We start from the raw sequence: 71,228 nt of genomic DNA, 5'->3' as shown, positions 1-71,228 counted from the left end.
TCTCCCCCAGGCAGAGTACATTCAAGAAATGAAAGTATAGACATTAGTTTATATTGGTCGACCTCCCAATAGTTGTCCACCAGGGTATGGCAGATTACAAGGAACCACGAAACAATGGAACGCAAGTTATCCATTCATCTAAAAAAAGAATAAAATAGCGGAAGAAGAGGTCGCATGGCCTTCGTTTATAAAGTTCGCAGATATGACTTCAGCAAAGTACAAAAAAGTGCTCATGTAAATGTGTCCTTGATTACGTTAACTTAGCACGAATAGAACAGAGTTCAGGCTTGGTCATGGGTGACTCCAGTTGGCAATCGAACACGTTTGCGAAATCATTAACGTACATCAGTGGAACGTTAACATAGCCCACAAGTTCTGGATATTCTACTGTCGGGCAACGCAGGTAGGCAGCAAGAGTGTAAAAAAGCTGCCCATGCGACATCTTAAGTGTGCTGAACAACGTTCGAGTAGTGTTCCAATAGGGACGGTGAAAAGCACTAAGAAGGGAGGTCAAGGCAAGAGACGCGGCCACCGTGGCGTTCGTCAGCTGGGGATTCCTATCACTGCTCAAGTAGGTCCTGACGAAACAAGCTCGTAGCTTCTGGAGGTTGGCATCAGTTTTGGCATTCCACACGATGCCGTAGAGTACCACAGACCACATGCTTTCCGCCACAAGCCAGCCTAGGGCAGCCATGTTGGCCAGCTGCGAGGCAGGTGAGCTGGGACGAATGGCATCGTAGAAGAAAGCCGGCAGCAGGAAGTATCGGCCACCGACAACACGAATGATACCCGTGTCAAACACTTGTGCATCTTGCAGGCCCCAGAGACGCGCCCTAAAGGCCTCAAAGTTAAACGCTCGGCCTCGCAGCAGGTTTTCAGCGAAGTCGGGCGTTGGCTTTGGAAGCGCAACTGGCATTGTACTCGACGCTGTGGGAGTCAGAAGAGCGAATTCCTTAAAATGGCTCTCCAGCCTTGCAGCGTCTTCACCCTCGAATAGCCAGCTGCGACGACAGTCCCAGAAGACAGCTTTTTTCACAGCGGCGAATGTCACAATTGCCTGCTCGTCTTTCTGTGACGTCGTCAGAATTTCCGCCGTAAAGAGATCCCAAATTTCGCTGATTGTCTCCAGGCTGTCATTGCAGACTTGAAACACCTGCGGCCATGAACCATCGTAGGAAGCGTAGAACTGTTCCGCGCTGCTAGCAACGCTGAGCCAGAGCAAGTAAGCAGCCTTGACGACGTCTGTGCCGCCGTATTCGTCTGTGGAGAACAAGTCGTGCAGGACCCGGATCTTGCTGCCGCCCGCAATGTTAATTTCCAGTTCTTTGCCAGCAGAGAAGCCGATTGCAGCTAGTGCGGCTCGCAAGTCTTTTAAATCCCAGACATCGCGATTGAAGGCGCCGCTTTCTTGTGCGGCCGAGTATTGTGTCTCCACGTAGCTAAGAGTCGCAAATTTTCTGCATATTTTTGCGTGCATTCCTGAAAGTTCTTGCAGAGTTATCTCTGCGTCAAACTCATCCTTCAAGGCTTTCAAACAAAATGATGCAAGATGCCAAGAGAAGGTGTCATTGCGGCATCGATCTTTTGCCTTCATGAAAATACGAGGTATCAATGGGTAGTAAAAGAAGTCAAGGATAGAAGGAAGCTTGTACTTCACAGATGCTGCGGCGGCGTAAATTAAAGCGTTTGTGGTGTTAGGTCTTTTAAGCAGATCCCTGTGGTTCGCAGCCAGCTTAGTGGCTATGGAGTAGAGGAAAATATCGCGATTTGGTATGGCCTTCAGACATGACTGGTAGTAAGCGATGATGAACCCTGCGGCTTCGACTTTCTGCAGTGCCTTGGGCAAGAACCCTGTGACCATGATCTTCGCAAGTTGTTCCCGTCTCTCGAGCTGCCTCCAGAGGCCGTGCTTGATGACGTCAGTGCACACGTGAGCGAAGAAATTCCGGCAAGGATTTATGGTGGCGTTCACGAATCGAGCCACATCCTCAGCGTCATCTGGGCAACAGAAAAAATTACCTCCGGCGTCGACGGAACTGCGTTGTGTGCTCCAACGCTTGATGAAGTAGACGGCCAGTGATGCGATGGCTACGAAGACTACGGCTGAGATCACAAGCACACAACTCAGGAACAGTAGTCGCCGTCTGGAGTTCTTGGTCGTCAGAACGCTGCTGAGTCCCGGGAGGACTACGGTGCACAGAGTCTGGTAGGGCGAGCTCGTAGGCTCCGGTGCAGCTGCTTGGTTCGCCATGGCCAGCTTCTGTCCTCCGCTCTTTCTTCTTCTAAGCCGACGCCTCTACGTGCTGTAGCGAGATGAGCGTGACATTTCTTATTAAGGGGGGTTTTCCATTACGCATATGCTTAGGTAGAGAGATGGGAATGTAGGACATGAAATTATAATCAGTATTAATTGTATTGCACCTTCGTGCACAGTCGCTTATGTACGGCGACTAGTAGCACCCTCAAGACATCATAAGTGCGCACATGAAGACAGGTGAGTATCAAGAAAGACGATGAAAGCTGATATTGTGAACACAGTAGACTATATTACTTATACCTAATTTAATGTCGGCTGCGGGTCCATGGACCTAAGATAGTAAACTTATTTTTGGATAATGGCGGAGTGATTGGCTTGAAGCACTCTACATGGGCCGGCCCGGTATTGCACTGCCTCCGGGATCGGCCCGGGAACTATTAGCGCGGCACGTCTTTTCTTTCGCTCTTTACTCTTAGTAAAGTAGCGCAAAGATTGTTCTTTGCGCTAAATTCATTTCTGCTTCTTCCAGTTTAACTCTCGGTATATGTATGCTGTAAATATATGCTCTGCTGTCATCATCTACAAGCATGCCTCCTGTCCATCATCTAAGCCGAACGACACTAGAGGAAGGGTTCGAAAACCTTCCTCGAAGAAACGAACGATCTGAAATTCCACTCAATCTGTCTCATTCGCTCTCGGAAATTCAATTCAAGGCGACGAATAGTATCCTGCCCTGCTTCTGAGAGGGTAACACCTTGCAGATTTTTTTCATTCGGGGACAAAGTCATTACTGAAGGCGCTTTCATGGCTGCAATGTCTGTTCATGGCAGTCGACATTTCTTGCACCTGTGAATCCTTTCCTTTTCCTTCGTTCAGGCTCTCTGTTTCCGCCAAATATTTAAGTAGGTCGTTAGCAACCTGACCAACACTCTGAGCTTCAGGGCCTAGGTCTGCATGGTCACTGCGCTTTCCATCGGACGCAGTGACGTGCTGCCCGCCGCCCGCATAAATCAGATCAATCATTTTTAGCTGTTCCTGCTCTTGCCTTTCTATCTGTCTCATCCGCTCCTGAAATTTCAACTCAAGGCGGCGAATAGTCTTTTATCCTGCCTCTGAGAGGACACCTTGCAGCGTTTTAAATTCTAGGCCTAATTTAGAACTGAAGGAGTTCTTAAGACCAAAATTTTTCTGCATGCTGGTCACGTGTTCCACACCTGTACACTAAGTCTTCAGAGTAGCAACAATTCATTTCTGCTTCTTCCAGTTTAACTCTCGGTATATGTATGCTGTAAATATATGCTCTGCTGTCATCATCTACAAGCACGCCTCCTGTACATCTTCCAAGCCTAACGACACTAGAGGAAGGGTTCGTAAACCTTTCCCGAAGAAACGAACGACGTCAAATTCTACTCTCTCCTACCCTTTGCCCCTCCTACTTTCAGCACGCAGCAGCGAGCGTGGCTCGGCTTGGGCCATGCAGTAGGCAGACCCGTGCTCTTTCCTTTTCCTTCTTCCTCTCGGCAACATCAGCAAGTCAGTTCTTCTTCTTCACGCCAGGTATATGGCACGCTAGTAGCAGTGTTCCCGGGTCGTGTGAATTTATAGTCTTTGTGGTTTGTGTTAGTTTTGTTAGTTTTGTGTTCTAGTGTGTGTGCCACGTAGGGTGTATTAAATGTGCGTTTGTGTGGGTACACCCGTCGCCTAGTCCATTCTTTCAGTCCGAGTGTTCTCCGGAGAGATTCGTGACAAAGATAAGTGGCGAGCCTGTGCCAGGATACATTTCCTTTTTCTTTTTTGCTTTGTCTAGGATTTTTCCGATCTCTCGACGGCAGAAAGTAAGGACTTGGCAAAAACCTTAGAGCTGGCGCTCAAGCAAGGAAGAGGCGATGCGTCTCTGTGACGAGGAGAGAGAAGAGGCAAAAAGGCAGAGAGAGGAAAGGGCGCAAGCACGCGCAGACGCTCGCGAAGCAGAAGAGCGCGAGGCGAAAAGAGCTCGCGAGGCAGAAGAGCGCGAGGCGAAAAGAGCTCGCGAGGCAGACGAGCGAGAAGCTAGAAGAGCCCGCGAGGCAGAATAACAGGAGAAAAGAAGGATAGAACGGGATAAGGAGTTTATTTTGTGGAAACAGGCGCATGTCGCGGGAGGACATGAGGAGATCACGGACAATGATCAGCGTTCCTTAGCGGGTAAAGAATCTCCTAGACCGGCCAGAGTTTGTCCAAGAAAGCTGATGGCTCCTTTCGATGACAAGAGAGATGATTTGGATGCATATCTGCAACGATTCGAGCGGATAGCTTTGGGGAAAGGCTGGGAGCGCAGTGAATGGGCCACGGCATTAAGCATGTGTTTAGTCGGAGAGGCGCTGAATGTGTTTGGAAGGATGCCTGCTGCTGATACCATGGACTACGAGAAAGTCAAAAAGGCACTCCTCCAAAGATTCAGGCTTACGGCAAAGGGTTTTCGTGAGAAATTTCGCACCGCGAAACCTGCGGATTCGGATACCGCTAAGCAGTTTTCTTGCAGGCTATCCAACTATTTTGATAGGTGGCTTGATATGTCAAACACAGAAAAGAGTTTAGAAGGTGTGCGTGACAAGCTGGTCACAGAGCAATTTTTAGCGTGTTGCAACTCAAAGCTGGCACTATACCTGAAGGAAAGAAAGTTCTGTTCGTTGGAAGAGTTCGCCGACACTCCTGACCAATTCCTCGAGGCTCAAGGGTTAAGGAATTTGAGTAAGGAAAAAGAGGGAACCCAAAAGACCCTAGGGACAGATGCGGCAAAACCAAGAGCATATGGCAGTGTATCTAAGGTGCCAGTAAGGTATTTTCTCTGCGGCAAGGTGGGACACCGTGCAGCTGACTGTCGGACTAGTAGTGCTGCCCAAAAAAACACAGGTTGTGTGTCAAGGTTGTAAGAGGAGGGGTCATACTCTGGATGAGTGCCGATACAGAACGCAGGACCGAGCTGCATGCGTTGTCGACTCTAGGGTAGAACTTATCACTCCATCTGAAGTTCCACAGCTGAAAGGAGAGCAAACGCCGCTGGAAAATGAGGCGGTGAGTGGAACACCCAAGTCGAAAGCAGCAGTGCCAGTGGTGGTTGGGCAAATAGGGGACTGTTCTATATTGGTGCTTAGAGACAGCGGAGCCAACACAGTTTTGGTTCGGAGAAGCCTGGTGAAGGACGAGGGTCTTACAGGGGAAGCGTCGGTTGTCACTCTTGTAGGTAGCACAGTGAGGTACCTTCCTGAAGCAAGGATTCTAGTGTCCACGCCATATTATACTGGACAGGTAGTGGCAAAATGCGTAGACCAACCCATTTACGATCTCATCTTGGGAAACATTACGGGTGCAAGAAGTGTCGAAGACCCCGATCCCGAGTGGAGGATGCTCGACGTTGAAGAACATCCAAAGGAGGAAAGGCCCGCGACAGCTCAGACGGATGCAGTCAGTTTCTCCTCGGCAGTAGAGACAAGAGCTCAAGCGACAGCCCGAGCAACGCAGCGTCCGCTCTTTGTTCCTGTTACGATGTGTCTGAGCGTAACACCGGGCGAAATTGCAATTAGGCAAAAAGAAGACCCGAGCCTGAAGACCTGCTCCCAAAGTGTCGGGGAAAAGGTGAAAAGAAAGAAGAGTCGGACGTCATTCGAGTATCAATTGGTAAATGGTCTTTTGCACAGAGAGTGCATATTTAGTTCAGGAAGGCGGGTCCAACAGCTGGTGTTACCAAGAGATATGCGAGAGACCGTGCTACGCTTAGGACATGACACCATTATGGCCGGACACCAGGGTGTCCAAAAAACGGTGTCTAGGATCACCGAGGAGTTCTTTTGGCCGGACGTTCAGAGTGACGTTAAGCGCTTTGTCCGCTCATGTGATGTGTGCCAGAGCACAATTCCGAAAGGAAGAGTTGATCCTGTACCTCTGGGCAAGATGCCAGCCATCGACCTACCGTTTCAGCGAGTGGCGATTGACATTGTCGGGCCAATCTCTCCAGTATGCGCCAAAGGCAATAAATATGTGCTTACTCTGGTTGACATGGCCACTCGTTATCCTGACGCTATTCCACTGAGAACTATTTAAGGTATCCAAGTGGCGGAGGGTCTGGTGGAAATGTTTTCGCGTTATGGGTTCCCGAGGGAAGTTTTGAGTGATGCCTGAGCCCGTTCCGGGGAGTCAACGGAGGACGCTACCACCTGCTACGGCCAGGGGTGTCTCCAGCGCTGTTGCCACCCATTCGGGTGGTGCCCCAACGCCAACAACACCGGCATCACCTCCACGGGCGCTTGGACCGGGAGCTTATACGACGCAGCCAGCAGTTCCTTACATTTCCAATAGTTTCTTTATTCGTGTATGTGGGAGCAATGTTAGCCTCCTAAAGTTATTTAGAGGGAAGGAAGGAAGACTGCGCCACTACTTATTTCGTCAGAACTATGCAAAGCGAATTCACGAGTTACCGAAATATTAAATGTGCCACGCGGGAAGGGGCATTACCCACTTTGTTTCACGCGATATCCCATTGTTTGTAGCTAAGCCTTCCTGCGCTAAAATTGTAAACTTGATGCAAAAATCCAGTTAGTGCAGTTTTGTAATAGTCCTGTGAAACGATAGTCACAAATCAATTTTACAGCACCGCTGTCTAAGCAGCGCTCTTATTCCTGTCCTGCTGTTTTTTTTTTCTTTCACTTAGTGGTGAAGTGTTATAATACACAGTGAGAACGGGGGAATCGAATGTAGGAGAAAGCTAGAAACGGGAGTTAAGGTCATTTTTGCTCACATAAACGCAATGGTTGCTGGTGAAGCGATCGTCAATGGCCCACTGTTCGTAGCTTGAGTCGCTGTTTCACCCAGGCTGACTTCTCTGAAGAATATATTTTCCGAGGAAACCGTGGCAGCACACGAGCAGAATATTCGCCCATCACACAAGTCCGATTAAAAGCCAAGATAGTCCACCTGACAGCCGCTCGCAAAGAGTTTGTAACACCACCTGATGACGCAACGTCCCCCTCTCGATTAAGAACACGAGGGAGACGTTGCGAACACGGAGAAATTAGAGCGCGTGTTAGCTGGCGTAAAGCTTTTGATTTGAATACATGGGACAAGAAAGTGCCTAGGGGTAGAGGAGAAGCTTGCAGGATCTCAGATGAGTCGAGGGGTGTCATTGTATTCAATTATATGCGGATCGAGAGCATGCCAGCGAATCAACTGCATGCTCGCAGGACACAGTATTGTGTGCAGGTCTGATTAATTGATTATGTAATCTGTCATGTTCATAGAACAGCTTTGAGTTGTTTAATGGCGGCGAAGGTGTCGGTGTGGAGAGGAACTACATTGAATATGGAACAATCGGAAGGGAATCAAGGTCACTGTAAATCGCTGTAAATCGCTTCCCCGCCGCGGTGGCTGAGTGGTTAGGGCGCTCGACTACTGATCCGGAGTTCCCAGGTTTTTTATTTATTTATTTATTTTACCCTCAGGGCTTACAGAAGCATTGTAGAGGGGAGGGGCAGAAATACTAGGAACACTATGCAATTTGGTTAATAAAAGGGAACCGAGAAAAAAAAATAAGGCAACAACGACGAAAAAAGAACAAAAACGGCAGGTATTCAAAGCACACGGGCAGGTTACAAATGCGCAATAGTTTGGTTGAACAGAATGCAGCAGAGTACAGTATCAACATAAAAAAATAAAAAAATAAATAAAAAATGAAGGAACAGTCATACAGAACATGATAAGCGCCAGTGCAAGTTTTAAAAAGAAAATAAAAAAGGGCTTCAAAATATGTTAGTAAGGCAAGTACGAAATCGGTGGTTGTCAGTGATAGCGACCAGGTCAGCAGGTAGTTGGTTCCAGTCACGGGATGTTTTTAGTAGAAATGAATGTGCATATGTCGTGGTGTTGTGGCGAGGTATGGCGACTTTGTAGCAGTGATCTACACGGGCAGAAACATGAGCAGCATCTGTGATAAGGCGCGTCCTGAGTTGATGGTTATGATGATAAATTTTATGGAAGAGGCAAATACGAGCAATGTTACGACGGACAGTGAGAGGGGTCAAATTTAGACTTAGTTTCATGTTAGTGACGCTTGCTGTGCGGTGGTAATTATTGAGAATAAAACGAGCAGAGCGATTTTGTACGCTCTCCAAGGTTTTATTCAGTGATACATGGCCAGGGTCCCATATGGATGAAGCGTACTCGAGATTGGGTCGTACATAAGTAGTATATAGCTGTTTTTTAAGTGGAGACGGCGCTAGTGAAAAGTTACGTTTCAAATACCCAAGCATGCGATTGGCTTTGGCTGTTACGTAGTTAATATGAAACTTCCAGGAAAGGTTATTCGCAATGTGTACTCCAAGGTACTTATAAGTTGAAACGGAGTCGAGTGGAGAATCATTAATACAATAGCTTGGACAGGATGATTGACTGCGGGAAATTCGCATTGTTTTGCATTTTGTAGCATTCAGTTTCATCTGCCAAATGGAGCACCAAGAAGCGATATTATTTAAGTCAGTTTGGAGTAAAGTAACATCGGAAGCATTAGCTATTTTACGGTAAATTACACAGTCATCAGCGAAAAGACAAATAGAGCTAGAAACACACTTGGGTAAGTCATTAATATAAATAAGAAAAAGCAATGGAGCCAAGACAGATCCCTGAGGCACTCCTGATTGGACGGGTACCTCAAGGGAGTCAGTCTCGTTAGCTGTGACATACTGGGTGCGGTTTGAAAGAAATGCGATTATCCAGTTAAGTACTACAGGATCGATGTTAAGGCGACTGAGTTTTAGTATAAGAAGTTCATGGTTAATCTTATCAAAGGCCTTCGAAAAATCTAGAAATGCACAATCAGTAATGAACCCCGAGTCTAAAAATGAATGTAGATCATTGGTGAACAAAAGTAACTGTGTTTCGCATGAGTATAATTTGCGGAATCCATGCTGGGAGGGATGAAAAAACTGGTTTGATTCGAGAAAGTTGACGAGGTTGGTGAAAATTATGTGCTCAAGTACTTTGCAGGGTATTGATGTCAAGGAAATGGGGCGATAGTTAGACGGTTTGTGTGAATGGCCAGATTTGTATATAGGAACAACTTTCCCTGTTTTCCAGTCTTTGGGTAGACAGCTCTCGGTAAGTGATTTGGTAAAAATAAAGCTTAATAAAATAGAGCAGTATTCAGTAGTGTTCTGAAGGAATTTTGATGTGATTCCATCGACACCACAAGACGATCATCGTTTCAGTTTACTAATGATGGTTCTGATTCCGGCGGGATCAAAAACAATGGGTTCCATTGGAGAAAAATGAGCGTGAGGGAAAAGCGGGCATTGAGTGGCTGAGGGACTAGTGAACGAGAGAGAGAAGGTGTTATTCAATAAGGCAGCGCATAAATTTTCAGGGACCTGTTTGCCACACTCGTCAATCAGGGTGATTGTTCGATCGTTGGAGCTCTTTACAATGTTCCAAAATTGTTTCGGATTCGTACTTATTAAGGAAGGAAGTGTCGTGTTAAAGAAATTGAATTTAGCTGTTTTCAGAGCGTTTATGTAGTTTTGTGCTGCCTGATTGTATATTGACCATCGGTTAGGACTACATCTCATTTTTGCTTGGCGAAAGAGCCTTTTTTTCTTATTGGATAAGCGTTTTAGATAGGTGTTATACCAGGGGGCACTGGATGAGTGATGGATCGTTCTTAGTGGAATATACTTGTCACTGAGATGGAGAAGCTTACTTTTGAAAGATGACCAGAGTTCGGAAACCGAAAGCCTCGAGTGGATTAGCAAAATGTCATCGAGAAATGAGGAGAGCTCCATGTTAATAGCGTCAAAGTTGGCTTTGTTGTAATCTCGGATACGTTTCTTTTGTCGCTTTGCTCGCGTAGATGGCACTGAAAACGAGAAGTGTAATATGTCATGGTCGCTGAAGCCTGGTACGTGTAATACTGCAGAACTGATGTCAGGAGCTGATGTAAGTGTTAGATCAATCAGAGAAGATGACGACGTTGTTACACGTGCTGGTAGATTGACAAGCTGAGATAAACTGAAGTCAGAACAAACAGTGACAAAGTTAGAAGCTTCAGCGGTAGTAGAACTAGCGCAAAGATTGGACCAGTCAATGCTTGGGAAGTTAAAATCCCCAAGCAAAAAAATAGGTGCACCAGGAAACTGTACAGTGATTTGGTTAAGACAGTCATGGATACCTTCACAAAACGCCGTGCTGCAATTGGGAGGGCGGTAACAGGCACCAATGACAAAATTTTTGAAAGCAACAGTTATACAGCACCAAACTGTTTCTAAGTCACAATCAACAGATATAGGAAAACACTGAAAACTTTCATTGATAGCAATTAGGACTCCACCACCCATTCTATCAGCTCGATCATAACGAAAAGTAACGAAGTGTTTATTGCAGTCGAACAGTTCATTTGATGATATTTTCTCAGAAAGCCAAGTTTCGGTTAGGACAATTATGTCTGCTTCAGAGTCGTTAATTAGCGCATTAAGATAGTCCTTTTTATTGTAAAGGCTGCGAATGTTCGTGTATAGCACGGAAACTTTCGACACTGATCCGCTTCCCCTCACCCATCCCTAACTTTTGGACGAGTAAGTGTGGCCAGAACGTGTTGCCATGGTGGGTGGGGCCTCGTTATCAACTGTTCGGCTAGCGGGTGGCATCTCGCGTATGTTGTTGGTAAGCGCGTCATAAAAGTAGCATTTGTCTTTGGCAAGTAATTTGTTGTGACGTAGCTTGTACTTAGTTTTGAGTGATTTCGCAAACTCAAGAAGTTTCTTTCGAGCTTGTCGAGTAGCTGGGCAGAAGTCCTCGCTCATGCTGAAATCGCTATCCTGAAGGCCGGACCGCTTGGAAAATACCAGCTCTTTGGTCTTGTGGGTTATGAATTTAACAATAAGCGGCCTGTTTTTTTTTTTGGAATCGTATCGGCCAATTCTATGAGCACGCGCTACCGCATCTGATGTTAGCTGCAGCTCAAGTTCCTCAGAAAGTAGAGCTAAAAGTTTTTCTTCGGACTGCTGGGGTGTTTCTGATTCGTCGTCACTGATTCCAAAACCCGACCGCGGCGGCTGCGTTTTTATGGAAGAAAAACGCTAAGGCGCCCGTGTGCTGTGCGATGTCAGTGCACGTCAGAGATCCCCAGGTGGTCGAAATTATTCCGGAGCCCTCCACTACGGCACCTCTTCTTCCTTTCTTCTTTCACTCCCTCCTTTATCCCTTCCCTTACGGCGCGGTTCAGGTGTCCAACGATATATGAGACAGATACTGCGCCATTTCCTTTCCCCCCCAAAAAATTATTATTACTGTAAATCGCTTGAATTCGCATTGCCAGGGGAGTGCACGTATCCGCGGAAAACATCAAGATGACGATGATAAGGGCTGCAGACAACGCTAACTCCCCGTTGTTCAATATGTGGTGCATCGGTGTATGTACCTTGTGAACCGCTGAGCTGGATGCGGGGCTGATAACCACGGGGAAACAGTGCAACGACTGTTAATGAGCGGACAGTACGACCATGGTGGAAGCGTCTTTAAGCGTTGAAGTTCAAGAAGCAGTTTGCGAGCTCTATTTGCCTCACGCTGCTCACCGAGGTCACTCAGTGTTCTATAACTTGAGCGCGCTCATGAAACACGCTGGACGTCTTCACCCCATTATGCCAGCGGTCTCGGTATGCATCTACTCGGACCTTTTCTTACGTCGTTCTTGGGGAACCGATGGATCGCTGTTGCGATGGGCTACCTCGCACTCTATGCCGAACCGCGAGCTTTGCCTTCAGCAGCGAAGTTCTTCATAGAGTTAAGCGTTATCCGACGCGGTGCCCCAGATGTCCTTATCACTAATCGTGCTGCCGCATTCATGTCCCAATTCATGTTAGAGATTCTGGACTTAAGCCACACCGTGTACCTTCAAAACTATCGCGTACCACCCGCCAAGAAACGGTTTCTCCGAGTGCCTTGACAAGATTTAGGCTGACATGCTCTCTATATATGTGGCTATCGAGGACAAACCCTGGGATGGAGTGCAACCATACGTTACTCTTGCGTACAACACAGTGATTCAGCAAACCACCGGATTTGCACAGTTTCTCCTGGTGCATGGCCGGAAAGTGACCACCATGCTCGACGCTATGCTGCCCCACCAGCCGATGCTCACCCGTCGCACAGCGTTTGAAGAAGTTCGACAGCTGACACGACTTCGCATCCAAGCACGCCACCGCACTGATGCACGCCGTTACAACCTAGGCCAACTTCTCGTTCATTTCCACCCTGGTGATCGAGTTTTCGTGTGCAATCCAATTCGACGCCGCAGTCTTGAAGAGCAGATTTTGAAACGTTGCTTTGGACCGTACGAAGTGGTTCTCCGCGCAGGCGATTTGAATTTCGAGGTTCTGCCCGTTGTTGCGCAACAATCTGGGCGACTGCCTCACCACTCAGAAGTCGTTCACGTGGTTCGCCTCCACGCGTACTCTGTCTGCTAGGAGCACGTCTTCTAACTCTTGGCACTCAGCACACGCTAGGGTGTTTTCGTTGTGCCTTTCTGCGCATCGAGGCGACGCGCCTTGAGGGAGGGTAGCAGTGTCATATGAGGCATGCCGGCTCCCTCCACTTCCTGCTTCCTGTTCGCTGCAAATCGACGGAAAAGAGGTAGAGGGTCCGTGAAAATAACATGTTTGTTATGAAGCGAAGCGCTCTGCGCTTTGCCTTATGTCTGCCTAAATCAGTGACTAATGCTGCGCTGTACTTGGAAGCATGGATACCTGATCGAAATTCGCGGTTTCAGCTTCTTACTCTGCGGACATTTTTAAGGTCTTTGGAGCCTGTTCCTGGATTGGCTAACCTCATATTTACAACGAACCGAACTCTCTTCTTTGGTATTTTCTGGCCTAGGGATGAACTTCCTCAGGTTGTGTTCACTAATTCTCTCCTGCCAACAATTTCTGTATCGATAAATGCTTTATTACCAGTTAAACACCGGCGGGCTGATACTGTAGTCTCCTTTGACGACACTTTCCGTGTAATGCTAAGAATCCGCCTTCCAATGTATTTATTATGATGTCACATTTACGTATTAAAAGGGTTCATTAAGGCGTATATAGTTAATTTTCCTAACCATATTGTCGTTTCTACGGACGCCTCCCAGCAAAATGAAAAGGCAGCCATTGGCATTTATCCAAAGGATCTTGATTGAAGTTATTCATTTCGGGCATCTGACTATACCCCTATTTTTGCCCTATTTTTGTCTCTGAGTTTCGGGCTATTAAGTTGGCCTTAATGGGGATTCTCTCAGGTTATTATCTCTCAGGTTATTCTACTTTCAGACAGCCTTTCCGTCTTGCACCGCTGGAAAAAATCTGGGGATGCTCCTTTGAGCCGTTCCCTTCACTTTTTAATCCACCACATATTACAGAAGTACGCCTTCACTGGGTCTTGGGGAACTGTGGCAGTGCTTGTAATGAGAAGGCTGGTTTTTTATCAAAGCTCTTCCTTGCTGGGCATATTTTCCCGTTCTTCTGAAATACTGTGTTCTTGACTGCAGCACGCTTTCAACTATTCCAGCGTCTCCACTACGTGAGCCATGTAACCCGCTTCTTTCTGCAGAAGATTTTCAACACCTGGCATTTCATTGGAGTGTGCGGATGTGCAGTGCAATGCAATATGAGGTGTCCATGACCCTCTTGTGTGGCAGAATAGCGTGCCTAAATCTTTATTTACGTCGATAGGGGCTATATTTGACCAACTTATGTGAGTCTTGTGGCAAAATTTTGCCCATAGACCACTTTTTCTTCTTTTGCCGGCGATTCGCTTCTCTCCGTAGAACTTACTTGGAGATTCCCCTAGCACGACTAGGGCTTCCTCTGCCTATTCTGATTCTCCTCTTCTTCGGGGCAAGCGCCAAGTTATATGCCTGCAAACCAGTGTGCAATTATATTAAAGACTATAAATGTGTCAGATAGATACCTCTCCTGGAATGAGAATTCACGGCTTTATCATTTCCGTTTTTTCTCCATTCTTTATCCAAATTTCAATCTGGGACACGAAAGTATCCAATTGCTCCCACTCCTTACCCATGAGTGCGTTTGTATCCGCAATGCACCCTAGCCAATCTCTCACCGTAGGTATGTGAGATTAAGACTTAGGTCACACATTATCATCGTTGCCATCATCATCATAATCTATCCTGGGCTGCGTCGCGACCGCTTTGCCTGACTCTGGTTCCTACTAAACCTGTGGTCCCGGCCCTCCGGTTTCTTGAGTCTCAACAACCCTTGTCAGAATTAAGGCCATGGGTGAGGCAACTCTTTCAGGACAAGATGACTAATACGCAGAGCTATGATAGACAGGAAGAGGTGCTGATGCCAGATGCCAGAATGGTGCGCCTGCGTGATGCCCACCTCTGGTTAACTAAACGATATGCCACAAAGACGCGCCAACACATTAACAAACATTAACAGAAGATTTGTGATCTGGCCACGCAATGTGAAGAACGAGCCGCTGCGGTGGCTCGGTGGTTACAGTGCTCAGCTGCTGACTAAAAAGACGCGGTTCGTTCTCAGCCACACTGGTTTATTTTGATGCAGCTGAAATGATAAGGCACATGTATTGTGCAACAGCAGTGCATGTTATAGAACCGCAGGTGATCGAAATTATTCGGGGCCCTCCACTATGGCTTTAGGACTCTAAACCTCATAAAACCAACAAAGACGATTTTTTTCTTCTTCAGCAAAAAAAAAAAAAAAACTTCATGCATGTCAGACTGTCAAAAGCTGCCCCCCCGCCCCTCTCTTCCATGGCTTCTTTTATTATAAAAATGCCGTTGCGGTTAATCAGTGGTAATGGCACTCGGCTGGTGGCCCGTAAAGCCGCGTTCAGACTACAGTCGCAACCGCCGTAAACGTCGTACGTATCGCATTCTGCGCAACTGCTGTAACTTCCTTTTACGCAACTAAAAACCGCCGATGTTCACACGAGCCCTTCCGTAAGATACGTTTGTTACGACCGGCCAATCAGCGCTCTCGGAAAACTGCTCTCCGCATTTTTCAACATGGCGCCGCTTAGCAGGCGGGTGTTAGCGGAGGTCGAGGCACTTCAAGCTCAAAATGAGCTCATCATCGTGTATGCCCTTGACCAACGCAGACGGCGGCGTCGTAGAAGAATGTGGGTGCGGCAAATCTTTCTTGATAGAGCCGTAGACGGAGACTTCCACAATCTTTTTGCGAAGCTGAGGACTGGCGACACTGCGCTGTTCTACAACTTCGTGCGGATGTCACGGCAGCAGTTCGACTTTCTCGAAAGCCTTGTGAGACCACTTATTGAAGTGCAACAAACGCCACTGTGAGAATCTTTATCATCTGCTGAGCGTTTGGCTATAACCCTAAGGTAAGCATTATCTAGGCGTTTCTGCGCTCTTTTCTCTGCTTCAGATGGTAGACGCGGATGCAAGCGAGCTGCGCGGAGGGCGGTTGGCGAAATTGTTTTTTTGTTTTTGCAGAGAGAAAGTTGTTGTGTCATGTATAATAAGAGGATTTATCTTCTAGTCACAGCGATGGGCATATTTTAAAGACAGTTTCAAAGGCTCCGAAGCCCGTATCATGTGCATATTTAGATATCCGGGGGGGGGGGGGGGGGGCGTGCAATGCACTCTTGATGTAGCGAATTCACGCGGCTTTTCTACTTTCTTAAGGCTTTATGTATAGCATTTAGATTTCGCTACGCGAATTAGTGCGGAAAGTAAAGGCTTTTGCACAGGTGGGCCCTCATTTTTTTTTTGGTCAGAAGTAACATTGTCCTATATCATGCCTCCTGCTCACAGCGTAGTCTATGAAAATGAACTGGTGCCACTTGACAAAAGCACATTTTGCAGAGCAGCTGTCAACTGTTGTCTGCATGCAATGTTTTAGACAAAGCCAGCAAAAACCTATGTTGTCTTTTATATTCCAGGTTCTTGACAAGCGGAAACAGTTACCAGTCCCTGGCATACAGCTTCAGGGTTGGGAAATCAACTATCTCGCAACTGGTTCCTCAAGTCTGCATTGCCATAAGCAAGGTCCTAAAACCAAGGGTCCTGAGGCGGCTAGACCATATTCAACTGAATTCCATTGCTGATGAGTTCATGTGGAGATGGAACTTTCCAAATTGTGTCGGTGCTATCGACGGCAAACACATTCATTTGGATGCACCGGCAAACTCTGGTTCCGTGTATTTTAACTATAAGCGCAGCTTCAGTATGAACCTCATGGCATCCTGCGACGCGGGCTACAGGTTTACAACAATTTACATAGGGGCTGTTGGTAGTGAAAGTGATGGTGGTGTTTTTTCGTCGTGCGGGCTTGGAGAAGTCGTTGAAAATGCACACGATACATTTCCATCCCCTGCGGCCCTGCCCAATGGTGGCCCTGTGCTCCCCTTTGTGATGGTAGGAGACGATGCATTTCCCTTAAAAGTGAACCTGATGAAGCCGTACCCTGGTATCCAAGCACCAAACACGCCAAGAAGAGTGTACAACTACAGACTCTCCCGAGCACGACGCTGCATCGAGAATGCATTTGGAATTTTGTGTGCCCGATGGAGGGTCCTGCGGAACCGCATGAGTCTGCTGCCAAAGAATGCGGTTGCAGTCTCAGGTGTTTGTGTTTTTCTGCACAATTACTTGATGCAGGAGGGGAGGCTTCCAGGTGGCTATTGTCCACCACAGTTTGGAGACAGTACAAACAGTGCAGGTGTACTTATTCCAGGTGAATGGAGGAACAGCACAGAGTCCTTGCCACAGATGATTAGGCAAGGCTCTAATGCTTACTCTAGGAGAGCATCTGAAGTAAGAGACAGCTTTGCTACCTATTTTCATGGTCCGGGTTTTGTGAGTTGGCAATGGGTGTAAACGCAGAATTTAAGTTGGAACTAATATTTCTCTGTGGCATTCTGTTCAAGTGACAGACGCCTTGACATAATGATTTGCTTTGTCTGTCTGCTTTACTTTTGCTGACTGGATTGTATAAGTGCAGAGATATCAGTAATGTTTTGCAAATACAAGTGTTGTTTTCATAGTACTTTATTTTGTTGGCAAATGACATTTGCACTGCATGCAATTTTCATGACATTGTTCAGTAACTTGATGCAATAATAAAAAAATTATAATTTTATTTCAGTAATGTTTCTTACGTGTCCAAAGACATTGCACAAGGAGAAGCAGTGTGAACACTTGTTTAATATATTAGAAATACAATACAAAGAAAGATGTTTAATATATTAGAAAAACAATACAATACAAAGAAGCAAGAGCAAACAAAACAAACTGGAGCAAGAAGCGAAAATAAATAAAGTGAAAGAATGGGAAACAGGCAGAAAATATTTAATAACTAAATGTTTTCTCGGGCTGTTTCGGTTATGGTTTCAACAGCTGAACGACGGCTGTGACATCAAAGACGCATTCATGTCACGTGAGACATGGAAGAACTGTGGTAGTGTCACCGCTTTCTTCATTTTAAGTAACACCGACTCATATGCAAGCCTCTTCAAGAGTTGGAATTTTAAAAAAATGAACAAGCAGCAATTATATCAGAGGCTCACGTGTATGGTTCTACAACTATAGAGAAAGGGCACTGCACAAATCACATTGCGAAACGCCTAGGAACAACCCTTCGGCAACTGAAGACTTCACTTCCACGTGGAAAAAAGCTAAAGGACCCAACAGTACAAAAGAGAATGTGTAACCTGCAGGTATCTATTCAGAATTTCAATATCTTTGACGCGGGTTCGATCCCGGCCGCGGCGGTCGAATTTCAATGGAGGCGAAATTCTAGAGGCCCGTGTACTGTGCGATGTCAGTGCACGTTAAAGAACCCCAGGTGGTCAAAATTTCCGGAGCCCTTCACTACGGCGTCCCTCATAGCCTGAGTCGCTTTGGGACGTTAAACCCTCATAAACCATAAACCAATATCTTTGATGCAAGTTTACAAAGGGTTGATACAACAGTAATGAGCCCCAGGAAAATAACGATACAAATGATCATAATTTTTTTTTCATACTACAAAGTTTTATGAGCAAATTTTGGTTAGTTATTTGGATTCTAAAGTTACCAAGCTGCAAAATGAGCTAATGCTCCTCATTCTCAGTAAAAATTTCTATGCAAAAGCATGTGCGCAAGAAGGCCTTTGTTTTATGCTTGGTAGCAACTGAGCAAAAAGTGTGCATGCTACAAAAAAAACTAATTAGTTTTCTGAAGAGAGCAGAAAAAATAGTATAAGCACACAAAGTTTCGTTGTTCTGGGTCAATTAAAAAAAATTTTGTTTCGAGTAGCATCTCCCCTTAAACATTTCACCAACACTGTTCCCACTTCGAGTTATTGATCAAATCACTCTCGCCCTACCATAAGCTTGCCGTCCCAGTTAGCGCCGTTGGTAGAGCGACTGCTCCGGTGAAGCGGTGGTCCTGGGTTCAAACGCCGAACCAGGACGCAGTTATCTTTAACTGCGAAGTTTCTGTGGAAGCTGTATATTTCTGCTCTGTAGCCGTATGGATGCCAATGAGTAATTACTCCCTTATTGCAGTTATTGCATGTTCCACATGACCTGAACACGTATCTGGCTTTGCAGCGGATGATTCAGCTGTTGAAGCCGAAATCAAAATGATATGAGAAACCAGAGTGGTAGCTTGGACGAGTTGGTGATGCTTCACTTGCCACATAGCGCTAAACAGACACGGACGCAGGGAGGCAAACAGGACGAGCGCCCGTCCTGTTCGCCTCCCTGCGTCCATGTCTGTTTAGCGCTATGTGGCAAGTGATATGAGAAACGATTTCACCAATTATTCGCCACTCTCAGGGTATGCTGTCTCAATCAACAAACTATGAATTTGCAGCTTAAGTTGCTCTTTTCTGCGGCCATCCACCTTGCCGAGAAGGCTTTTTAAGCTCAAAAGAAAATGCTCGTCGTCGTCTACGGACATGGTAGCCGTCGTCAAGTCATTCAGCCTCTGCCGGTTCGCTTGCAGAGTTGACATCATTATTTCGTCAAGGTCAGTACTCTTTCTTTTCGCGCGCTTGCCGAAGTTTTTGCCTGGCGCAGACGTTTCACTTGAGGCAGGCTGGCCACTTGGGGCAGGCTGGCCGCTAGGGGCAGGCTGAAAGTGTGTTTCATTACTGGGCTCCATCGGTTCTGAAGCAGACACTGAAGTGGACAACCCTTCCGTCTCATGAGGCAGTGCAAGCCCCTCCTCAGTGCTGTCTATATAAAATGAGCGGCATAAGCCTTCAACAGAAGCAGCCGAGTCAGCGGCTGGATCAAGCGACTGCGCATGAACTGCAGTCTCATCTCTTTACGCCAGGTTGTGGATGGTATGGGAAAAAAAACATAAGATGCTTATATGCACACATAAACTCAAGCATATTTAACAACACAAAGAGAATAGTGCATGCAAGGTTGTGTCACACAGGGCTGTTTATAAGCTTCCTGTTAACACGCGACAAGTCAATGATGCCCCATTGTATGGGCTGGTTTTAGCTTCTAAATATTTTCTGCTCCCGGTGGCCTTTTTGTGACAGTAGAATGGAGCAGAAACGCTAGCGATATGCTCTGGAATGAAGTAGGTTGTGGTGAAAAAAATAAATCAGTTGTGTCCCACTGATTGTTCTTACTTCAGGAAGTGAGGAAGTCAAGCACTACAAACATGTCAAGCATGCTATTAAAACAGATCACCTGTAAAGTGCCAATGCCGAAATTCAGAGTACAAAGGATGTCGCACTGTGGGCTACAGATTTTTTTTTCACCAGGGGGCCAGTTAATCTACGCAAAAATGTAGGTACACCAAGCGTGGTTTTATTTCTTTCTTCATCGAAATATGACGGCTGCAGCCAAATATATCAACCCATGCTTTGCAGTAAAACACCACAGCCACCAAGTTCCAAAGGAGCTAGCAATTGGCTGTTACCTTCGACGTTGTACTGCGTCGGGTAGGAACATTAGATTTGGCATCAATGTCCATCCTTTCTCGACATCCGCTGCGCCACTGCCGGACTTCGTGTATACTTTCCTGAGGCGGAGGAACTTCTGCCTCAGGTAGTTCCACCGATGCTGTAGCACTGGCACTGCATTGAACATAGGAAATGAACGTGTTTACATATTACACATTGCACATATTTTTCTGAAAAATGTGTTCGTATAAAGAAAGCTCACTGCTGCCATATTATGCTGATCTCATTTTTACAGCGCAACATGAGGTATATGAAAATTTGTGCGCACTGCCGTAAATGTGAGCTATGAACGTTCATTTCAGCCTACCAGCTCGAGTTCGGCAAGCTAAGATCAAAAACAAAGGGGGTCACTTCATCGCTGATTAAAGACAAATCGATAGCATAGCCTGTCGCTATATACACTCGTGCCATTGAGACCTATAGTGTGACGCACTCCCATAGACAACCTTGCACGTGTTGGTATACAGTGAGGCTCCCAGTCGACGGCTGGAGCAAGTTGCGACTAGCAATTATGCGCTACAGCTCACGTATATTTCAACGCACTCAATCACCACTTGTGCGCTAATTCCGGGGCCCGCAATTTTTGCCCTAGAAATCACCGCTTCACCACGTGTGACAGCGAAACAACACCGGGAAAACGCCTCGACGGGAACCGCACCGCCGACAATATTGTCAACGCTCGCCCAGCGCCATAATCGCACTTTTCTAGACGAGGGAAAGCACTTGACTGTTGCGAGTTTGTCCGCAGATGGAAAAAAACGAAAAGCACTTACCGCTTTGGTTCAGTGCGCTTGCTATTTCGAGCCAGGCGTCGTTTTGTAGCTGCTTGTCCCTGAATGTTCTTAGTCGCTGGTCGTACAGAAGCGGCCTCTGCCGCACTTCTTCTATCAGCAGCTCATCTGAGAATATAGAAATACCTTCCGCACTGTTCATGATGAAGCTGCGGGCAGACCACACAGTGACAACACGAGCGAGCCGAGACAATGTGGCAGTGTCGGCACGTGTCGGAAGGAGCCGAGCGTCGCTTTGAGCGCAAAATTTGAAAAGACCGGAAGCCCCGTGACCGAAAAATGAAAACCGAAACTGATGCACGCATTGGCCGAGCAGTAACAGTTGTATCTATGCTTGTCGTAAAAGTCGCGGGTCTACCGACATTTACGTCCGCGCTGGCAGCAGACTTTGCGTAGTCTACGCTCAATGCAACACTCGTCTGAACACACTCACTGCGTTTTTTGCGTTTACGCTTACGATCCTTACCAACGATCCGTGCGTAGCGTACGTAGTCTGAACGCGGCTTAAGACGCGGGTTGGATCCCGACAGTAGCGGTCGCATTTCGATGCAGACAAAATTATACAGGCCTGTGTACTATACGATATCAGTGCACGTTAAAGATCTCCAGGTGGCCGAAATTATCTTGAGCCATCCACTACGGTGTCTCTCATAGCCTGAGTTGTTTTGAGACGCTAAACATCATAATTCAAGCCAAAGCAAATCGAAGAACATGGAGACCAACTTTGCCAGCAGAACTGAATTCGAATATGTGAAGGGCTAAGTGGGAACCTCGCCACAAGTCGTGCATACTATTTACTGCACCACCTTCTAGACCCACCCAGAACAAGACAAACATCCGTTAGGTTGGGACAACCTAAAAAGATTGAAAAATAATAAGCCCCTGCCTGCATCACTAGCGTACAACTGGCTTAATCCAATCTGAAGATAAATGAGGAGGCCCGAAGACAGTTATATAATTGTACCACCAGTAAGTGGGGAAAATGGGAAATAAGTGGGGGAGGGTAAAAAGCTACATAGTGACCCACAGCCGGGGAGCTGGCCCAGGGAGAATCTTCTTATCTCTTCTGAGACGTAGCGTTAAGATTGGGCAATGGTGTGGCCCCGCTCACGAGATGCCCGACCACCCACAAACGTAACGGGCCCCGACCACCGGAGACGGGTAAACCTAACTCGGGGTCAGCTACCTCGAGCCTCTACACGACTTTAAGGGTTTGTTTCGGACGTGACAGCTACTAACCGTCGAGTGCTTTATGCGTTTCAGACACCGGAAGGATATGTGGCGTGATCCGGCCAGTAGAAGCTTAGGTCGTCAGCCTATCGGCCCTCCTGCCCTCGGCGCTATGACCTAACACCTCCGGGGGGATCCACCTGTGCTTCCAACCAACCAACCAACCATGTATTTATTTCCTCCCTAGCTTGCTCCTCGCCTACAGAGGAGGGAGTGTTCCAGACTGGGCTGACCGGGCCACAAACCGAGAATGTGGCTTAGGTTGTGATGACCTGGGCCTGCTCCGCCGGTGCTCCACAACATCGGCGGTTTTTGCACTGGTCGTCCTAGGCTCTCCTACTTCGGCGTCCCGCAGTGGCCCCAATTGCCCCGCGGTCAGCCGTGAGGTTGCCTCCCAGAGGACATCGCTTCCGAGGAGCCAGGCTGCTGTAAGCGCCCGCGCGGACCTGACCTCTCCGTAGCCAGAAACCGGCGCGTCGGTCGCCAGACGTACATGCCCCCGCGTGTGGAGGCGAGTAGCATGTATATGAAAACGTTTTGAACTTTGACACGTGCCTTCCTTGCCGCATTTCGTGGGTCCGGCCCGGGTGTGTCCCAAAGCCTGCCTCCGCTCAGGCATCGGGACAATACGAGCGTGACTGGCCCTCACAGTCGCCTGGGAGGCACTGCCACTTCCATGGGGTTTCGCATCCTCAGAGGATCTGCCCCAGCCAGCCCATCCCCACCGCTGGCGTCACACCGGAACACAGCCTAGTAGCCGAAAGTAAACCGGCCCGTATATGGTGGCGGTGGGGGGGGGGGGGGGTGGCACGAGCAGGCCATACAGTAGCATTTCCCCCCGCAGAACAAGACATACACATGCATCATAACAGCCGGACAACACATCAACACAGACGGGACGCAGATACCCTAATAGCTACAGTAAAGCATATGCGCGCCAGCACACGACGACCTCAACCCCTCCGCACTATGCAGGAGAACTAAATGATCGATTAGACGCTGCTCTACCGACAACATAAGTGCCGACAATACTTCAAAAGCTCAGGAACTCTGCGCCGGGCGATGACCAGATTACGCCTGCGGGCCTCAGAAATCTACACTATAAATCATTCCAGGAAGTAACGAACCTTTATAATCGAAACTGGGAAGAAGTACCACTCCCAACAGAATGGACACATGGACGCCCATGGACACAAAATGAACGCGTTTGCGCCTCTGACCAAGCGAGAAAAGCGCTTATGCTGCCTTTCGATCGCCCGAAATACCCTCTTCCTAGCATTTCTCGCTCTCATCCGACCATCCCTCCTTACCAAAGAACAGTCAATCTGGCGTCGCCTCCACACGCGAACGCTGCATACACCGTAAGGATATTGTGCTCCCGCCCCAAGGTCACCCGTACCCGCATTCTCCTGTCCTGCCCGGCGTAGACTGGGAGACCTCACTGCTGTCCACGAACCTGGCCAGGCAGAATGCCGCCGCCAGCCGGGCCATATACGTCATTGCCCAACATCACAAGAGCATATTCACAGACTGGGATAGTGCAGACCCCAGGGGGCCCGCGTGCCTCTAATTCTTTTGCGAGAAGTTTTTTTTCCTCTGTACGACTGCTGGCAATACTTACAAATAATTTTTACGTTACTGTAATGAACCGAGTATTATATCTTTGAAAACATTTAAAGGTTTATTTCATCAGAAAGACAAGTTTTGTTATGTACCACTTGTTTGGAAACATCTCTATTCAAAGGAAGTACTGATAATGTGCTGAAACGTACGGAGTATTGTCCTCCGGTAGAGTTTTAAAGTTGCCAGATCTCATGTCACATTCCTCAGGCGAAGCAGACTCAAGACACAAAAGTAAAGACGTAGTTCATTATGGTCGGCCTCAGAGAAGTTCTCCCCTGGGTAGGCTAGTATAATAGCAAACCAGGAAACAGGAGAACGCATCAAATTCTCAATTCACCTGAAAAATTTTAGAATAAAATAGCGGGAGAAGAGGTCTCACGGGCTTCACTCCTCATGTTAGCAGACATGACTTCAGCAAAATACAAAAAGTGCTCATGTGAATACGTCCTTGATTACGTTAATTTAGCACGAATAGAACAAAGTTCAGGCTTTGTCATGGGTGACTCCAGTGAGCAATCGAACACGTTTGCGAAATCATCAGCGTACATCAGTGGCACGTTAACATAACCCACAATTTCAGGATACTATAATGCCGGGCAACGCAGATAGGTAGCCAGAGGGTAGAAAAGCTGCCCGTGTGACATCTTAAGTGTGCTGAACAACGTTCGAGTAGTGTTCCAATCGGGACGGTGAAAAGCACTAAGGGAGGTCAAGGGAAGAGACGTGGCCACAGTGGCGTTCGTCAACTTGGGATTCCTATCAATGCCCAAGTATGTCCTGACGAAACAAGCTCGCAGTCTCTCGAGGTTGGATCCAGTTTTTGAATTCCACGGGATGCCGTAGAGTACCACAGACCACATGCTTTCCGCCACAAGCCAGCCTAGGGCAGCCATGTTGGCCAGCTGCGAGGCAGGTGAGCTGGGACGAATGGCATCGTGGAAGAAAGCCGGCAGCAGGAAGTATCGGCCACCGACGACCCGAATGATATCGGTGTCAAACACTTGTGCAGCTTGCAGGCCCCAGAGACGCGCCCTTAAGGCCTTAAAGTTAAACGCTCGGCCTCGCAACAGGTTTTCAGCGAAGTCCAGCGTTGGATTTGGAAGCGCAACTGGCATTATACTCGACGCTGTGGGAGTCAGAAGAGCGAATTCCTTAAAATAGCTCTCCAGCCTTGCAGCGTCTTCACCCTCGAAAACCCAGCTGCGGCTACAGTCCCAGAAGACAGCGTCCTTCACAGCGGATAATGTCACAATTGCCTGCTCGTCTTTCTGTGGCGTCGTCAAAATTTCCGCCGTAAAGAGATCCCAAATTTCGCTGATTGTCTCCACGCTGTCGTTGCAGATTTGAAACACCTGTGGCCATGAACCATCGTAGGAAGCGTAGACCTGTTCCGCGAGACTAGCAACGCTGAGCCAGAGTAAGCAGCCTTGACGACGTCTGTGCCGCCGTAATCGTCCGTGGAGAACAAGTCATGCATGACACGGATCCTTCTGCCACCTGCAACGTTAATTTCCAGTTCTTTTCCAGCAGAGAACCCCATCGCAACAAGAGTGGCTCGCAAGTCTTTTATATCCCAGACATCGCGATCGAAGACGTCGCGTTCTTGTGGAGTAGAGTATTGTGTTTCCGCGTCGCTAAGATTGCGAAGTTTTCTACATATTTTTGCGTGCATTTCTGAAAGCTCTTCCAGAGTTATCTTGGCATCAAACTCATTCTTCAAAGCATTAAGACTATCTGGCATAAGATGCGAAGACAATGTGTCATTGTGGCATCGATCTTTTACCCTCATGAATATACGAGGTATCAATGGGTAGTAAATGATGCCAAGGATTGACGGAAGCTTGTACTTCACAGATGCTGTTGCGGCGTATATTAAAGCGTTTGTAGTGTTAGGTCTCCTAAGAAGATCCCTGTTGTTCGCAGCCAGCTTAGTGGCTATGGAGTAGAGGAAAATATCGAGGTTTGGTATGGCCTTCAGACACGACTGGTAGTAAGCGATGATGAACATTGCGGCTTCGACTTTCTTCAATGCCTTGGGCAAGAACCCTGTGACCATGATCTTCGCAAGTTCTTCCCGTCTCGCGAGTTGCCTCCAGAGGCCGTGCTTGATGACGTCAGTGCACACGTGAGCGAAGAAATTCCGGCAAGGATTTATGGTGGCGTTCACGAATCGAGCTACATCCTCAGCGTCATCTGGGTAACAGGAGGAATTGCCCTCAGCCTCGACGGAACCGCGTTGTGTACTCCAGCGTTTGCTTAAATAGACGGCCAGTGATGCGATGGCTACGAAGACCGCGGCTGAGATCACAAGCACGCAGCTCAGGAACAGGAGTCGCCGCATGGAGTTCTTGGTCGTCAGAACGCTGCCGAGTCACGGGAGGACTACGGTGCGCTGAGTTTGGTAGGGCGAGCTGGTAGGTTCCGGTGTCGCCGCTTGGTTCGCCATGGCCAGCTTTACTTCTTCTTCTTCTTCTCCTCAAGTAATATGGCACATAACTTCTTCTTCTTCTTCTTCTTCTTCTTCTTCTTCTTCTTCTTCTTCTTCTTCTTCTTCTTCTTCTTCTTCTTCTTCTTCTTCTTCTTCTTCTTCTTCTTCTTCTTCTTCTTCTTCTTCTTCTTCTTCTTTTTTCTCTTCTTCTTCTTCCTCTTCTTCTTTTTTTCCTTCTTGTTCTTCTTCTTCTTCTTTGCCTTCTTCTTCATCTTCTTCTTCTCAGTAAGCATGGCACATGCCCACGCAGGGGGATTGGCCAAGGTTGGGTAGATAATCCCAATGAGGAATTGGCGCGGGGAAAAATAGCCGTGAGAAGACTAAATCAAGATAAAAAAAAATGAAAAAGTCAAATGAATTACAGAAATATGTATTACCAGGAATAGAATCGGGCATTTTTGGGCATTCGACAAAATTTTGTATACAGCTAAGAAGGTAATCGATTAATTTGCCCTTGTGTAATCATGAAGGTAGCCGCAGACACCGCTTAACGGGAATCCCTTTGCGCTCCCACCGAACGAAATAATAACTGGAAGAGACAATGGGAGTCCTAACCTCGAAAGAGGAACCTCCAAATACTGTTTTCTCTGAACTGCGAACTGCCGGCAAGAGAGGAGAAAATGATCTATTGTTTCAACTTGCCCACATGATACACAAAGGTTTGTTGCAGCGAACCCACATCTCCATAAGTACAAATTTAAGTGAGGGATTCTGCATCGCAGAAGGGTCATTGTCACCTCACAAAGCCTTGATTTACACCACTGATTATTCCATGGGATCTTTAAGTGGCTAAAATCCACGTTATTGAGCAATGGATCACTCAGATTGGCTGAAATATGTTGGATGCGCTGGAAACGTATAGTTTCTAACAGAATGAGGTGAGGGACGGGATAGATTACAGGAGCGCTGAGAGCTTACTTTGCCAATAAATAAGCCACCTTTAAAATAGACGCCCGAATGGCCAGGTACCCAGACAAAGCGGATCTCACGCACTGTGCGCGGAACAAAAAACCTAAGCGAACGATTCAATAAAGATTTTCCCGAATTTCGTAGAGAGACTAGAACTGAAAGGCAGTCTGCAAGAATAAGAACCTGTGCTACTTGCCTAGGAAGTTTGAGAAGAGCCAAACCAATGACCAGAAACTCTGCGAAGAATATAGGAGTATAATCTGGGATACGAACGGAATAGCTCCAAGCCAGCTCCTGCGAATATATCCCAACCGCCGCCTTCTCACGGCTGCCGGAGGCATCAGTAGAGATAACAGTATGAAGAGAAAAATTCTTTAGGTGTTGAGAAAGGAGACCATTTAGGATATTTGGGGGGCATATGTTTCGCATGGGACGGGAAAATATGGTCATAATAGAAGACGGCGTCAGCCTGAGTATCTGCAACTTGCTGCAAGGAGATCAGATTAACCTGAAGCGGGGCTAACAGATTGTGCGTGAACCTAACTTGCGGAAGCTGATAGCGTGGCCAATGATTAGTGAAAAAAAGGTGTGGTTGGGATAGAAAAATCGGACTACGAACGCCGGGGGCCGGGTCAAAGGACCTGATGAAAGTACGCACTGTTAGAAGTTGGAAGCGGGAAAAGAGATCGGGGATACGGGCTTCCAGATAAAGGAGAGCGTTTGAAGCTGATTTTGGGAGCCCGAGGCATAGCCGTATGACACGCCTTTCCAGTAAAGCTAATGGCTGCGGCTTGTAGTTTGCGCTACCAGAGAACAAGACACAACCAAATTCCAGAATCGGTCTCATATAAGCCTTATAGAGCAACAGTAACGTGTCACGACGCATGCGAAACTTTTTATTGCCAACGCGTGTCAACCGGCCCAGACACGTTCCCGTTTAATAACATTATTCTTAATATGGTGCCGCCTGTCCAAGCTTTGATCATAAGTAACGCCTAGGTATTTAACCGACTCCACCTGCGGAATTGGAGTGGAGCGGTATACTAGCGAGATGTACAAACGAGTGTCGGGCGGAAATACCAGCACGCCACATTTGCTGACATTAAGTGATAAATTAAAATGGTTAAACCAGACATCAATAGCATTCAGGTATGCCTGCAAACACTCGTATAGTGCATGAATATCTTTGCTGATACGAAAAAAGCTATATCATCTGCGTATACATAAATTGCAATGTTTGGATGAATGGGTATGTCCCGAACGAATATGCTGAAAAGCAGTGGAGACAAAACAGATCCTTGCGGCACACCTCTTGATTGAACATAGGTATTAGAACAGAAAGATCCGTCTGTACAGAAGAAAAATATATCTTTTAAAAATTCACAAATCCAAGCATAGATGTAGTGCGGTGGATGTATCTGAGCAAGATTGTCAATAAGGACCGTGTGTTCAACGCTGTCATAGGCTTTAGCAACATCAAGTGTCACCAAGGCCTCAACTTCTCTCTTGCTTATCTCTTCCGCTCTTTCTTCTTCTAAGGCGATGCCTCCTCGCGCTGTAGCGAGACGGGCAGGGCATTAATTTCTTAATGGAGACTTTGCCATTATGAATATGCTTAAGCTGGGAGGTGGGGATTTAGAACATGAAATTATAATAAGTATTGTGTTCTTGCTTCACGCACAGTCTATTGTATACGGTGATTAGTGGCATTCACAAGACATCAGAAATGCTCACTTCAATACAGGCTAGTAAAAATATAGAAGATTAAAGCTGATAATGCTAACAAAGGGGGCTATATTGGGGTGTCTTTATTTCCTTACATATCGAATAGTTCCTTTAGTCGGTTATTTTGGGAACAATGTTAGCCTCTTTAAGCTAATATGAGGGAAGGAAGACTACGGCACTGCTCACTTTGAACTACGCTAAGCGAACTGACAAGTAATCATAAATATTAAAATACCACGCGGGAAGGGGAACATTTCTCTTTGTCTCCCGCGATATGCTGTAGCATAATAAGAAAGGGGGAACCGAATTGAGGAGGAAGCTAGAAGAGTGAAGGTCATTTTCGCTCACGTAGACGCAACGGCTGCCGGTGAAGCGATCGACCTTGGCCCACTTTTCGTAGCTAGAGTCACCGTTTCACCGCAGGCTGACCTCTCTGAAGAATATAATTCCCGAAGAAACCGTGGCACCGCATCACACAGGTCCGGTTAAAAGCCAAGTTAGTCCACCTGACAGCCGCTCGTAGAAGTTTGTAACGCCGCCTGATGACGCAAGACGAATGGTCGGAGACAGCCTTGCTGATTGCGGCGCACTGATACCTCCTCCTTCCGAGTAAGAACACGAGAGAGAGGTTGCGAACACGGAGAAAATAGAGCGCGTTTTCGCTGGCGCAAAGCTTGTGGTTTGAAGGCATGGCGCAAGAAAGTATCTAGGGGTAGAGGAGAAGGTGGCAGGTTCTCTAATATATTAAGTGCGTAAACAAATTAATTATTACAATTACTAATAAGTAACCAACGAGTTAGACAGGCAATCAATCAATCAATCAATCAATCGATGAAAGGTAGAATGTGACGAGATACTGCGCTGTGCGGATTTTCTCGTTGCACTTTCCGCTCCGGGCCATCCAGCCGGAGTACCTGTGGGAGCCAAACACGGTGAACCGGGTGAATGCCTACTTCGAAGAGCTGGCGGACCTGGACATCATGGTGGAAGAGCATTCCAGCGGGGTAGAGATCCCGTGTGTCCTGTACCACGCCACCGAGGCGCCGGTCAACTCCATGGACCAGCACGGGCCACTAGCCATTGCCCCGACATGGGATGTACGACCTGCCGGGTGCTCGTCGCAAGAACCTCGACAGCGGCATTGTTTTCGTGTCCCGAAAACATTTTCCCCCTGCTACTGCTCCTACTATTCCGCATTCCCGGACCCTCGGATTTATTTCTCGCTCTTGTGAAGTTTTGTATCATTTGCTTTTATATCTGTATTTGAAAATAACAGCCAAAAATTACCATTTTCAGTATCGGCTCGCAGCTAATAATGTTTTCCCCCACGAAGTTAGAGACTATAGCTACCTAGACTTATGGATATCTAATAACGTCTTTCATTTTACGAAAAACACTTACTAGAAATAGTTCAGAAATAAGCAGCGAATTTTACTATATACAACTCATATGGACAAACACCAGTCAGTGATCTGCTTAAAAAATAAGTGGCTAAGCGTCTACTTCCAAAATAAATCGTGCATTTCGGTTGAAATTTTTCTTTTGGCTAATTGATAAAAATTCTAACATGAGATTTTCCGATATCTTTACTTATTCCTCCAGGTATCATAGTAGAAATGGCATCATTAATCACGCGGGTTAATGTTTTTAAGTAGTATCATTTCTTTGTAAGGATCATCACTACCCACTGAAACAGCCTCACTGATCAAGTTGTGATGCTGATCATATTGAATTTATCTGAAGAGGATTTCAAACTGCTGTTAATTAGCATGCCGCGTTATTCTCTGTTCTGAACGGGTACATATGCATTTGTTTTTTTTTTGTGCGTGCCTGCATTCGTTCATTTTGGGAGAGCTATGTTCTCACCTTCTAAAATCTTGTATCAACATCGCGGTATTCGTAAATGCATAAATAAAATTAATTAATAAACGCGTTATAACTGTGTTGATCGGTGACTCCTGGCGACAATTTATTTATCGCGCTGTGATGCCTAGGTAGCAATGTTGCGCTTAACATCCTCAAGGCAAATCGTTAAAATTGTGGACATTACCGCTGCAACAACTGCGTCGTAGAAACTACTATCCTCGTTAACAGATACATTTCTAAGTTTCTGCCGGTATGCATTGCATCGTCCGTGTAAGTCACATGTGCTGCAGCCTGATGCTAATATGTTTCACAAAGCAGGCTTCTTAAAACTCACTTCATATTATTTTTGAATGAAAATGCGCTCCGTTCCGCAAGATGACACTTGCCCTGGGGAAATAAGTGGTGTTTCTTGGCCATTAACTCGTGAAAAGCGTGAGAAGAGTAATTACCAATTTTATTCCAATTATTCGATTTAGTCAATGGCTCAAAGACCACCATGACTACTTTAAACCTCAACTTACTTGGCGGAGAGGGTTATAATAAGAAAATGTAATTGAATAAGTATTGTTTTTATTATATTTGCTCTTGCCACAGATATGCGGCCAACAAGACACTTTATGCACCATTGGGTGCGCAGCCGTAGAAAAGAAAAAAAACCTACCTGCGATCAATGCACTTGGTGGGCAGAAAACGTCACAGCAGGCTGGCTCAGATTTCGTGAGCGGTTTGAGTGAACGAACTGAATTCATTCACACCAATGACATTTTTAGTTATTTGCTGTCCTGCTGCACAGGTTCAAATCAATCGCCGTTCCGTGTAAAATTCTCAGTGCTTGTTAGGTGGCTCTGTTAATTCAAATCATTCGTTCAAATGCAGCAATGCTGGACAAAAGCGTTTTTGAACGAGAAACAGTTTATGAACGCAATTTTTTCATATAATGTAAGATTTCACTATAACAATCAATACAGCCGCAGATCATCCGACGGCAGTCTTGTATATTTGTTTATTCACGTTTTTGATATCCTCAAAAGCGTTCCCCACTGGTTTTCTATGGCAGCCTTAACTGTTCGATCCGATCAATGGAAACACTGTAAAAGAAAGATTTTGCTACATATCAGAATAATGGACCATTACCTTCGATATTTCCATAACAGCGTCTTACAGCTTTTTTTTTTTGCAGATTTAAAATTTTCAAAATTTTTTGCCCTGGAAAGCTGTACATGCATTCACTAACCAATCATTATTAGCAATGATCGCCCGAGTCCTAAGGAGGGGAGGTTTAGGTGAGGGTTAGTATGAGCTGAGAAGTGAGAGGTTTAGGTGAGGGTTAGTATGCGGTACACCGAAACAAAGTCCAGCAGGGCACTGCACTAGCGCTTGGCTTCGCCACCGGGGTCCTGCCCAGTCTTCGTATGCCCGAGTGTGAAGGGCAGAGGTGAAGCTGACGTGGAGGCTCACTGTGCCGGGTTTACTCGACATCAAGAAACAAAATCTCCCGGCGTGGCCTAAGGCGTGCACCTCAGATGGCGTCTGGTTTTTGTGCCCAAGTTCCCGCGTGTTTTGGCATTTGGCAGCAGATGAATGTTGATGAAGAAGACTATTGGCAAAGGAAAGCGCGAAAGGCATGGAAAAAAGTTGTTGAAAGCGACGGTGTCCAAAGCACAGCGCTATAAATAAGCTGGAAGTATAACAACTAGGATCAAACCCTGAGCCGATGGTTGAGTGATACACAGCAGCGGCAAGCGAAGCTGATCTATTTTATTACCACCACGGGTTTGAATCTAACTCGAGGTCATAATCCCACTTGAGGACATAAACCCACTCGAGGTGCAAGCTGCAAGCACGCGTTGCTAACCCTCACAATGCAGTGGGTACCGGCGGAAACTTATATTCATTCAGATACGTCTTTCTTGCGTGGTACCGCAGCGGTGGCCTTGTGGTTCGAGCATCCGCCTCGCATGCGGGAGGTGCGGGGTTCGTTTCCCAGTGCCGCCCGGTACTCACCGGTTGTACAATGGGTACAAGGTTTTCCCCGGTCTGGTGCTCGCCTTATTCGGGGTGAAATGGTTCAAAAATGGGCCTTTGACCCCACCTTGAGCAAAAAAAAAAATAACTTGTGCCATTGCGCTGCTTGGCCACAGATGCCCTTGCGCCATAAAAATCTAGAATCATCATCAACATCATCATTACTTTCTTGTGCGGCATAGTAATGTCCTTAGAGGGTATTACTGGCACATTGGAAAAGCAGACGCTACCTGCAGATATCCAAGTTTTTCAACCAGCATGTTTACGGTCGCCAATGAGCATATGCACAAGACACAGCTTCGTATATTCGGATATGTGGAATTGGTTGCCAAACGGGAAGAGCAGCACTCTGAAAGCAAAGCGCTACGTCAGTCACTGTTGTCTTGCTCAGATAGACTGGCACGTACCAGAGAGCTTTTAGTGTATTAGAATCTCCATGACGGAACAAAACTCTCCGTGGGCGTCGTTGTCTCGAGACTCGGAGGAAAGGCGAGCAGAAAAAAAAACACAGCCTTGAGCGTGATTTGAACCCCCGACTGCGTGACCAGATTAGCTTCGCTTAGCCACTCCTTTAGACCATTCGCTTTTTTTTAACCGTTTAGACCAATCGGTCATCGCCGCAGCCTCTCCCTGCGAGGCGCAGTAGTGCCATTATCGCTAATCGAGCTGCCATTGGCATCTATAAATATACCTTCAGGGCGAATGTTTCTGTTATTAATAAGCGAAAGCGCTTTTGAGATGGGTAAACCCTGAGCAAGATCTTGCGACGTTTGTAGGCGTTTACCAAATGAAACAAATAAAAGTAAAAATCAAGTAAATATCCGGGACAGGGATTCGGCCCTGTGGCGGCGGTAACAGATCAGCTTCGCTGGCCACTGCGCGAGAGCACATGGCACTCGTCACAGCCAAACGCGCCTCGCGTTAAACTGCTGCAAATTCTCACGCTGTGCATTGCACATCGCCACCTTCATCAACTAATACTACTGTCACTAATATTCTCATTTTGAGCTATAAGGCGGTAGTGAAAGAGACGTGCGCTGCATGCGTTGGGGTGGACAACCTTTTGGCAGAAACACGGCAATCGAGCAATACGCATTGGCGTTGGCAGCATGGCTACAGAAACGCGGCACTGGAGCATGGGACGCCGGCGTATACACTGGGTAAATTGTCATTGACGATGAAATGTTCAAGACCAGCATAACTGGCTCCCTGGGTCATTGGACACCTCAATCGCGCTTTCAGGTACGTGGCGATGATTTCCACCTGCAGAAAACGGTTTTTTCGCACATTATCTCGTGCTGAGCAATGCTAAGCCGCCAGCCAATTTTTACTTTTCTCGGGGCGCTTGGGATTGCTGCTCGTAGGTATCGCACTCACCGCCGGAACCGCATTGCATGGAACAAGTGCCTAACACAAGAGACCAGTAGAGGCTGAGGTACTAACACGACCCCTCGGAAATGGTGCCTATCCACCTGCTCCCTAAGAGTTCTTTATGCTTTATTAAAGCACAGCTGACTGCAGACTAAGTCTTCGAATGCAGTAGGGTTGGTTTGAACCCCTTCGAACCACTTGAATAAACCGTAACGTCATTGCAGAAAGTGACTGGATGCGACTTCATTCGAAATCAACTTCAATCGCGTTGGCGAAAATGCACGTCACATATGAGAGATAGCTAAGCGTAGCAAGCAGCTAAGCCTCGCTCCTCGAAGAGTGCGGTGGTTTCTACGTCACAGTTTTTAAACGCACGGTAATATGCACAATTTCCTCGATTTGCCTTAAGGCGGGTGAACGCAAAATTCCTACGTAGATTTCACTGCTCGAGAAATGAGCAATTGTTCGCCAGGTGTCGCCCATCAGGACAGTCGAAACACGTTAATTAGTGTATCTATTAATGAATTTATGAATAATACGATTTCATGCAAGATGGGAATATAGCTCTTCCAAAATACAAAAATACAGGCACGCAAAAGAAAGAAAAATGCATACGTACAGGCTCAGCAAAGAAAATACTGCGGCAAGCTAATTAACAACAGTTTAAATGCTTTTCAGAAAAATGCAATGTCTTCTGGATCACAACTATCAGTGAGACTGTTCCAGGGAGTGATGGTCCTTAGAAAAAAAAAAGAAAAAGTACTTAAAAGCATTAACCCGCGAGTTTTTGTTATCAGATGGTGGGGATTTGTAACATGATACCGATACGATTAAGTAAACATATTGCAAGTTTTCGCGATAGAATTCTTAAATAGCTGAAAGAAAAATCTCAACCGAAATGCGCAATTTATTTTGTAAGTAGACGTTAAGCCTGTTCTTTTAAGCAGGTCACTGACTCGTGCTCGTCCACATAAGTCGTATATCAACCTCAATGTTTGTTTATGTTATGTTTTTCGTAAAATGATCCCAGACGATCACTGTGTATACTAATATGGATCGAGCATCGTAATAAAAAAGTTTCGGTACCCTTTTCGAGCTTCGTGAGGCGTATCTAGAGTCATAAGACAAATGTTCGGAGAGCATTCGCCTGAACACAGTCAACATGCTTGGTCCAAGAGGGGTTATTAGATATCTATAGGCCTAGTTACTTATATTCAGCAACTTCATAAACGGAAATGTGATTAGCTGTGTATCGATAGTGAAAAAGGTTCTTTTTTATTGGTATCCTCGTGTATCGATATAAATGCAAATGATAAACACTGCGCAATAGGGGAAATGAATCCGGTCCTCCGGAAATGCGCAGGAGTATATAGGGCAGAGGCAGCGGGAGAATGTGTCAGGGCCACGAAAATAATGCCGCTGTCGAGGTTCCTGCGACTAGCAGGGGGCAAGTCGTTCACCCCATGAAGGGCCGGAAGGCCAGGGGCTCGTCCTGGTCCATGGAGATGTCCAGCACTTCGGTGGCGTCGTACAGGATGCCCGGAGCCACCGCCCCGCTGAACTCCTGACCCACCCCGATGTCCCGGTCTTCGATCTCTTCGAAGTAGGCATTCACCCGGTTCACCGTGTTTGGCTCCCACAGGTACTCAGGCTGGAAGGCCCGGAGCGGGAACTGCGAGGACAAGAAGTCCACACAGCGCAGTATCTCGACACATTCTACCTTTCATTGATTGATGGATTGATTGATTGATTGCTAACATGACTAACGCGTTGATTAATTGGTTAGTTGAATGAACATTGAATGTAATAATTATTTTGTTCGTGCATTAAAAAATTCTGCCGCATGGCTGCACTTCGAAAACAGCTAACAGAAAAATAAAGGCATCATAAGAACATGTCAGATGCAGAAAAATGTGCCAAATATATTAACAGAAGATTAATTAGGGGCGATTGTAAAAAAAATGCTTCCAGTTTAGCTCAGCTATGTGGGGTTCAGCGAAATCGTCCCGACGACGTGGACGGCTCCGGCCGGCATCGCTCCATTCCATATCGAGAGCTGCAAGGCGAATGCCGCAACAGCGGCGCCGGTTCCTTTTTTTTTTTAAAACGGAGAGTCACGTGGTTAGTCACTTGGCCAGAGCTGCCAAGGCGGCAGCAAGTGACGTGGTATGTTACGTGATTGCCACACCTCCACTTCTCTTCCACTTGAAGGCCAAATTGCGGCGCCGATGACCTTGGCTCGACTAGGCCAGTAAAGCTTTCGCTTTCATAGCTGCCAGACAGGTACTCTAATCATTGGGGGCAACTTGCGCATAAATGCATTTAAAACTATCATCCGTTGAAGCAATTGTATTTTATCGAGGTCATGTTCTTCTTCGCCCACTACTTTATGCTTATCTCCCTTTTAATACGGCGCGTTGCCTACAAATCAATTTTGCATTAAAATGGTACAGACGCAAAATTTTTAGGTGTTTTTTTTTTGCTTGAAAGAGGTCTACGGGTATTGTAATGATGAAAATGAGCTGAATTAACTCAAAACAATTTTGCACCCGCAGTTTCAGCCTCAGTCAGCGCCAGCTCTGGAGGGCACGTAGACGTCACCACCCACCTATCAAGCGGAGCTGCCACATTTTCGTGACGTCAGCGTTGCTGGTAAGCACAGTTTGTTCCCGCGAACAACCACTGGGTTCGGTGGCGCCACAGTAAATGGGGAAGGTGCACCTTGACGTCACATCCTCCGGGTGCAAATGCCGAGTGGCGGCTCTGGCAACATTGAAAATCATATTAAGATAAGTTCCGCTGAACGCCTGCGACTGAAACTTTCTACAAGGAATCTCCTAACACCCATAAAAGAAATTATCTCGTTTTTTTGCGTTTCAAATTTTGTGTCTGTACTTATTTAAAAAAGCAGCACCATTGCAGGCGCAAAAACGATTTTCAGTGAAAACGAGCATTTACGGCGCGTCGTATATGTACCGTACTAACTCGCGTAATGAACGCACTCGCCGAACGAGCGCATCTAGCACTTTGCTTACTAATATGAATCTCAGGATATATGTATGAAAAAAAATGCCATCATAAACAATTTCTTATAAAATGGGCGGAAATATTTATTTCTGAACATTTTATCCCGAATGATTAACGCTCCCTACAAATGTTGACAGATTTTTTTTTCTTGAAATAAGTGTGTTCATTAGGCGGCTAAATACAGGATTCAGCTGGTGGCAACTGTTCGACAGCTGACGGCGGGAACTAGTTATATTGCTGCGCCTGTAAATGGCAAACAAACTTCCCTGCTCTTGACAATCGTGAAAGCCGCTGATAAGCGACAGAGTTTAGAAGGGAAAGCAGATATTCCTCTCTTAGTCACTGCTCATGCAACAGCGTGTGCCCACAGTGACGATGCTGCGAGAGCGTAGGAGTAATTTAGGAATCATGGCGCATTATTTGAATATTATTTGTGGCAATCATTTGGCACTCCTCAGCGGCTCATGCGAAAAAGAAAAAATCGTGTTGCAGTTTTTACGACAACTGCGAAGCAACACTATGGATGAGAAACAGTAATATGTTACCAACGCATAAAAATGTACATCACTTTTCCATACAACGTGTAGGCTACCGGCCCATTCAAAGAGTCTCTTGCAGCATACAACAACAGAGGAGTGAGTAAGCTATGAAGTACTGTTGTAGCATCCCTTATTTTTGGAGGGGTAAGGCCTATAGTATAAGCTCCGGAAGAAAAGATCACGCATAACCCTTACAATAATTTTTTTAGAGTCTATAGACTGTTCTTAGACTTTTGACTATAAAGTCTACAGACAAACCATAGAGAACAGTCTATATGCAATACAAATGCTATTGACAGTCTATAAGCAATCTATAGATTTATGGTCATACACTTTCAGTGGACTTTGTCTTTAACCGGTCGAGAGACTACGTACAGAAAAAAATAAATATAAGAAAACAATAGAGTCTATAAAAAGTTTATAGACTTTCTATAGATCATTTTTGTAAGGGAATGTAAAAGGCAATTGACCGGAACCAGTTCGCCACCTAGACCCCCCGGAGAATGCGGCGCCTATCGGAGGCACTCGGCGCTCACCCGAATGTTCTCGATGATGGAAGAGAAAGCGCCGATCGGTATCTGGAGTAATCCGGCGCAGCCAATGATCCAGGCGAGGGCCTGGTACTGGTCCGGTATGGTAACGTTGAAGAAAACGGGAGTCTTGATCGTCCTTATTTTGTGCGGGCAGGCGAACTGCGGAGGAAGAAGCAACAGCAAAACGTGCGCGCGCCATTTAACTGCTGAACTCTCGGGCCAAGCAAGACACACGCTTAGTGTATTTTCACATTAATTTCGGGAAGTGACGCGCTGTGAATGCGCTGCTTCATTTCCAGAAACCCTAATGAAGCAGCAATCTTTCGAATGCTATTCACTCGGCTGCTCGTTGTATGCAAAAAACAGTGAATTAGTTTAACTTCAGCGTTCTACATGGTGGATCACCTAAGACTTTACACAGTTTAAGAACAAAGGACTTTTGAATTATACGAGCGCTTTTTTTGGCATAGCATTGTCAGAGGTGTAGCGAATTAGAATACAGCTAAGACATGCTAACTAACAGGCTGGTTGATTAATATTGAATAGTTAACTCTTTAACTATTGCTTTTAGGCTAATAACTATTGAGAGGCGTGTATCCCACCATAAGCAATACCCATATCAGTTTTAGAATTTCAAAGATGCGGTTACCCTCGACGCTGTGGTCCAACAAATTCTGGCTAGTTCGGCGATTTGCTTGCACTGGAGAGGTTACTTTGCCTGCAAGCTTCTTGAAAGCGCATGTATTTTGGTATGATGTAGCCAAAAGTTCTTGGGCCTGCTAGTTAGCTCGTCTTAGCCGTATTCTGATGTACTACACCGCTGACAGTGCTATGGCCGAAAAAGCGCTCATATAATTTAAAGGGCCTTTTTTAATTGTGTAAAGTAGTAGGTGAAACACCCTGTATATTTCCAGTGCTCACAAAAAAGAACAGGTTAGGTTAATGGGGGTTTAGCCTCTCAAATGGACTCAGGCTATGAGGGGCGCCATAGTGGAGGGCTCCGGAAATTTCGACCACCTGGGGATCTTTAACGTTCACTGACATAGCGCAGTACACGGGCCTCTAGAATTTTGCCTCCATCGAAATTCGACCGCCGTGGCAATGATCTAACCCGCGTCTTTCGGGTCGGCAGCCGAGCGCCATAACCATTGAGACACCGCGGCGGGTCACTAAAGGGAACAAAAGTGCACAAAGGGTATACGTCGATTTCGTACCACGGAACCAGTTTCTTACACACTTACCGCCAGGGCAAATGGGCACAGAATGACCCAGCATGTCCTCCAATAGATGTTGGGGCGTCGGCCAAGCATGAACTCCGCATCGAACGAGAATCGTCGAATGCCTGCGGGGACACGAGGATGCTTGTGCACTAAGTGGCCAGCACAGCTCAGAACAAAGCGTCAGAGCAACATAACATACACGACGCACTGCTGCTGTCATAAAAGTGCCTTGTGGTGAACGCGAAGCATTTCGCCGTTCTGCGAAGTTCCTCCTCTTGTCTTTAGCCTGCGTTGTGCTGTGAACTTACGAGGCGAACGCATAAACACTGTCAAGAATTTTTTTTCTTCCAGTGTGTCACCAGGGCCGTTCGCGCTAGAGACTGGAGCGGTTATCGTGCAATGCAAAAAGAAAGTGTACGAAATCAGTCAGTGGTAGTATGAAATTCTGCTCTGCCATTCGCAAGCCGTTACGGCAAGTTAAGCTAAGGGGGTGAAGTGGTAGTATGAAATTCTGCTCTGCCATTCGCAAGCCGTTACGGCAAGTTAAGCTAAGGGGGTGACGACTCCGGACAGCTGATGGTCCCAGGTTCGAGCCCCGCACTAGGACGCACTTTTTTAAACAGCTAGATTGCAAAGAAAGCTGTACAGAGTGTTTCACCTAATCTGTTCTGCAATTTTAAAAATAGAATTTTTTAGTTAGAAGAGCGATTTTTTCGGCATCGCATTATTCGCGGTGTAGCGCATCACAATAGACCTAAGACGCGCTAACTAGTAGCCTTTCTAACTAATGTTGAACAGTGCGTCTCCCGACCATTACTGTTAGTCTCCCGAAATATTGAGAGGCGTGCAGCCCACCGTTAATAAATACCGTAAGCACCGCAGTTAGCGCGTCTCAGCTGTATTCTGATGTAGTACACCGCTGAAAATGCTATGCCGAAAAAGCGCCCTTCTAAGTCAAAAAGGCCATTTTTAAAAATTGTTGAACAATCTTAGGTGAAACAGTCTGTATGTTTTCTCTGTAGCAGTGCGGCTACGTCCAGGCGGATGACAATCAGTATATACTCCATCACTAGGCGTAAAGCAGATTTTGAGCCAGAGTCACCATGGCCAGCTGATCCGCCAGCCGGTCCGAGGTGAACCAAACGCATCATGCGAAGAACCGTTTCCGTGCATATGGTGGGCGCAGCTGGCAAAGGACATGGTTAAATGAATAGGAGAGGCCTCTGCCCTGCAGTGGGCGTAGTCAGGCTGCTGCTGCTGATGGTGATGATGAAATCAACGGTACGAGCTCTCTGTCCTCGGTTGGGTTGTGAATTACAGAATTGAAATCATCGTAGTGCATCATTTTATATTTTCCACTGTGCCCGGCTAGACAGTTCGCTGGCGTTTGCAAATATTAAGAAACATGCATGCTACGAAGGACAGCAGAATGAGTTTCGTCGTCGGCTTTCGCTCCATGTCGACAAGTCGATCTGGCTCTATATATACAGTCATTAGAAGAGACTGAAAAAAAAGGAAAATGTGCGATGTGGAATTAGCATTGAACAAATAAACGCTCTATAGACAACGTGTTTCAATGCGGACAAAAACAAGTATTGACCCAAGGAAAAGGTACAGAGCGAAATAAACCACTTTAACCGCAGGAATTCTAATCTACGTATCGAGGTTGCGGTGCTGTCTTTGCAATATTAGATAGGACAAAGCAGACAAGGAAATGGAAAGAAGTGATCGTAAAGGCATTACGGGAGTCAACAGTCACTGAAACAAAGGAGCTTAGGGGATTTTATTTTCTTAAGCAAGAGCTTTACTACTCACTTCGGTATCTTGTTCGGCGTGTGTTTCATATGGCCTTGAAGTGAGGAGCGGATGTGGTGGCAGTATTCCCAAATGCATTCACCAAAATTTTGATCAACCATTCGCCGTACCGCATTCTCGGTAATGTCATAGCACTTCTCTTTGCATTTTGCATATAGGTTACATATTTCAATTCGGAGGATAGCTTTCCACAGGAGTTCAGACAAGTGGCATATGCACCTTCAATTGCATGCGTTCTGAGACTTGCGACAGGGGTTGGACCGATGACACATGCACCTTCAGTTGCATGCTTGAAGGCGCGGTTGAGGTGTCCACCGAGATGTCGATATCTGTGAGCTACTGCGTCCTTACCTTTCCTCAAAACACAAGCTTCCGCCTTCGTTCACGTGCCCCGCCGCGGTGGCTCAGTGGTTAGGGCGCTCGACTACTGATCCGGAGTTCCCGGGTTCGAACCCGACCGCGGCGGCTGCGTTTTTATGGAGGAAAAACGCTAAGGCGCCCGTGTGCTGTGCGATGTCAGTGCACGTTAAAGATCCCCAGGTGGTCGAAATTATTCCGGAGCCCTCCACTACGGCACCTCTTCTTCCTTTCTTCTTTCACTCCCTCCCTTATCCCTTCCTTACGGCGCGGTTCAGGTGTCCAACGATATATGAGACAGATACTGCGCCATTTCCTTTCCCCCGAAAAACCAATTATTATTATTATTCGTTCACGTAAGGTGACTTAAGTGCCCTCCGACGTTTTTAACTTGTGGTTTGATTGGACTTCGGTTGTCTCGTGAATAGTTTAATGAGGACCTCGAGTCTGGCAGTGTTGATGCCATAGTTAGCATACAAGGGTTCTCGCATATCTTCCGCCCTCACCATTCGATCACGTTCCTACACGGGACTCGCGGTAATACAGGACGTACTACGTCCGCCGCTATGGACGAGGATGGCGCCGGTGAACACTCTCAAGGTTCGGTTACACTGTACATATGAATACCCATGAAAGCAGAAGATTAAACAGGCGTCGTCATAGCTCAGTTGGCAGAGTACCGGACGCAAAATTCGGAGGTCCGGGGTTCGGATCCCACCGGCGGCATGTAGCTTTTTCTTCTGATTTTATTAATCTCCCTCTGATGAAAACCACAAATTAAAAAAAAGACGTCCCCTAAGCTCCTTGGTCTCTGTGACTGTTGGCTTCCGTCATAGATAGGACAAAATGGTTCACGTTGAACTGTCTGGAAGGGACAAACCCTCTACGGCAGGTAGTGAATAGCAGTGGGAAGAAGTAAAAATCTACCTCTACATATCTACAAAAAATGTCTCCACAGATCGGGGCAAGAAAAACAAAAAGACGGCTGGTTCCGGGTGCAAGCGGAACGTACTTTCGGGTTATGAACGGCAAGAATTGTTATTCCTTGTGTACAATAATGATCTGCCTAACAATATAAAATCTTGTATCAAACTTTTTGAAGATGATTGCATACTGTTCCGTGGAATTAAAAACACTAATTATGTCCATTTCTTGCAAGCAGATCTTAACTATGTTACTGACTGGTGCACTAAATGGAAAATGGTTTTAAACACATCAAAATGCAAATCCATCCGTTTTCCACGTCAACGCGTCTTGCCACCAGCCTCCTACAGCATCAAAAATGCTTCTTTAGCCCCGCTTACCTCGTATACACTCGTATACATACCTCGGCGTACATCTGACAACTTATCCTGGAACCAGCATATCACCTACATTACTGGAAACGCTAACCGTATGCTTAGTTGCATAAAAAGAAACTTTTCTAATGCACCCATTTCAGTCAAACTTCTTCTTTATAAAACACCCGTTCGTTGAAAGCTTGAGTACGCCGAGTCGATATGGGACCTTCAAGATAATCCACTTATATCTGTTTTGGAAGCTGTTCAGAACCGTGCCGCTCGTTTTATCCTGAACAATGATGACCGCACATTGTGCCACACTAATGAAAAACACTTTGTCACTACCATTACTTTCATTGCACAGAAAAATTTCACGACTCTATCTTTTTTTAAGATCTACAACCCGAATCCGGTTTTGATAAACGCTTTGCTCCTCCCACCCACCTATGTGTCATTGTGAATTGACCATCCATGCAAAATGGGCGTTCCACCTTGTCACACTACCGCTCGCTTAAATTCTTTCATTCCATTTACATCATCCGAGTGGAATCACTGGCCAGCAGATGTGGCATTCAATGACCTCAAGCATTAAAAAAGAAGTTAAGTGCCTGCTTTTCTCGTTCATGACATGTGTGCACTTCGGTTCGTAGTGCAGCATGAACTTGGTGTCGCTGATTTGTAGTTTGCCTTGTTGGTTTTTGTTCTCTTTTATCGTATTCTTTCTTCTAGCTTCACATGGATGTGCACAATTACTGAAATCTGTAATACTCAGTGCAATGAGCCATACGTAGTGCTCTAACATACGAAGGTATTTTCATTTCTTGTCATCTGTGTTATTGTACGTGCCTGCAGGGCCATGAGGGTATTTGAAATAAATAATCAAATAAATTGTATCCAGCGGGTGTTCGCGCACAGAGCCGAAGCGTCGAGGCTAACTACATGCTTTGAAATATGATTGAAGGCAGCGCAATGCCTACGGAAAATAAAGTAGAGTAGCATACGAACAACATAGAGAGCTGCATGTATTAGACCGCGAACTCGAGTCAGTGACGTCTCTGCGTAAGACAACATGATGCACCTGACGGGTCATACTTAATGAAGAGAGCACACTACGGTTGACCTGCATAACGCAGTGGATTCCACGAGAAAGAAAATTTAGCAGGGTGCGCACAGAATCATGTGAGCGGATTAGATAAGGAAAACTACTGCGGAACGCTTTATCGCAGTTAGGTGGATATCAATGCGAGAGGCCTTTGTCCTGCAGTCAGTGGGTGGAACCAGACTGACAATAGACAAATAAAAAATCTGTATACACCAATGATACTGTTGGTGTGACTGCACTGTTAAAAAAAAATTGAGACGATCAGTACTGTGGTTAACGTGGCAGAGTATGCGTTCACTGCTCTTAGCTACACCTTTACTGTGTTAGCTACTAAATTTAGCCAAAATTGTTGCGTTATTTGTCAAAATCTTGGAGAACCCTATGTGATTGTGAGTGTATGTGTGGCAGCGGAGAGTTGGTGTGAATTTGATTCGTTTCATGACCGCCATCTGGAGTAGATCGATAGGTAATTACCAGGCGAATACCTCCAGTGATTATTGAAGAGTGCCTTCTCCTACCGAGGCTATCTTCTCCTTTGTCTTCAATTGCTTGTCCCTCTCAATTCTTGCTCAAGGTCACTTGGATAACCTAATCTATTTAGGCACCAACGTGTCTGTTGTACGTTGCCATGGGTACAGTGGACGATTTTGAAAACATATGCGGATTGTAATGTCTTTTATTCTTACTATCCTTTTCGAGTGTAGTTAGCATAGGGGCAACGCTCCGAAGGATTCATGTACGACCCTTCGGCGCAGTTGAATGTCTGAGCGAAGAGGCGCGAGTTCCTGGCGGCCAGATTGCAGCGGTAGGAGGCCTCTGGGTCGTTCTTGGCGCACATGCCCGCGCAGGCGCTGACGAAGAACAGCATCTCCTCGCTGACCTCCTCCAGGCCGGGCAGCAGGATCGGGCGGCCCACCTTGAGGTGGTGGTCGACGAACGCCACCACTACCTCGGCGGCGAGCGCCAGACGCGCGGGGCCGTCGTTGTGGCCGCGCAGCGCCAGGCGGGGTTCGAGTCGCTCGAGGCACTCGAGCCACGATGTGGTCAGTGGCACGCCCCGGGGCAGGGCTGCGGCGAGTTCGAGGCCGAAGCCACCGTAGTTGAGCGCCGGGGGCACGTGGGCGCCGAACCGCGGAGGCAAGAGCCACGTCAGGGGAACGCGGCTCTCGCCGTCTTGGGTGACCTGCGCACACCGCAGGTTGAGCTGCGCGAATAGAACGTCGTGCAGAGATGACACTGAACTGAGGAGGAGGAGAAAGACAAGGAGAATAAAAGTATTGCATGTCAGGCGAAAAATGTGTAGAGCCTATAGCTGCACCATATATAAATAGTCCTCGTAATAGTTAGTACTTCGGGGGACTCACTACGGTTGTTGTTCATTTAAAGTTAGTCTCTTAGGGAGTATTCGTTGCTTTTGCAACACACCCAGACAGTCCAGGAGGAAGCGGGAATGCACGGCAAACGGGGAGAGGGGATTGCAATGTATCATGCGTGTAGAATGTGTTGTGTAATTCTGTATCTTCTCCACGATGTCGGTCCTTGAAAAGTTGAGACAATAAGGCGTTTCTGGCGATTCTTTCGGAACTTTTTCTGGTGAGAAATAACTGCGTTAGCGCCGTAATACCTCGTTACTGAAAAATTACGTCTTTCACCCGTCGACCAGTATCAATTCTTGTCTGATTGGTGGCCCGGAAAAGTTCCACGTGGAGTGAGTAGTAGATGTTAATTCGTATAGTTGAGATTTAAAGGTGCACACTACGTTCACAGACACGTAAGTAGCAGGATATCTTATAATGCTGTCCAGGGGAACTTGGAAATGCAAAAAGAGGAAGATGCGGCAAACGAAAATAGTCTCACTAGAATACAGGGACTCTTGTAGGCAGCCAGTGGGGATGCATTTTGGCTGCAGTTGTGACCACCGCTTCGCTTGTGCGTCTAATTATGTTCAACGCAATGGCATTAGAAGCCTGAACGGGGAAAAATGCGTCGCTGGTCATACATTTCGCTGAATGGCTGCAGGGGTGTGACGTCACGAGACCGGAATTAACTATATACGTCCGTGTCTTCACCTGGAGATACCTTAGAGGAGTCAATGCCTGTTTGCCTGCTTCTAACCGCGGAGTTCTCGGCCCCCGTCACCCAGGCCTGCTTGTCGGGGACGGGGAGTAGGAGGCCTCCTTATCTGGTGGAACATAAAGTTGGTATCATCATCATCCTCGGGAAAACCTGCTACCGCCCGCTATATGACCCGAATGAATGTCTCGATGTGTGCAGACCGACGGGTAATCATCATAATGACCATCATCAGCCTGACTACGCTCACTGCAGGGAAGAGGCCTCTCCCACGTCACTTCAATTAACCCCGTACTTTGCCAACTGCGCCCACCGTATGCTCGTAAACTTCTTAATCTCCTCCGCCCACCTAACTTTCTGCTGCTCCCAGCTACGCTTGGCGTCTCTTGGAGTCCACTCCGTTACCCGTAAGGATGGGTAAGTGTCCGCAAACGCCTCCACGCACGAATGAAACAAAAGTCAAGGTAAAGGCATGAACAGCGCGTAATGCTATCGCACTGTCTACGCACAATGGGATTGGGGGTCCCTGTGGATTTTTCCTCTAGGCGATGTGTCGTAAATGTCAGGTACACTCGCCTGCACTTGTCTGCTTCTTGGAGGTGGCACCGGGTAGAAAGCGTCGGCCTGGACGATGCTGAAGAGCTCCTTGCTGCGTATCTGGGACAGCGAGGCCAGGTACGCGTGGAGGAAAGGCCGCTCCTCCACATCCGCTTGCCCGGAAGTCTCGTCGTCGTCCTCCACTTGTAGCTCCTCGTAGAAGGTGTCCAGCTGGGTGGCCGTGGGAAGGCGCAGGCGAAAGCTGGCTTCGCTGCACCCGTGATATCGACGTAGAAATCGATGTTGGACTATATCGAATGACTACCCCTCGCTATTACGGATGACCAAGCCACATTAACCCATATGTGGCCGGTTTCCGACGTGTAAGAAACCGCTTCTTTTGTGCAGCAATTCCTAAAAAATTAGCATATAAAACTTGCGACCACCAGTGTATGTGAAGGAGTCTCCAAACTTTTCACGTGCAGGCGTTGCATTGTGCACACTCATTTTTGTGCGTTTTCTACTTTCAGAATGAGCTGCCAGTCTTATTTGGAAGCAGGGAGCAGATTCGAAAGCATCGACCGCATCGTGATTCCGCAAGAAACGCTAACAATATTTGGGCGCTGCTAAGGAAAGACCACAACGCGTGAAGTTAATGTGGCATTAGAGTCGATGTCAAATGCTCTAAGCTTTGCAACACGTAATAGGCAGGGCATTTTGCCTTTTGTCCTACATTATAGGATAGCTCGAAAAGTCGGTGGCGAGGAAAAATGCTTCCACGAATAAAAGAATGATTCTGAATTGTGAAGTGAAATAAACATTTAAGGCAATATTATATATATATATATATATATATATATATATATATATATATATATATATATATATATATATATATATATATATAATGTGTGTGTGTGTGTGTTCGCGACGTTTAGGAATATATTTTAGCTGAAAAAGTATCATTTAAAAGACAGAAAGTAAAAAAATTGCAATAGGTTTCGCCACTACAAGCTGTCTTCACAAGGAAACTGAGAAGACGTCGATGATTTTTGATTTCCGCGGGCCTCTGGCTCTGCGCTACGCCATCCTTCTCCTCGTGGTTGCGATCACGGAGTTTTCGATTCATTCGGCTTCATGGCCAAAGTCAGGAATTTTTCTGACTTTTTTAAAACTGTATTTGAAGTTGGACGTCAAATTTTTTTATCAATCACTTTGTTGCTGCTTAAAAAAAATTGAGCGAGCAACAAAAAGCGGCACTATCGAATTTTACTACACGAAAAATTTCAAAACGTTTTCCTCTGTATCCCTTTAGGAGGCCACATAGGATGTAAACCTTAATCGCAGTATCTAAATCATTCTTCGTAAGGGTTAAGCTGTATCAGATAGCTTTCCCGTAGCCTGGGGCACAGTCACTGTAGTAAGAGGTAACAGTAGCACTATTAGTATCAGGGCTGTGAATCGAGCGCGGTTGAATGATCGAAGAATCTCTTATTCAATAGTTCGACTGGGTGCAAGTTAGTCATAGCCACAAATGTCGAGGAGTGCGCTATTGTATCGTATTATCGATATATTGAAGTATTTCGCCATCCCTTCGTGCTCAGCATTATCCGGGTTCTCTGTACCCAAAGCTCATGTTGCATACCTGCCCATGCCCCGCCGCGGTGGCTCAGTGGTTAGGGCGCTCGACTACTGATCCGGAGTTCCCGGGTTCGAACCGACCGCGGCGGCTGCGTTTTTATGGAGGAAAAACGCTAAGACGCCCGTGTGCTGTGCGATGTCAGTGCACGTTAAAGATCCCCGGGTGGTCGAAATTATTCCGGAGCCCTCCACTACGGCACTTCTTCCTTTCTTCTTTCACTCCCTCCTTTATCCCTTCCCTTACGGCGCGGTTCAGGTGTCCAACGATATATGAGACAGATACTGCGCCGTTTCCTTTCCTCCCAAAAACCAATTAACCAATGGATACCCAGAACGTTGCATTCCCTGAAAAGCAGGAGCGGCTGAACCTGGAATTATTATTATTATTATTATTATTATTATTATTATTATTATTATTATTATTATTATTATTATTATTATTATTATTATTATTATTACCTGCCCATAACACTGCCTTCTTTAAAGAGTGCTTTGCCTTTGAAGGATGCTTCTTGCAAAAACGCCAACTTTAAGGGGGATGCCGGAAATATGATTGAGATGTTTGTTAAATTAAATTTGATTTTTGAGGAAAGGAAATAATCGCGCATTAACTGTTTCGCGTATCTGGGTGGACACCTGAATCACGCCATAAGAAAGGGATAAAGGAGGGAGTGAAAGAAGAAAGGAAGAAAGGGGTGCCACGGTAGAGAGCTAGGGAATAATTTCAACCGCGGGTGCCTTTTTGCGTTTCACCTCCATCGAAACGCGGCCACCGCGGTCGGATTCGAACCCGGGTACATCGGTTCAGTAGCCGAGCACCGTAACTACTGAGCCACTGCGGCGGGTGCAATGTTTGTTACATTTACGTGTTAGAGAAAACCAGAGAGTGAGAGAGGCAGGATGAGAAAAAAGGCCATATGCAAAGAAAACAATAAAATAGAGGTACTCAAGGGATACCCTTAACATTATTAAAGATCTCGGAGGGCACATTGGTACTGCAGCATCAAATCTTGAAAGGTATACGCAAGGAATAAAGTTCACCAGCCTGATTAGAACGCACAGCACTCGATGTCGCCTACTCGCTGTCGGGAGGGGCGAAATATTAGTTTTGCTATCAAACAATTTTAAACCTGCAGGGTGTGTTTATGTTGCGAGTGGCATTTTTTTATGCTTATTTCAAATTCACTTACATTCTAGATATGCCAAAATCGCCTCTGAGGGGATTTTTTTCTCACATTGTAAGCGGGAAAGAGCTAGCAATTCCTTATTTCGAGGAACTACATGTCACGCCGAATGAGAGGCAACGGGGCCTGGGTTCTATCGCGCTTAAATTGAGCTGAATTAGAGATCAGAGCTGCCACACACCCAGCCCTGTCAACAGGCATGGGGCTTAATCGAAGAGTATTAGTTTTTCTTGCAAGACAAATAATTTCGTGTTTAACATCGCTCGTTGTGCCATAACGGCTGGTGTAGTGACACACGAAAAAGAGACAAATATGTGTCTGAAACAGTCTACTGCTGATTACGAGGTTACCGTTGATTCTAGACGGCTGGGCGAAGCATTATAATTTGAAGTAGACGAAGCAATTTGCTGCTTTCGAGCTTTTAAGCAGCACTGGCAATCGCGGACGTGGTCGAGCCTAATGCGGAGCCGTTAGTGCTCTATGTTTGCTTGAGATTTCCTCAGAAAATTTAAGTATGAGAGTATGTCAGTGCAATTAGGCTCGAGGAAAGTTTTCATTATTTAAAGACTCACTTTCTGAGTGAGAACAGCGCTGCTTCGGAGTAAATGGAAGTAACTTTCAAGTCAATTGTGTGCACATGAAAATAGTAAAACGATGCAGCTTACGTACTCTCGTGACAAAGAAAGTACGTTGAACAGGTTTTGTTTTATTCCAAGCTTAAAATGAGTTTTTGGGTTCCCATTTATTTAGCAGAAATTTGAATGCAGTTGTGCGTTGCATCAAGTTGTGAAACATAATTCGATCACCGAAGCAGGTACGTATAAACAAGTATGCTTTCCGAAAATCAGACACAAATGGCCGCCGATTAAGTAGTCGCGCAGGAAACCATGCATCTTTTTTTAATCACGGTGTTCAGCAGTTTGCGCAGTCACAGTACGCTCCAGTGTTTATTCAACAAGAGGATACGAAGCACGCACTCTGCAACGAGACTTTTATCACTTTTTGTTGACTTGGTTGTCTAACAAGGGACAAGGTTTGCAGTTGCTTAAAGGCAGGCGGTATTTCATGACAAATGGCTACGTTCAACAGTTTCCTTTACCCGTGAACAACTGTCCGTGGTAACAGATCAAGTATAAGCGGGAAAGAGGGGATAGGTCTTTCTCTCCGTGTCAATGCGCTAAGATGTCCAGCCAGTAAACGAAGAATCTTTACTCTAACCCTCTTCCGTAGACGGCAGATTCGGTCGCCGACAAGATGCCTTTGACCACCGCTTTCTTTCCTACCTTAAATTTCAACCCTGTATAAAATCCGAAGGGTGGCTGCCGGGGTCATTTTCTTGTTAAGCACGAACTAGTTGCAAAATCGTCTATGTAAACGCGTTAGCCTCATCTGATGGTCTTTAGGACTAATTCTGGCCTTAAATGGAATTTGCGCTTCGGTCCTCCAGATTTGATTTTGAATACCACACAAAGCTGTCCACGAGTATAGGATCTTCATTTGTCTGGTTCTTTGAGAACGGCCAATGGATGCAATCAGACGTCTTTTTCTGGTGTAAACCCACTCACGTGGTCCGAAGCCTGATTCCTTGCTTCTTCATGAACCCGACCATAGCCTCGGAGACGTCCCTGAAGATGAGCTCGGCCTCCTCCCAGCCGCTGTAAGAGTCCAGCTCCTCCATGTACGGCAGCACGCTAGGGTACGGCATCAGCCTGTACACAGCCTCGAAGCAGCTGGCCTCAGAGGTGCCGTACGAAAGCCTGCAATTTGTAAGGAAAACACGAATCATGCCGACGTTACAACAATGCAAGAGAGGAACTGGCCATCCAGTGCCAGTCATAATCGTCAACCTAAGTACAAGCGCTGCAGGGCACAGATTTCCGCGTTTCTCCGCTTAACCGCTCCTGCGGAGGCTGCGGCCTCCTTTCCCTCTCTAACATCCTAATATCATCCGACACCTTTCACTGCCTCCTGTTTTGGTAGATGCGAACACAGAACACACTGCAATGCCTCAGTACGTTCTCTGTCTTTTTCTGTACGCTTTGGAGACGCAGACAATATGATAACTAAGGGCATACCAGTACAAAGATGTTATCTTCAAATCTTGTATCGTTTGGACTGCATATTTGCATTTCTGCCCTGTTTTTTTTTTAAGGTGGGTGCTTCTGGTGGAGTAACGTTGTCGAGAACAGTACCTCAAAGAAACTTGCGATGACGCCCCCGCTTTAAAGCCTACCTGAAGCGAAAATGATGCACAAAAACTCACCTTTGGTCAGCGAGTGGTCCGAGGCATCGCACAAGCTCCCAGGTGATGTAGGCGGCCAAATCAGAGGATTCTACCTCAACGAATAAAAAGTCTTGGTATGCGAGCATCGCCGGGTGGCCCACCGCTGCCTCGCTTAAATTGTTCAGCGTCAGCGGCGACGACATCGAGGGTCCGCTGTCCGCCAGCAGCGGGACGATGGCGTAGAATTGGTCGGGGTCTTCGTCGGGGATTACCGCAGACACCGCAAGGACAGACTCCTCCGTGGACATGATGTGGTGCGCAATGAAGTCAACGTCGTGGACTGTTTCTTCGGTCGCGTTCTCCTGCGCCGAGAGCGAGGTGGAGAAGAGATTAGCTTTAGCAGCGAGAGCTCCACTACGCATGTTTCGCCAAGGTCATCGGGTGTTGCAGTTTGGCCTTCAGCAGGAGGAGCGCCGGAGGTGTGGCTGTGACGTCAGACCAAGTAACTCGCCGCAGCTGCAGCCACTGCTCCGACCGCGATGCGCCGACTGCCGCTTCGCCAGATGTGGTCACGTGATTATGCAAGTGACTGGGCGTTCGCTTAACGAGGCGACGCCTCTCTCGTACGGAGTTTCGTCATGGGTGAAAGAGAGTGCATCTGCCAGTGTGCCTGAAACGCCTACGAGGCGTTTAAAGCATCTAACCAAACGTAACCAAGTATATTGAATCTTTCGCTCTGTCTAACTAGGTTTAGAAGAGTTAAACCACTGCCAATTATTTGTTTTATCATCATGCTTTTGTGTCGCTGCAGATTTCTAAATTTCGACACAACAACAGTGAAACGGCAAAGAACGCTAGTGCGCCGTCATTGTGTCCAAGTTTCCGACCGAATGCACAACGATGGAAGGCCACGCTGTTAACCAACTAGCCTATATTTATTTAATCATTAAGACATGGGCACGCTCAGGGAAAAAGGTGAGGCATCTTCACTTGAGTATTTATTTATGTCAAAATACTGCAGGCCAACGTTTATGGCCAGGAGGGGGAAAAGCGGGGCTATAGAAATCACGTAGACAAAGAATGGCCGAAAAAAAAGGTAGTTCACGAAGTCGCAATCAATAATGCAAGCAAAAGGTAAAATACTCAATCACTATAAGAATTGCTTTTCAAGAGATTTTCTAAAGGTGTTCCGCAAAGCTACATATCAGTACCTTTAGTATTCTTAGTGTGCATAATTGATATATCCCAAATATTAGGTTCTCCCTACCATGTAATGGACTCCGCGACACGAACCTTTCTTTTACTGCCTCTTCACAGCTTGCCGTAGAAAGCATTACTAATATTTACCAAATTAGGTTATATGTATAGTTGCAGTCAAAAATCTCCACCCTAAACCTTACGAAAACTAACTACATTATATTTAGGTCCATCAACATCACTACACGCTACGAAATAATATTCAATATGGGAGCACAATAATTGAAAGAGTCAGCAGTCAAATTCCTGGGTTTATGGTTTGCCGGAGCTTTTTCTTGAAATATTCATGTTTCCAGTCCTTTATCTGATCAGAGTAAAACATTTGGTTGTCTTTATAGAATTTCTCAAGTCATGCCAGATTCATTGAAGTTGTCTCTGTACTAAGCCCTTTTCTATTCGAAATTGTCTTATTGTATTCTTATATGGAGCACTACGACTCAGAGCAATCATAACAATTCAATCATTGTACAAAAGAAGGCAATCGAAGCGTATTACGGTCATCTTCGATATTCGGCTACAGCACCTCTCTGCCTCAAACGCAGTTTGCTTAAAACAGATTAAGATGGTGTCTACAATTAAACCTGGGTCATTTTCAAAATGTTGCCCGCCTCACCCCGAAATTTGACCATCATCGATTTGGATCGATAAAGCCCACTAGACAAGGTACTGTGTATCGCTTTAAAGTTAAGAGAATCCTTGGCACTGCGAAAGTTTTAAGGAAGATTCTTGCAAAGCCATTGTAGAATACTGTTACAGGGACCTGCAATACATGCAATAAAGTTGCAGTATGGCTGATATCCACTTCAGGTATGTCATCCAGAAAAAAAAATTTAATGAGTCATGTAGAAGCGGAGTTATCTGCAGTCAAAATTTGAAATTCAGCATCTTCGAGTCTTTCCCTCTCCTCTCGTCAATTTTGCGCGCTCAAAACACGCCACTCTTCCGTGTGACGTCAGAAACAATCGGACCAATGTCCATCTCTTAACCGGCATACGCAGGCGCGTTACACGGAGGAGGGCGAGAGTAAAAAAATGAGCGCAAATGGCTCGCCAACTATCGAGCGTGATTGTGGGTTGTGTGGTGCACGTACAAGTTTATTATTTGCATCGTATGTTCATAACACAATCTCACAATTGAGAGGTTTACATGCTCGAACGGTGTTACGAGGACCCTGTAAGATAGCCTCGCGAAGGACCAGCACAGGCAGTTAACATTTCTTGACATTTTATGGGGCTTAACTTGAGAAGGTTTAATCTTAACCGCGTAGTCACAATGAACTGGCCACAATATCACCTTAGTGCATCGCATCAATTCAAAATGTCATTAATAAAATACGCCCCGTAATATTACGGCGCAAAAAGACAAGGAACAAGAAAATGAGGAAGACATGATCGCCGTTTTTGTCATTGCCAGTTAAATTTTCTGGAATAAAAAAAGTTTAGGGAATAGTTCTTTTCTGCATCCGCTCCTCCCGTGATTACGGGGGTAGTAGCAGCAACGGAATGGTTCACGGTGACTGCATTCAGGTTTACTAAGAGGATGTAAATTATCTGACCCACAAAGGCGTTATGCTCTTGAATTAGAGCAGAAGTGTCACGCTTATCATAGTCATCAGCATCATCATCCCAGTTACGTCTACTGCACGACTAATGTGTGTCATTCGTTTCCAAATAACTCTCCTGCACATGTGGCAGCCACCGCATCCCCAGCAGATCCCGCAATCCCTTCTTCCCACACGACTGTCTGAAGACCTCGGCTACGTTCCCGTTCGTTTGGATTCCGTTCTCTAACCCTATAGACAGCGAGCAACAGTGCTGCTCCGGGACGGGTACACACGTGTGCCACGACGGCCACGACGTATCTCTGGACGAACTCCAGGTAGGCCCCGTGGCGGCGCATGTGTTCCCTCTCGCGCCGCCAGGAGTCCAGGTCCGCTCTCCGGCCCATGGACAGCAGTGGCCGGCCGTCGGGACGCCGCCACGTCGGGTGCCGGCGCAGGTCGAACAGCGTCTGCGGGCCGCCGGAGTGCATTAGCCACTCATGATACGCTCACAGCTGAGCATTTGGGCGTCACGAATGAGCGAAATACGCCGCCATTGTTCACTTTCCAGCAGAAAAGCCGGTGTCAACGTCGCATCAAGTGTCAACACCGCATGTTCTTTGTCGGCTACAAAAGTGTGAACGTGCTTTTTGGCTGTGGCTTTATACGCCTGATTTTGTATTGCCACTCGTTATTCGATGAGGCAGTGAAGTAATTCTGGCACAGCTTGTGGACAGTAACTCTGTCGCTAGTAACAGCAAAGAATGCATTGATGACGTTAAAGGCACACTGAGGACTAATAAAAGTTTGCCTATATTTTTGAAGCGTTTTACTCAGAGACCACTTTCACCGAAAGCGTAGCTTTTATGAGCTAGAAAGAACCTAAAAACGACATACAGGTGTCGCTATCTGCGGCTGATTTCGGAAGTGAAATGCTTTCATAGACTTTTTTTTCAGGTCCCAGAGGCTACGTTACAAAGCCCTTCGCTTCAAAACGGTGTCAACCCACCCTTTCCGATAAGGACCGAGTTCGAACTGCCTTGTCGGAAGGTTCTTAAATTCAGCTTTCCCGCTGATAAAAAACGTATTTTGTTGGCGTACAAACGTTAACGTAGTCAGAAAGAGCGAAGTAATTAAACAATTACTGAGAGTTGTCCTCAGCGCATCTTGAAGTGACGCCCCAAATGCTTTGCTACCTTACCCTCTTGCTCTCCGTACTGACTCTATTATTTGCCTCCACTAATCATAATAACTTGCTTTCACTTCTTTGCTTTCAATTAGTAATCTGTCTCTTCTGGGCGGTTCCCATTATTAATCGGAGCTTCTCTCCGCTTACGTAGCCATCATCCAATCAGTCGGTGAATCAGTGCTGTAGTGGTACAAGGTAGAACTTGCAGTGGGCATCTTCACGCAATCTGAAGCGATATAGTCGTATTCTATGGGGCATAACCAAAGGACCTCTGTGATTAAGCTGAGCAACGAATTTGCTATCAGCACCAATAGGCAATGGTTTCGACTTCGCTTCATGGAATCTAGTCTTAGAAAGACTTTGACAGCGCGGGTGACAAGTAGCCTCTAACCTAACGGTTTAGTGCTGAAGAAAATGACCCGTCCAGAGGCTTTATCAAAGTTTGGAAAGCAAAGCATCGAGGTAAGAAAGAAAAGACAGTTGAGTCAGCAAAGCGCAATGCCTTGCCTTGAGGTTGTAGTAGAGGTCGATCTTGATGGCCAGCTCGACGGGCCTCTTAACGTGGTTGGAGAAGCCCAGGCCAACGTCCCTGAGGAAGACTGCCAGGGCGTCGACGCGATGCTTCATGGAGGCCGCGAGGCACTCGTTGTACAACGCGGCCGCCTTCGCCGAGCTGGGCGCGGGACGGCGGTTGCTGGTGACCAGGAGTTCTTGCCTCTGTGACGCCGTAGTCCTGGACCAAAGACGAGACACTGTCACTAGCCACTAGTCACGAGCCACTAGCCACATTTTTTGGAGGTGGTGGTGAGCTCTCCCTGACAAGCCTGGTTTAGCAGTCATGGTAGCATTTGAACGCGAATGTGGTATGTCAGTGTGTTGTAGCACGCAGAAGGCAAGCTATAGTAGCAGTATATACTGTAGATTTGAATGATGACACCGAGCGAAAGATGGAAGCACAAAGAAAGAGGTTGACAGGACATGTTGCGTTGTATACCTGTTCTGTCTACCTATTTTTTACGTCGCTTGGTTCTTTGGCTAACTTCAGTTAAGCAGGCGTACTAACTCTCCTAGTACGTAGTGGCAATGCGGACTTCTTTGTCACCGGCAATATCTTGAAATAGGCAACATGAACAAAGTCAGTGCAGTGATAAGTAGTACCTGCAGACACTCTATATCCCGTTTTCTTACACCATTCATCCCCTCACCCATGAAGTGGTGTCCGCTCAGAACAAAGTGGCCTTTTTAATGTCACTAAGTAAGCCAGATATCGCGGAAATATTGTAAAAAAAATGAGATCATATGGCCGCAAAGCAGTGCAGGTTGCTTGAATGTTCCTTGAAAGCCTCCTTGCCAAAAGTGCTGAAACTTTGCGGTTCGCCCGCCCAAAAGGTGTCCACGTAAAGGATAAAAACAGCGCATGGCATACACTGCACCGCTGCTGAGTTTAATGTAACCCGCTCATGAGCCTTTTGTGATTCGATAATTTTTATTCTCATCAATCAAGCTACCCGAAAGGTACACTCGACGGACCCTGCCTGAACGGAAAGCACTGCCCGTGTCGCCGTAAAGTACACCCGATAGGGGCTCAGTAGCGGAAAGTCCCGGTCTCTCCTTGATGGAACGCCAGATTCGTGATGATGATGACGACTACACAGACAAGAGATGCTCCACCCCCCCACCCCCCACATTTAAGCGAAAGATACTGAAGTTGATCGTAGATTGCCTACTTTTAATTTATTTAGGTATAAGTTAAGGTTATTTGTTACGCATAATATGACTTTTCTGCTTTTCTCGGCAAATGAAGTGCAACATCGTGCTATAATGCCATCGAACCCGAGGCTGAACACAAAGCCGAACTTACCCTGAAGCTTTTGAAACTTTCCGTCAATAAGGTAGGCACCGGAGTAATGGGGACCCGAATGAGATTCTAACCTGCGTCAGCGTGAAAAGACCAGCTTCGTATTCAGATGCCTTAGCCTAATCGGCCGCCGCTGTAGGCTCTCACACTGCGTCTTCTAACTGGTAGCTTCCCGAGGTGCGTGTTCTCGCATCTTTTTCCTCATCTTTTATCCGCTCTTCCTGCGGGTCCAAATTGTCGGCACCATGGAGCAGCGCTGCCGCTGTTGCCGAGCAATTCAGCCAGTTGGTTCAACAGACAGAGAGGATTGACAGTGTAGCCGCTGACAGCTTTTTACGGGTAGCCGCAGGTGAAGGTGAGGGAGCAGGCGAGCAAGGAGGACAAACATGCCGTTAGGGCGGGGCAAGAACGGGGAAGCGTCATGAGACTTCAAAAAGCGAAATCGGCAATGGATACCCAGAACGCTGCATTCCCTGAAAAGCAGGAGCGGCTGAACCTGGAGGTAAGTAAAATGCCAAAATCTGTGGGTTGGTTGGGGAAAAGAAATGGCGCAGTATCTGTCTCACATATCAGTGGACACCTGAACCGCGCCGTAAGGGAAGGGATAAAGGAGGGAGGGAAAGAAAGGAAGAAAGAGGTGCCGTAGTGGAGGGCTCCAGAATAATTTCGACCACCTGCGGATCTTTAACGTGCACTGCCTCCATCGAAACGCGGCCGCCGCGGTCGGGTTAAGGAACCAAAATCTGTCAAGGAAGACAAGCGCTCTGTGAAGCTATGAGAAGCGGCTGATAGCGGAAGTTCCTCACACCGCGAACGCAGCCAAGGATAACCACAAGTGCTGCCTAGCTCGAAGAATGAAGGCGGATGAAGACCACATGCGTCTATATATCAAAGCCGGCCTAGATTCGGTACTCCTTTCCAGCTATGAAGTTCATGCTAATAGCTACTCTCGAACGGCGAGATAGGTTACAAATTGCTATACTTCGACAGCAGTACTAGTGGAACTTTGCGAAAATGCCGGCGTCCTCTGTGTGAAGCGTTGCCAAGTGAAGCCACCTCCTTCTAAAGCGTCATCCATCGCCCAACCCCAGATGCACCATTCAGAAAATTCTTGTCGCTACAGTGAAGCCTCGGCTTAGAGTAAAAGCGTTCGCTAGAGTAAGAGCATTAGGTTTCTTAATCGAAGAGCATAGGAGTAATTATTCAGGGTAACCCCAACCGCTTTAGCACGTTTCTCGCATTAGGTTAATTAATCGTCCTGACAATTTTTAGTAGTTTCGTTAGTCGCTGGGTTTTTCACCAAAAAACTTAGACAGCACTGCAGAGACTGCATTGGAGAAATGCGAAAGCATTAGTGTTTTCTGCGACGTTGGTGGCTCCTAGCCGACTTTAGTAGCTCTTGTCCATATGACGTCATATGAAATGTTCTAGAACCTACTGAAAACCTGCATATCATCCTACTTCTCAGATACCAACATTCAGGGCTCCGTTTTTACTTCACTCCTATTGGTTTTAGGCATGACATCTTCAGACGTATGGGATGTCACAACTTATGACGTCACATGATCTGAATAGCACAATTAACGACCCTCATTAATCGCCTCCAATAACTACTCCCGTTAATCAACATCATTGTTCAGTGTAATTAATCAATTTCTTAATTATCGCTGTTAATTAGGGATATTAATAACGACCAATGATTTTGAAGACATTTGTAATCACTGACCTTATATACTTCACCACACCACTCTTTCTTCCACAGTCTGCGGACACTTCCGTTGCTGACATAGCCTAGTCTTGCTTTCGAATTAATAAATGATTCATTGATTGATAGATAAAAAAAATGGCTGATAAATTCAATGAATCATTGAGTGAGTAAGGGTGAGCAAGTGAGAGAGAGTGAAGCGTGCACTTAATCCTCACCTCGTGCCGGCACGGGGCAACGTCGTCGGCGGACGCCGCGGCATGCCCCTGAGCCTGGAGCGCGCCTGCCAGGCGAGCAGCGCCGCCTGCGTGTCGTAGGTGCTGGCGAAGGAGGGTCGTCGCAGCCAGCCGGAACACACGAACGCATAGAAGTCGTCACACGGGCTGCCGCTGTTGCTCAGCGTCTCCTGCGATCAACGACAGCCGGCAGCACGGGTAGCCAACATGAGCGCACCTGGCGAGGAGGCAGGATTGCAAGAACAGAGGAGCCCCAGAAACAGACACACAGATCATGCGCGCAGAGTTCCGCTTTGTTGCTGTTTTCTTTTTGTTAGATACATCTTAGGTACTAACAACTCTTCGCCTCTCGAACATGTTTTCTCATCTTACACTCAATGCCACAGGACACTGAAGGCATACCAACGCGTTCATGTGTGCAGTATACGCTGTACCTGCGAGTGTATGCACACTTATAATGACATCTCTTTTATTATCACCTAGGCAAGCTTGGACCAGGCTTGTTATCCAGGTCCCTCCATGGACGGAAGCCGGAAAGAGGGCCAGGATAGGAATATTTTATCTCCTTTTCGGTAGAAGAGTGCTTATCGAAGCAGCTAACACTTAACCGCGCGGTTAACAGCGTAAGAAACGAAGAAAGGCGGTGCTCTAAAAAGAGAAGAAGAGCTCCTGGCTGAGGTTGCAGTGCCACCACTTCTCGTCGTTTCGCAGGAACTTCCTTCACCTCTTTTCCCTTCAACCGCAGGGTGCATGCTCAGAGGCGGGGGTAAGCGCAAAAGCAAAAGCGTGACGCACTTCCGCAACGCGAGCGTAACAAGCGTTAAGCACGCCAAGCATCTCGCCTTGAGCAGTGCTGCAGCCAGGTGGCACGAGGTGGCGTTGCAGAGTTGCGCCGGGCGGTGCGGAGCGCCCTTGTAGGCCATGACACTCAGCTCCCTCTCCCGGTGGCTGCGTGTGAGCACCAGGAGCACGGTGGTCATCACCACCACCAGTGCCAGCAGCACCAGTCCAGTGCGGACCAGCAGCTTTTGCTGCTGGGGGCTCAGGCGGGGCTCCGTCAGCCGGAAGTCCATGGCTATGCGACCGGAAAAACCACAGGACGGGGTATCAAAAATGTTAGCGGGGGAGACCACAAGGGATGAAATTGTTTAATGTGGTGTCGATGTTTTTTTATTACTCAGCTTTTTAAACAATATCGCCTTTCCCGTGGGTATAAAGACTGCCGACAAAACACGTGCGCAAGCTTGTCCTGCATTTTTTGTTTTTTGCAACCACTTGTACGACAAAATAATTCAAAAAGCGCTCGTCTTGCTTCACATAAGTGACCCTATGTCTTCTTGTCCTGAGGTCTGCGGATTCGTTCGAGAGTTCTAATAGCTGTTCCATTTTGATTTTTACAACGACAGCTACTTCCGCAGAGCTCCTCAAGATGTGCTCTAGTCTTCGGAAACGTCCCTCATCATGGCGTGTCTGATGGAAAGGTTGCCGGATGGTTCGGCGATTAAGCGCGGTTGTGCAGGGACCTGCGTGGTCACTTAAGCCTAGAAGTGGGTTCCCTCTCTCTCTTATGGGAAAGGGAGCCGGAGGAGTTTAAAGAGATCGCGGTGGGCGATAGAGTTGGGGCGATTTCCTAACGCAGTTTTCTTATCTGCAACTCTAGGTGGACGACGCACAACTGTCGCTGTCACAAATTTTACACAATGACTTAAACACGAGAAGGCTTCCAATCGTACACTGCTTCTTGCCGACCCTTGCTAAACTTCTGCATACTACAAGGAAGAGCAGCTCTAGAACAGCAGAGATTCAGCCCTCGACACTTGTTCGTGTATTTTTTTGACGGCCCTCATACAAGCTTCAGTGTAAGGAGAAGCCATTTCTGAAGGCTTTAAAACTGAGTTTAAGCATCCATTGCTCAATGTTTGCTGGTAACCGCATCTTGGAGCCATGCGAGTTTTGTGCGGACTGTGGCAACGCTAGAAACGCACTATAAAATCATTATATCGCTTAAACCATTCTCTTATTCGCGTTGAAATTCGACGCAGAGAAGACACATGACCGATGGCATAGCGTGCAACTCTATGAAAGGTACGAATTAGCCTCCACGAACAAATAAAGGAAGACGTGTTACTCCACACTTGTTTTGTGATTGAGTGAAATAAAAATTGGTCTTTGAGGAAAAGAAATGGCGCAGTAATTATCTGCCATATAGAGGAAAAGAGGTACCGTAGTGGAGGGCTCCGGAATCGTTTCGACCACCTAGGGATCCTTAACGTGCACTGAAATCGCACAGCACACGGGTGCCTTTGCGTTTCGCCTCCATCGAAACGCTGCCGCCCGCGGTCGGGTTCGAACCTAGGTACTCCGGCTCAGTAGACGAGCGCCTTTACATGTACTGAGCCACCGCGGCGGGTCTGGTCGAGCGGTCTAAGACACGAGTATTCGACACTGGGTCGTCAGCAGTAAGAGTGCATTTAATCAAGCTCTTGGCAAATGTATCACGTAATAAGCCAGTAGGCAAAACATTCGTTATTTTCGCTTATCACAAGGAATGCAATACTTCTTGATCGCGAGTGTAGGCCGCGCTTAGAAGGAAATTGGTTTTGAGGAAATAAAGAGTGCAGTAAATTCCTCACTTCTCAGTGGACACCTCAACCGCGCCGTAAGTAAAGCTAAACAGGTCGGAGTAAAAGAGTAAGCAGAGAAACAGGAACGTGCTAGCATTAACAGCGTTGCACGCCATGTACAAAACGGAGTATAGTAGAAGCGTGCGTTCCTATGCCTAATGAAACGAAGGATGAACGGAGAAGCGGATAATTGGGCTAATCAGGCTCAAGCGCCACGTACTCACCTTGCTGTGATCGTCAGTGACGTCGTCCTTCTGGTGGTCGTCGTTGCGCCTTCAGATATATGACAGTGCAGTCGTGTTCGTTTCGTTGCAGAGCTGGTGAGAACGCGATCGTGGCAGCTAATAACACCTCTTCTTCTTTTCACTAGCGACACGCGCTTGGCATCAACTTTCTTTCTTTACTGCCAATTCATCTTTTTGAGTGCCACATTTTCACTGATTTATTCAAAATCTATTTATAATATCTCACAAGGGTCCAACGAACATTCCATAAGGGGAGCAGAAACCATATAATTACAAAATAGTGCTGTACTGGTAAGATACACTCACCTAAGGGGCAGAAACGTGGAGGCTTACGAAAGGGTTCAGTTTAAGTTTAATGACAACGCAGCGAGCTGTGGAAAGAAAAATGATAGGTGTAACGTTAAGAGACCGGAAGCGGGCAGAGTGGGTGAGGGAACAAACGCGGTTTAACGACATCCTAATCGAAATCAAAACGAACAAATGGGCTTGGGCAGGGCATGTAATGATAAGGCAAGATAATCGTTGGTCCTTAAAGTTCTTTCTACAAGATGGTTCGTCTGCGTGGCTTGTTTCGTACCAAGACCGGCACATTTTCGGACCATAGAGCTTCATACATTTAATCTAGTCAAGGCAAAGTGCGCTGCAGAAGGAGCAGATGGCATTGCGTCTGGAGAGAGCCGTGGCAACGACCCTTCAAGGCCAAGCGCGCTGCAGCGCGCTTGCCCTTAGGTCGCGAAAAGAAAGGATGGGATGAGCCGGAACGTCACCCCATCCTTTCTTTTGGTCGGCACCTTCTATTTTCGTCAAATTTTGACTCCAGGGTAGTAGGGCACATAGGCCCCTGGGCCCGCGAATGGCCCCACTGCAATCGAACGCTCATGTGCCCACGACGGTCTATGACGTCGGCGACACGGTCCGTCGCGATCTTGTGCGTGCCTCGGTCCACGGAGCGAAACAGGGTCTCCCATTCTTCCCACGTGGAGAGGTGCCCCAGGCCCCGAGAGCCTTCCTCAAGCCGATCTCACTGGCCATGAACGGATTACGGGCGGCATGAAGTGAAACATTGGTGGCTGAAATACTGCTCCAGGCCTACTGTGGTACTTAAGAAGGTGAAAAGAGTTCCGAATATTTTCGCGTGATTACCATGCCCCAGCGCTGTGTCGCAGTCGGGGGGTGCTCGCATCACAGGCGTTATGCAAGTACGGTAAGCAGCGAACGTTGTGTGGCATACCGCGGTCTTTTAGAGCGAGAGCTCTCCTGCTCGGGGTACTCATTCCTTCCGATTTCGATGTGAATGAGACAATGACGTTCAATTCCTCACAAAGTCAAACCGAACTTGACTGTGTGGTGCTGTGGCCCAAGCTATGGTAGTATGACCACATTATTACATGACTATGACAATGTGATCACAATCCTATGACCATTGGGTACCTGACCTTGGCCTTTGACCTTGACTTTTGATTTGAGGCAGTGGGCACTACATCTGCAATGAACTTCAATGCCTCACAAGGTCAAACCTATCTGATTGGTGGTATGGCGCAAGTTATGGTAGCCTGACCACGTGATCACATGACTATGACTATGTGATCACAATGCTATGACCATTGGGTACCTGACCTTGACATTTGATTTGAGGCAGTGGGCACCCCATCAGCAATGACCTTGAATGTCTCACAAGGTCAAACCTAACTGATTGGTGGTATGACCCAAGTGATGGTAGCCTGACCACGTGATGATATGACTATGACCATTGGGTACCTGACCTTGACCTTTGAACTTGACACTTCATTTGAGACAGTGGAGGACACGCTTAACAAAGCTTTCGCTCGTATAGCCAGGTTGAAGGGGTTCTTGCTTGAATTGGTCAAAACTTATTTAAAGTACGCTTCGCCTGTTGCGATTCCGGCCGAAAAAGACAGTTTTCACAAGAACTTGACAAAAGGCAGCGCTATGTTTCTTCGGTGAAAGAAGGATGAAGGCAAACATCCGGTAACAAAAGGCGGCCCCAGTTCGCAGTGCTTTAAATTCTTCCGAAATCGCGTCGCTAACATTACATGCATGGAATACTTGCCATTGCTTAACTGCTGCATCACTGTGCCAGGAAGGGTTTGAGGACTCCCAGGGACATATAAATGCAGAGAATGACCTTCTGCGTAAATGGGAATTTACGCATTACGCTCTCGCGTCATACCCTTAAGGCAGAGCTTAAGCGTCCACTCCAATTTTTTTCATCTTTTCGTGCTGTTCCTTTCACTGAGCTGGCGGAGGAACCCACTTATGCATTTAAAGCCGCAATTATTTGCGAGCAGTAGAACAAACGCCTTTAACGTAAGCTATCCAAGTGGGGACGTCGTTGCCGTTATCAGATACCTGAGTTAATTCCGTTGCTTTGTTTTCCCCTCCCCCCTCTTTTCCCCCTCTTACTCTTTTCCTCCATTTTGTCTTTTCTCCGTCCCCCCATCTCCTTCTATGACACGCTGGCAGTGGACGTGGCGGCTAGCTCTCCATTAGACAGGCCCGTGTCTTCGTCCTTTCCATCCTTCTATCATTCACTGAAGAATAAGTTTTGTCATGCAGCCGCCTGTGTCAAACGAAAATCTGATCTAGTTTCCTCTTAAATTCACTCATGTCCTATATTTTGCATCGTACCGGTGTCACGTTTCAGTTCTTAAGTCAAGCTCATCAAAGTCTGAATTTTTAACGCCAGTAACTAAGCACTCACAAGGAAATACCAGAATATTGAGGCCGCCTTTCTTTGAAAAAAATTGCAGGGCACTGAAGACTACTTACATGCTGTGAATGCGAAACCTTTTGTGTGTCATCGTGTGCTACTAGTTAACTATGTTTACTAGCTAGTACTACTTCATAAGCACTACAAACGCATGAAATGCATGTCCGGGGAAGGCCTTGAGGTCATGGCCTTAGGGTGGAGACCTTTAGGAAAGACTACATGACGAACGAGTAGATATAAAGCGTCGCTTTAACCGAGCCACCACGTCCCTTCCGGTTTAGCTAATGTCCATTCAGGTCTGATGACCCCCACTTCCGGTTTCGCTTCCGGTCTGTTGACGCCATCCGGTTCCAGGACCTTGGTGACGTCACACTGAACTGTCGCGGCCAGGGTTCAGAACCCACTTCGGAGGATATTTTATTTTTATTTCATTACTGATGATGTATAGGCACTGTTCATGACGTCATGAGGTCACGTGGCCTTTCTTGCAGTTTCTCGTGGACGGTCGGTCAACGCCGAATTTTGACTGATGGGCCATATAAAGCTTTCGCCTTAAAATTTACGTGTATGTTCAACAGTACCCGCCACCACCACCACTGCAGGATAAAGGCCTCTCGTGACGCTCGCCGGTTATCCCTATCCCGCGCCAACTGCGGCAACCCTGTCCCTAAAAAGTTCCCCATCTCGGTGCTACAGTTGATTATGACTCTCCTGGATAGGTATTCCTTGCCTGCGAATGTGCTGTTGCGCGAAAATTACTTGTCCCAATACCTAAACTTGTAAACGCGTTGCGCAAAACATCAAAATTTTATAACGTTTACGCTTGGTGAGTAAATCACATGATTCACGAGAGCTGTGGTTCCATCCCTTCTTTAGTTCCTTTGTTCACCCTGAACGGTCAACTGAGTGCATTGCACCAGAGCAAACCACGATTGTTTTCAGTTCCTAAGTATAACACGAGAGATCCCACTAAAGATTATTGAACATTACTGTTACGGCAAACCCGAAGCCTTCCTTTCGAACAACCGAGCAATTGTTCAGTGTAGCTACCAGCCATGCACTGATAATGATACTGGATTTAAACAATGCTAAGTTTTATTGAGCGTACTGTATTGTTCGAGTATGCCATTTAAATACTGCATTTCATAGCTCTATTCGTTGAGTTCTGCCCTTACTTGAGAAATAAGTATCCTGGTTTATGGACAACATTGTTCATTTATTGTAAAACGTTTCACTAATTCATACCGTCACATAAGAAACTGCTGCCATCATTCCATTTGTTTTCAACGGTTAAACTTCCGGTTTCTGTTTTCTTGCAGGATCTTCTGCGCGGCCACCAGCCGCGGGAACGTATGGGGGAAGGCGTTCTTGACTTTGCAGAAGCTGTGGTTGTAGACTTCGAGGGCGAGGTCGAAGAAGGCCCAGCCCACGCGCCTGAACACCTTGTCGTCCAAGGGCATCACGAATCGGCGCATCTGCAGCCGGAAGAAGAGCAGCAGGGGAGGATAAACAGAGAGAGCCATGCATTGTGTGCTGCAATTATCACATCCTCAAAAATTTCCGTCTTATGATTAGTGCACGTTAAGGTGCCAAACGCATAAGTGGCGACCGATCATGCTTGAGATAGAGCTAACCCTTACAAAAATTTCTTCAGACAGTCTATAAACTCTATAGACTCTCTATAGACAAACGCTAGAGAACTGTCTACAGGCAATAAAAATCCTATAGACAGTCCATGGACTATCTATAGATTCAAGGCCATGCACTTCTAGTAGACATTTAGTCTATAGATAATCTATAGAATATGAATAGACACAAAGAAATATCTACAGGAAGGAAATAGACTCTATAAGAAGTCTATAGACTGTCCATAGACCATTTTTATAAGGGAAGGATTAGACAGCAAGGAAACAAATATCAAGAGCGCCATCATCCACTACTGAAACGTTCCATATGAGCCGCTCGTATGGAAATATGAGAATATTGAGTCCATAAGTTACGGAAAATATATGGTAATCCATATCTTGTCTGTACGAAATCAAAAAACATTCTACATAATTTCTATATGACTTCTACACACGGTACATGACGTCATATAGAGTTTGCAAATTTTTATACGTGCTTCCTTATAGTTTATACCGACTGCATATGTTCCATAGTAACTCCATAAAATTTCTGATGGAAACTTATGGAATTATGGAACTCGTCATATGGAAACTTTCAGTAGGGAAATCTGGTGGCTTATTTCAAAAACCGCACGAGAACAAGATAAGGAAAGGGTAACGCGCGGAACAAGGTATGGCGGCCCTGCTGCTAAGAGGCGAGAAATATAGATATGTAACTTGAACGTCTTCAAAGTAAAATAAAAACAGAATTAGTAACCAACAGAAAGAATAGAAAGCAAAATCAGAACAGTGGTGCATACAAGCGACATAAAAAAAAACCAAGAGTATAAAACAGCTAAAAGGTAGCGACAATAATAATAATAATAATAATATTAATAATAATAATAATAATAATAATAATAATTGGTTTTTGGGGAATGTTCGAAAACCGCAACTCGAGAAAACTGGCCTCCTCCACAAACTATGCAACGGATGGCGTGCTCACATAAACTTGCACTTTCTGGTTTGGCGAAGGCCTCCCAGATGATACGCGCACACTAGGGGGGGGGGGGGGGGGGCACTCATCGCAGCGACTGCAGTCGCTTTCAGCGAAATAGTACGAATTATCGACTGGTAATTAACGCACCGTTTCCTTTACGTGTGGCTTCCCCGCAGATAGCTATATTTCATGAATTTGCATACTTGCATTCTAAATCATTGTCTTTGTTTCTTGCCAAACTTTGCCCTTTGAGCATTATAAAATTTTACACGTTTACGTGGAGTCGCATGCTTGTTTTATTAGTGTCGTGAGCCAACCCTTCAAGGTTGTTTTCTTCATCCTGGGGTGTACAAGGTGCGGTATCAACGTCAACGGTACGTGACTGGGTAACGACTGGGCGCTTTTGGCTGGAGCGTCCGTGGATTTCCTTTGGATATTTTTGGATAAGACACTCGGTGGAAGCAATGCTAAGCTTTGTTGAACATACTGTATTATTCGAATATGTCATTTAACTGCTGCATTTCATAGTTGTGTCAGATTGTCAGGTGTCACGTGTGTCGGAGTCTGATAGATTCGGGATGGCTTACTTGCGAGCAGAAGCTTTAATGAACATGAAGCAGGCACGATCCATGCAACCCTCTTTAGTAGCCTGGAGTGTTCAGGGCAGAATGCCTGCAGACTCTTCCGCCAGTGGGGCGCGTACCGCCAGAAAATGTCGTTTTATTGCAATACGAGCATCATGTATAGGAACCGAAGCCGGTTATCTACAGAAAAGGGTTATCGAACATAATCTAGGAGAGGCACCGTTCGGAGCAACCAAGGCACCTCCCACTGTTGCGTCTCTTGTTCAGAGATAATTACCTTAAGCAGAAGATTGGGTATTGAGACTTCGTTGAAAAAAAAACAAAGTGAAGCCCGGTATGTATCGCCTTTTTAGCTGCGCTCATTACGGAAGTGAACTTCTGAACTTTCATTAAAGATCAAGACCGTTCCTTTAATCGGTCACTCATTGCATGAAGAACATTAAATTCTTATCAAGCATGCACCGTTCATCAGAGTCTTGAGAGGTGACGCCCAGTGCCACGGTTTCCTCCTGTGCCTGAACCAGTTTGCTAGTAGCATATCTTATCTGTATGCTGACGTCTTACAACACAGCAAATCTATTCCGAATAATAAAACGGTCTTCCAACTCAGAAAGTTTGAAAATTGCTGACAGTCCTGGGTGAAACGCCCTGTATAATATTACTGCAGTATTAAACTATTCGCTGATGACAATCATTTAGAGCGAGATCAGCAACTCCGAAGAGCATTTCCTAGTTGAGAGGTCAGTTGACGTAATAGCAGACTGTGTTCATAGTTACAGATCTCGATCAATGTTAAAAAATCCGCGGCAATAGAAGTAACCAGAAACAATCAACCATATAAATTCGCAACAAATTAAGTACACTAATGTTGACAGAAAAGCACATAAATGTTTAATCGTCAGCCTTGCTTTTAAGCTCAGACGAACAGCCTCTGTCGTATACGTAAGATGTTTTTGAAGAGATGATTGAGGCTGTTACTTGGACGTATTAAACTTGTACACTCATACAATGTAACGAAAGCCACGGCTAAAATATGTGCGGTTTCGACACAATTACTACTACCATAAAATCAAAATTTTTCGCGAGAGCCTATATGGTTCGTACACAATAAATACAAGCGCACCGATTCCCCAGCAACCTACTCGGTGCCTCCTGTCTTTGAGCTTTACCCATTACAGCAAGACCAGCTCGTCTAATATTTGTTCCCAATGCTCTGTAAATGTTAGCAATAGATGTTAATACATTACCTTTTTTCAGACGCGTTCAACAAGGCGGAAGCACGACTGCGGATTAACCGAACACGATTGTCGTATCAACGCCTATCTTTTGTAATCTGGAATTACACGAATATAGCCAGCTGGATCCCTTCATCACATCTGCCTGTTTCTTCACCGATTTCGAAAGAGGGTTAGAGATAGTTATCGTTTTATTCTAGCTCTCTAAGCAGCTTCTGTTTCTTTACAGTGCAGTTTGCTTTTTGAAGCTCAAGCCCCTTCTGTATGAACTGTGCCTTTTCATTTTGGGCGTAGTTTGTGATCAGCAAACTGCATTCCGCGAAGTCGGCGAAGCATGACTTGTATTACGCGTCTAAGGTGGGCCATGATAAGTTATTTTTGATTAGGAAACCATCTGTGCGATTTTGTTCCATTCAAAACTACCTTGGGTTGTCGGGTCACTAATCACGACACTTTTTGTTCGGAACCTTTTTCTGCAGATGACTGTGAATATGTACTATGATTTGTAACCCGTCGCTACCTGCTATACTATAAAACGAATGTGGAAGCAATGCAAGTAAATAATTAAGTAAAATGTCTATTTATCTAGCGCCCACAAGGGAAATCAAGCAACCAGTAATGGGGGCCTCCACTCAAAGATGAGCTCCACCTAATGAGCAGAAAAAATATTTGTCATTATTTATTGATCCAAATGAAAACTGCCAAAAGACTCTGGTTTGCTCAATTACTAAACATTCTAGCTCTTCTTTCATTAGAGGCCTGTAATCTGTCTATATCTTGTCGCAGGCTGGACGAAAAGGGTCTTGCAGAAATTGGAGTTGCATTATCAGTGACACACACTTCCCACATGCGTTCTTGTCCATACATAACCGTTGTTTCGGAATTGTTGGGAACTTTTAAATACACTACTATGGCTCTATCTAGGGCCGCTACATTTGACTCCACTACGAAAACACAATATCAGAATTCGAGACAAGATATTGAAAAAGGTGTAGCTTCTGCTGGACGATATTTGGACGGCATATTTGTGTGCCGTGTCAGCGAGGCTTTAAATCTTCTACCCTCGCGTTTCTAAAAGAGGCAACTCTATGTCATTGTTGTTAGTAGCAAAAACTCGATTTTTGGCTTTTGGTAGCTGCATTGGATTCGTTCGGCGGCAGAGAAACGATTTAACTGCTGATAAATTTAGAGGTGGACATGGAGCAATATTGTTTCCGCCACAGGACTAGAACTCGCAACGTTGAACTATTGTGAGCTTTGTGATCGGAAATTCAAGTGGATGGCGGTGCGGTTTAGCCTCGAAGATTCCCGTAAAAAAGTGTTAACGTCATCACAGTCTGTTGTGAAAACGGCCACTGGCAGCAGCATACTCGTGTTTCATTTCTTACCCTTGTTTTTGTTTCTTCCTTTGTTAAGCAATTGCTCCACTGAAATCAGCCTCTGGCACTAGAAGCAGTCAATAAATTGACGTAGGCAAAACTGAATTTCTCTTCAGTGTTTCTTCAAGACACGATGAATTATTATAGCGATAGCGTTAAAGCCCACGTTACGCAGTAAATCCGGCGTCGGCGTCGTCGGTGTTGTGAGCGAAAGATCACGAGCATTAATCACTCTGGCAGGTGGTGCCCGGA

At 46.3% G+C, this 71,228-nt stretch overlaps 4 protein-coding genes across 4 annotated transcripts in view; all 4 read right to left on the bottom strand.

Moving 5' to 3' along the window:
- Window positions 1-35,713: 35,713 nt before the first annotated feature.
- LOC144108390 (sodium-dependent dopamine transporter-like) lies at window positions 35,714-43,886 on the bottom strand. The gene is made up of 4 exons (XM_077641637.1): window positions 43,871-43,886; window positions 39,598-39,698; window positions 38,360-38,515; window positions 35,714-35,929 (listed from the first exon to the last, which is right to left on the bottom strand). The coding sequence occupies exons 1-4, from the start codon at window positions 43,884-43,886 to the stop codon at window positions 35,714-35,716; spliced, it is 489 nt and encodes a 162-aa protein (XP_077497763.1).
- A 929-nt stretch (window positions 43,887-44,815) lies between these two features.
- On the bottom strand, window positions 44,816-55,052 carry LOC144108389 (uncharacterized). The gene is made up of 5 exons (XM_077641636.1): window positions 54,883-55,052; window positions 51,829-52,151; window positions 51,131-51,322; window positions 46,780-47,011; window positions 44,816-45,334 (listed from the first exon to the last, which is right to left on the bottom strand). Exons 1-5 carry the CDS (start codon window positions 54,991-54,993, stop codon window positions 44,816-44,818), a joined length of 1,377 nt encoding a protein of 458 aa, XP_077497762.1. The 5' UTR covers window positions 54,994-55,052.
- A 1,122-nt stretch (window positions 55,053-56,174) lies between these two features.
- Window positions 56,175-60,554, bottom strand: LOC144108388 (uncharacterized). The gene is made up of 4 exons (XM_077641635.1): window positions 60,417-60,554; window positions 59,557-59,744; window positions 56,283-56,508; window positions 56,175-56,180 (listed from the first exon to the last, which is right to left on the bottom strand). The coding sequence occupies exons 1-4, from the start codon at window positions 60,552-60,554 to the stop codon at window positions 56,175-56,177; spliced, it is 558 nt and encodes a 185-aa protein (XP_077497761.1).
- A 5,903-nt stretch (window positions 60,555-66,457) lies between these two features.
- LOC144108387 (uncharacterized) overlaps window positions 66,458-71,228 on the bottom strand; it is a 19,058-nt gene continuing 14,287 nt past the window's right edge. The window contains exon 9 of the mRNA XM_077641634.1: window positions 66,458-66,649. Coding sequence (XP_077497760.1) covers window positions 66,458-66,649 — 192 coding nt within the window. The remainder of the gene's footprint in view (window positions 66,650-71,228) is intronic.

This window comes from Amblyomma americanum, chromosome 10 (assembly GCF_052857255.1).
Source record: "Amblyomma americanum isolate KBUSLIRL-KWMA chromosome 10, ASM5285725v1, whole genome shotgun sequence".
NCBI lineage: Eukaryota > Metazoa > Arthropoda > Arachnida > Ixodida > Ixodidae > Amblyomma > Amblyomma americanum.
The sequence above is the reverse complement of the archived record's forward strand: the minus strand, read 5'-3'. Positions and strand labels throughout refer to the sequence as shown.

Excerpts from the sequence above, each read along its gene's own strand:
- LOC144108390 (XM_077641637.1), bottom strand. Across the intron at positions 38,516-39,597 it reads TGTGCCCATTTGCCCTGGCG|TTCGCCTGCCCGCACAAAAT; the intron begins GTAAGTGTGTAA and ends CTTCCTCCGCAG. Across the intron at positions 35,930-38,359 it reads CCATCATCGAGAACATTCGG|TTCCCGCTCCGGGCCTTCCA; the intron begins GTGAGCGCCGAG and ends TTGTCCTCGCAG.
- LOC144108388 (XM_077641635.1), bottom strand. The coding sequence starts at position 60,554 with ATGACCACCGTGCTCCTGGTGCTCACACGCAGCCACCGGGAGAGGGAG. Across the intron at positions 59,745-60,416 it reads TGGCTGCAGCACTGCTCAAG|GAGACGCTGAGCAACAGCGG; the intron begins GCGAGATGCTTG and ends CGTTGATCGCAG. Across the intron at positions 56,509-59,556 it reads TTGCCCCGTGCCGGCACGAG|GACTACGGCGTCACAGAGGC; the intron begins GTGAGGATTAAG and ends TCTTTGGTCCAG.
- LOC144108389 (XM_077641636.1), bottom strand. The coding sequence starts at position 54,993 with ATGGGCCGGAGAGCGGACCTGGACTCCTGGCGGCGCGAGAGGGAACAC. Across the intron at positions 47,012-51,130 it reads GGAATCAGGCTTCGGACCAC|CGAAGCCAGCTTTCGCCTGC; the intron begins GTGAGTGGGTTT and ends TCACGGGTGCAG. Across the intron at positions 45,335-46,779 it reads CAAGAAGCAGACAAGTGCAG|CTCAACCTGCGGTGTGCGCA; the intron begins GCGAGTGTACCT and ends CTATTCGCGCAG.